Source organism: Wolffia australiana, chromosome 7 (genome assembly GCF_029677425.1).
Source record: "Wolffia australiana isolate 7733 chromosome 7, ASM2967742v1".
In the NCBI taxonomy this organism is placed as follows: domain Eukaryota; kingdom Viridiplantae; phylum Streptophyta; class Magnoliopsida; order Alismatales; family Araceae; genus Wolffia; species Wolffia australiana.
Genome location: NC_135841.1, coordinates 14075698 through 14146363, shown reverse-complemented (window position 1 = coordinate 14146363; position 70666 = coordinate 14075698). Strand labels below are relative to the sequence as shown.

General features: G+C 40.4%; 2 protein-coding genes and 1 pseudogene across 2 annotated transcripts; all 3 read left to right on the top strand.

The window, feature by feature from the left end:
* The first annotated feature begins 17719 nt into the window (after positions 1–17719).
* Positions 17720–18627, top strand: LOC144706127 (chlorophyll a-b binding protein 40, chloroplastic-like). Its single transcript, XM_078579026.1, has one exon. The coding sequence runs from the start codon at positions 17761–17763 to the stop codon at positions 18559–18561; it is 801 nt and encodes a 266-aa protein (XP_078435152.1). The 5' UTR covers positions 17720–17760; the 3' UTR covers positions 18562–18627.
* A 6886-nt stretch (positions 18628–25513) lies between these two features.
* On the top strand, positions 25514–25610 carry LOC144706259 (small nucleolar RNA R71; annotated as a pseudogene).
* A 10622-nt stretch (positions 25611–36232) lies between these two features.
* On the top strand, positions 36233–37123 carry LOC144705513 (chlorophyll a-b binding protein 40, chloroplastic-like). The gene has a single exon (XM_078578240.1). It carries the CDS (start codon positions 36255–36257, stop codon positions 37053–37055), a length of 801 nt encoding a protein of 266 aa, XP_078434366.1. The 5' UTR covers positions 36233–36254; the 3' UTR covers positions 37056–37123.
* Positions 37124–70666: the final 33543 nt, after the last annotated feature.

Genomic DNA, 70666 nt, shown 5'->3' with positions numbered 1-70666 from the left:
TTACCACTGAGGGTATTACTGTGCCGCACAAACCAACAGACATGACAACGAATACTGAAGGTAAGATAATGGTTGTGTGAGTAAGGGTTGTTTTTTCTAGGGAACTAAAAGTATGATTTTTAGATTTTTAATATCCACCTTTATGATTACATGGTCCTAAATGTTTAACTTGATTTCTTAAGTTTGGATTTATAATTCCATATTTTCAAAAACAATAAGATTTTTCACTTGGCAATCTTATTAAGCTATGTTTAGGCCCACGATGTAAATGCTCATAGTCCACATGCTGATAATATGTTTCTTCTTATTCCTTGTTATTGAGGTCCTTTGAACTTCAAAAAATTGATTATTTCAAGTTTCATTTGCTTGGGCTAACAGTTTCATTTGTGCTTTCATTATATACTTCCCCTCTTAAAATACCAAAATATTATCATTTAAAATAGTAACCTCTATTCCCAATGTATGCATGGTCCATTGGGAGCCTGAGCACAAATAGATATTTACGAAGAGCATACTTCAACTCAGTTCAAATTATAACATATTTTAATAAGATGTAATAGTGGTCATGGAAACTACAAATAGGGCCCAACCAGTATCTTGGACTCTTTTATGGTGACTGTAATAACTCACTCATGATTTGAGAGTTTTTTGAACACTGAAATTCCTTGACTGACATTTTTTGTCATTTTCCCTATGAATGACCACTTTATCATCCATATTGATGGTTGGTCTTGTTGGGTTTGGTGCCTTGGTTCGTCCATGGAAAACACGTTCCATGGATGTGGAAGCGTGTTGATCGATTCAGAATCGATCTTTAAAACAAACCATTGAAAGTCCCTTTTAGGGAACTCGTTCTAGCATTGAGTTTGCTGCTACGAGATCGTTCTGAAGCTGTTCACGCGTCGGGCCTCTAAAAGTATCCACGTGATCACTCGGCGCTTGGATCTCAACGTCTTCTTCTTCAACGCTTCTTGAAAATCTTGAAGATATGCTCACCATGAATACACTCTTCCTTTGATGAGTGGAGAAGAGAGTGGACAAGAGGAGAGGCTTTCAATTCAGGCTTGCATGGGTGCTTAAAATGAGACCCCTTTCCCTTTTTATATTTCACTTAAGGGTTTGGTCAAAGACCCTCCAAAGTAAAATATATCCACCAATGCCCTTATGACCTTGTGTGTGTGACCCTCTAGGCCAATGTATTGTTCTAGTTAATAACATTAATGGCCCAATAACATTTGCTGTCCAACCATATTAATTAACTATATAAACATAAAGATTAATTAAATAAGGATTGTTTTAACCTGATCGATAGGTTAAGTTTCTAGCCCGTGGGGTACCAAGCTACACCTCATGCTCTATAAGATACCAAGTAGTCTTGAACTCTCTCATGGAACTGATGTCGGTCGTCGTCAGGGACATCGTCGGGTTGACACAAAATATGATGGTTCGGTGTCAATAAAGGATGATGGTATTGAACATCGACGGTGTCATCGTCCAACGGATCAAAACCCTAACGGGTAAATGTAACTACGATGCGAAGATAAGTGCCCTACAGGTTGTACGTGTAGACTCCGACTCGAGGGGGCGCCGAGCTCCAAGCTTGGATGGGTCGCCGGGTGACGGTGACGGTGGCCTCTCAAACCTCGTCGGAGCGACGAAGGCATCTACAGCCGAACAGAATCTACCTGTACCACCCACACATAAAAGACGCACTCGTCTGTGCCGGTAAGACACTCAAATGTCGTAGTTTTCTCTCAATTTGTCTCTCTCACCTACCTAGCCTGAGCGTGATGGAGTCGAGACAAACGAGTACTGCAAAAGGTAATTAAACGAGCGGTGGGAAAGGATGACGTACCTCGTCAAGGCGTGGCTCATCGTGCACAGCTTCGTCAACGTCGGGGGCGATTTGGAGCAAGTGGGGCAGAGATTCACCAAAGAGATCACTGCGGCTCGACGAGCATAATGATGGAGCTGTACGTAAAGGTCGGAGGAGATGGAGTACGGTAGAGGCCAAGGCAAACTGGCTCAAGCATAGTTCTGCTCCCAGGTGCAGCCTTATGGAGGGCAGGCGCTAGTAGATTCAGACAGGTGATGCGAGCATTGGTGTTCGGCGAGTTGGCAATGCGCCGGGCGATTCACAGACGGTTGTTGATGATTGGTGGCAAACAATCAGCGACACGGAGTATCACCGCTCCATCGGTTGGTACTATTGGACATTTCCGGCCATCTAACGTCTGATCCCTCGACCAGATCGACCGACGTCTCTAGATTTCCAACCAGTCGGAAGGCTCCGCTAATATATAGATCTTAGTGAGGTCCTACCGGTCATCTGTTCCCTTGACCCGATCATTTGGCGTCTTCAGAACTCTGATCAATTGCACAGACCTTGAGACCTGGCAGAAAACCTGTCGGGATACCCTTCGCTCAAGGGGAGGGGCGCCAAGAGTTATCCACCGCGAGCGTGTAACTACCCCCTTTACAATTCGCTGGTTCCCATTCTCTAGCGTCTTCAGAACTCTGATCAATTGCACAGTCCTTCAGACCTAGCGAAAAACCCGTCAGGATACCCTTCGCTCAAGGGGAGGGGTCGCCGAGTCGTTCCATTGATTGTTTGCACGCCAAAAATAGACCCACGGAGGTCTTCTAGTTTGCCGTGAATCCTCTTCCCTATGGTAGAGTGTCTGGGCGAGACGAGAAAATTCTGGTCGCGAGAATCAGCCGCACCAGGGTGAAGGCCAGATCGCACGCGAGGAGAGCAAATTCGGGAGGTGGGGGAAGTGTCCGACCCTCAATATTCAGCCTTCTCTTCCCTTACATTCCCTCTTCCTCCTTCCCCTCTTTCTTTTTTTCTCGATGGATGTGGGGGAGACAAGAAAGAACGATAATTCCACTTCGGTTTTCTTCCTAGTCTGCCTGTTTAGGGCACCCCCTCTTCCCTTATAAAGGAGAGAGGTTAAATGGGCCCCCTATATGGGTCAACAAAGGGGAGAAAGAGGTCCATTAGAGCCCTTATAAATGGGCTCCCCAATAACCAAATAAAAGAAAGGAAAGCACAAAAGGAAACAAGGGGGAAGGCAAAGTAGGTGCCCTTTCCCGTGACGACGACAAAGGACGTACGGGTCAAGTCGCGACTGCAACGAGAACACAACAAGAAAACATAGAGCATGAAAGAAACATTGATGAAAATGAGAAACGATAATTGAGCATATGTCACCCAATATTCGACGACGGTTGCAGGTGGCGCAGACTACGTCATCGACAATCTCCGATGGTGTGTGCCATCAAGTACCTTTACCATCATCGGTTACCATAAATGTATAATCCATCATCCGCGCAAGACTTTTGAATGACTTAGGGTATGGTTTATTGTCAAACCCTAATCCGTCATTCAATTAGTACTGATGTGTAATGGGAATCATTAGGGAACACCTTCTCTAATATCCTCACTATCTAGGCCAAGGAGTTTTCTGCATCGCCTTCCTCGAGTCCATCTCCTCTTATACCGAGGGCGGATGATCCCATCTTGACCACTCAATCATCTCCGTAACCTTCTTACTAGAGCCGATCTATAACTTATTTGAATCCCATGATTAGAGCCTCGTAAGTCGTAGTCAAAATGTAGTCATCCACTCACGAGATGTCCTTGGTGTCTCAGGTCAATTCATCACTTATACAACCGTGACTTGAATCAACCTGATTGACGTTTAGTTATAATACCATTCAGGAATTCGTACAGATCAATTCAGTGAACTCTTTCTCCAAAGAGCACCCACTATCTGTCCTTAGTGTAGCCACACTAATAGCTAGAGGATCAGCCATACTTATCGTATAAGTAGGATCACCTGGTGCTATTTTATCCGGATAATTTGATGTCTGTCTTGACTATCCATCGAATAGGAATATTTAGAATACCTGTTTAAAGACTAGTGATCACTGTATTATGATCTCATCATAATTCACTAAGTCATTGCACGTATTCATGGACTTCGTTATAAACATCACACGGAATAAAAATGAACGTGAATATTTTATTCAATGAACTTAAATAAACATGGTAGTGTGATTGGCTTGTTCACCACATAATACCCATCAGGTCTTTCTGTATGTAGAAAAATAGATACACAAAGGTACAATATCTATTCTCAAGGGTTTTAACTTCTAGCATAAGAAGCCCTAACCAGAAATTAAATATGTCACGATAAATAGTTTCATATTTGATTTTTCAATTGAAAATCACCCAATGAATTTAGTAAGTAAGAAAATGAATTTACTAAAAATTCAATTCACCAAAAGACATTATTTAGAAATCATTTAAATTATGATGATAGTATTTGACAAATAATATTTAAATAAATGATTACAAAACATTCGAGTATAATGACAACTTGTCCCTTCTTCCCTTCGAAATCCTTTGACCTTTAAAATTCTAGTGGATGGATGAATGATGAAAACATTATCTGGTATTTGTAATGCATAAAAAATAGTTTGTTATCAAACACTAGCCACACTTTTTGGGTAAAAAATAATTCATATGGTCAATAAAATGATTTCTTTTTGCATACGCATAATCTGATTAATTCAAAGTTTGCTTTGTTTTGTATTATCACAATAATTAAATTCATAAACACGATTTTTTTTTTGTCTAAGAGCCAAAAGTTTGATTTTTTGCTAAAACCATGATGGATTTTGAGATACTGAGATTTTAATGAGAACACTGTTTTGCTTAATGTTTGGTGATATTTTATAGGCTGGTATAAATTCCATAAATATAGTTATTTTAAGCAAAGTTGAAATAGTTCCACTATCTAGTATTCGTTATAAAACTATCTGTCTCATCTTTGTGTTGTCTGAAGCAAAAAAATAAGTGCTCTCCTTCTTCACAAAGTAATGAGTGTTTTCAAATTTTGAAATTCATACAAGGTTAATAGATAAAAGGTAATTTGGTTTTATATATTTGTTACATTCATTTGAAGAATGCTTCGTTAGATTATTGTTCAAATTCTAATTGGCTCCTAGGTATCAACCCATCTAGGACTCAAGTAAATAGATTACTGATAGCTTGATAAATGTACAAGAAAATTTCACACGTTTTCTATGATCTTATCGATTCTTGTCATAGTATAGTCTTGTTCATGGCATCATAATGGGAACATTAAACAGTTGTTGAAAATATCATTAGTTGTGTCATTTATGGTTATCAAAGTACTATAATGTAAAAGACATGATCACATTTCATTGGGGATTCCTATTTAATAATGCCTCAACTTAAAGAGGCAAGGTGATGGCGAAGACGCCAACACATTATCGTCGAACGCGTCGCCACGGTCAACCAGAGTCAATACGCCTGCTATGGACCCAACGACAAAGTCAACCAAAGTCAACCTGCCCCAGTCAACTAAAGTCAACACCAAAGTCAACACGCCGCAACCGTCGACAAGCGCGTCTCCACCCGCGTACGTCCCTACGCGCGTCATGACACGACGCCAGAGGCAGATCCACAACTGACCTTTGGCGTGACATGGTGCACGTCTTTAATTTCTTGTCTCTAATTTCTCTTCATTTTCTCTTTTTTCCAAGGCCTATATATAGGCCATTGTTTTCAAGAAACATTAGGCAGTCATAATTTCAAGAATTGAGTTTTCAGTTAAACTCTTCTTGGAGGACTGCCCAGCCTCCCTCGACCTTCAAACCCTAGTCGTCTCTCTCTCTTTCGAGTGTTTCTTTGTGATGCGAATTCGGATATTGATTTTGGTGCTTAGGCATCGTCGCGGTGGGTGAAGACAGTACTCCCGCCCTCGACAAGGGTCGGAATTGCACCACCAGTTTTTCATCGATTTTAAAGTCCGAATCCGACTACGTGTATTTCTGTGGCTGTTTTATCCCTCCCTACAAGCCCGTCTATCACCCCTTACCCATCATCATCCATCTATCCCCTCAGTCACCTTTTCCCCAGTTGTCCTACGTCACAAGGCCATTTATTAGTACCACTATCTTGTCACATTTCATGCACACGAATTAGGCAAAAATAATCCCAGAAGTTATTCATAAGGTTGAAGGGATGATCAGTATGAACTGTGTACATACAGGATCATAATAAATAGTGTGCAAAAGGATCTGTAAGTTATTTTAAATAATTGTTTATCAGGTTATTCAAAAAAATTGAATCTGCCAATAAGTTTGTATAAAGTTTTATATGTGCATGTCATTTGGCTTAAAAAAGTTACATCTGACGTCGTAAAATATGGTAAGAACATGGTTGAGCATTTCACACTGTATTTCCATGTGATTAAACAGGAATGGTCAGGAATAGATCATAAATACAAAACTACTTTCCTCTTAGGGAATTTACTCACATTTCTAATAAAAATCTCTGCTGAATGCATCTTCCCACATGGAAGTATCTACAATGCATCTTCCCACGCTTTGCTTATAGATGAACCAGCTGCATTTGTAATATCATCTCGAGGTTAGCATGGAGATTATGTTGTTCTCTAATGACCTGTGTTTTCAAGGTCAATCCACTTCTGGTCTAGAGTTCACTGCATTCTCCTGTTTGACAGCCGAATTGGAAGCAAATTTGACATCATGGTTCAAATCTGTTGTTCTTGCCTCTTCCTCTTCCACGACTTTGACAGTAACCTCTATTGTAGTGTCCGTCTCTACGTTGGTGTGTGTAGGTTTGTTTGTTTCAGATTTGAGTTTTATTTGCAGACGGACCAAAAAATTCTCCATTGTTCTCTTGTTGATATGTCTGGTATGGAACATGTGCTTTTAGATTCATGATGAATTAACTAGTTAGCAAGGGTTTGAATAAAGTCTCATTTATAATTTTAGAGCAAAACCAACTTCTACTTTTAAAACCCAATTGCTTTCTGCACTAGCCTTAGCAATATATGTTTCAATAGGCTGTGAATCTTCATGCTACTATCGAGAGATGAAAATATAAAATTTATTCGACAATTACATAATCATAATTTCCAATTTATATGTCTAGGTAAATCTAGTAGACTAGTCTAGTAATTTTGGAAACAACCTATAACTGTTTAAAAACACATCTAGGCTTGGCTTTTGTATGAAAAAAATAAAGGTTGAGCCTTCTGTGTGATGACACTTTGTGTCGTGTGTCTTTATGAAATTTCTTTTTTCGCCATCTTTGGGTTGTCGGGAGGCCCCTCTTACATGATTACTGGCCTCTTGCATGTGTTTTTTAATTTAGTTATGATTAGTTGCCATCTTTAGGGGGGAGGATATCCATGTTGGGCTTCTTCTCCCCCTAAAGAGCCCTGTGAATGGGAAGCCCAATAGGCTTTCCCCTTAAAAGAGGGCCCAATTGGGCCTCCCATCACTGCCTCTCCCCTACTATAATTAAGGGGGAAGGGTGGACGTAGGAAGGAGGCTTAGCCAATTTAAAGAATTTCCAAATCTGTGTTGTTCATTGGCAGTTATTTTTGTGTCATGTTTTCCCTTTCTAAAGAAGAAGAAGAAAGACCAGAATAGCTACACTTTGCTTCATGCTGCATCAGGATTTCCCATCCTTGTCCACGGAGACAGAGGTTGTTGCCTGCTCAGAGATCCTCTAGTGCTACAAGAAGACTGTCCGTGGTGATTTCACGTGATTCAAGATCTCCTGATCCCGTTTGTGTAGTTCTGCCGACCTTCTCACTTATTTCCTCTATCAACATTTCGGCACAACGACATTGCAGAGCTAATTATGACTTCACAGAACCACCTACGACACTCTCCTATGCTGCCAATCAAATTCGAGTGGTTAATTTCAAGAGAAGAAATTGCCAGTGCGGCAACCCCCCCCCCCCCCACGCCCCATCCGCAAGGATCATCATCGCTCGTGATGTCCCGTAAGTTCCAATAATGATCCACGGGATCGTTGGTTGATCACTTTGTTATTGGATTTCACCCAGCTAAGCATCGAACCTCGGTGGCTCAACGTGTGGTGCCTCAACCTACATGGTCTGGACATATCTACATCACAGTGTGACCAAGACACAACTCTCAACACTCTTCCAAAGCTTCCACGGTTATGTCCTATTGTAGCCCTGCGGTGCCTACCTTGGTCGATGGCTCCTTCCCAAGTCCTTGCCTGTCGCTAGAATAAATTACAAGACCATGAGGGTGCATCCGTCTTCTTTTAGCACCGACTAGTCAACACCGCCATCCGGAATCTTCGACCGCAATATCGTCACTTTCTCAGTTGTTTCCAAACAAGAAGATTGAAGAGGACTTTTCTGCCACCAAGAAGACTATTTTCTACCGCCGCACATTGCATCATTGGTGACAGTTGAACTAGTTGATACGTACCATTCTGGCTACCACTTTCTCTCGATTGAGAATCTCCCGTCATGGTCTTGACGTGAATTCTTTGACTCTTCCGTGGGTCTCTTAATCCACGATTGGCACACTATTCTGAAACTCTCTTGTCAAGCAGTAGTTGCAACAGTCACCATCTGAAAATTCTGGGTTTTACCCGTAGGTTCATTGACCCTCGATCACCTCGAACCCAGATTCTACATACTTCCCTCTTTTCTCAGTATTATTATTTCCCTCAGGGCCATCCTCGCGTACTCCCTTGCCTTGAGTGTTTTTTCAATATTGGATATAGGTCTTAGCCACCGTCGTCGTGTTAAGAAATTCTCTTTGACGATATTGGATCCGATTGTTCACGTCGATGGTATGGACCCTAGTGGACGAAGAGCGTCCCCCACCAGATCGACCCTTCGAGCTGATTACGCAGGTCACTGGGAGTTTGATCGCAACATAACCCGTTGTATGTTGTGAATTGGTTACCCCTCAGATCTTTTGACTTCCAACGTAGTTGTCATTAAATTCTTAAGCCTACTTATCCTTTCACTTTGTTACATTGCATCGAGATTTAATTCTGCTGTGGTGTAACATGCCACACTGAATCCCGATCAACGTGTTACATCAGTCTGTTTAACTTAGCCATTAACCTTTATCTTTTATGCTTCAATTAATCAATATTTTCATTGCTTAATTTCTGAAGACTAGGGGACAGAGATCGAGAGACACAGAGAGATAGAGAGAGAGAGAGAGAGAGAGAGAGAGAGAGAGAGAGAGAGAGAGAGAGAGAGAGAGAGAGAGAGAGAGAGAGAGAGAGAGAGAGAGAGAGAGAGAGAGTGGGGGATTAGTAGATACAAAAGAAGATGCTGAAAATGTCAAACCCCTCATCTGAGTGATTCAGGATCATGGGACTTGGTACATCCTACAAAGTATGATGACCTAGCACATCCTTGAGAATCGGATCATGCCTACTTTCTTGGATCGTCCCTATTTTTTGGGGGGCATTTAGGCCATGGGTTGTGCATATAAAAGGCTCATCATTTTTCTTGTTTTCTTCACTCTTGATGTGTTCTCTTTTCTCCCTTTGAGTTTAGAGTTTCTTGAATGTTATTTTGAACTAGAAGTCTCTCCTTCCGTCTCTCTCTCTCTCTCTCTCTCTCTCTCTCTCTTCTGGAGTTTTTTCTCTCTCAATCAACGACAAATCTGCTCGTTGCAGGGAGGTCGAACCTCCCTATGGTATCCTTTTGTGTTATCCTGTCTCGATGCCCATGACTAGTTCTTCGAGGTACTTAGATGGTTTATTTAAACTACGAAATGCAGATATTATGATGCGGGTACGGAAACGTGTTGTGAGTGACCACAGGCTGCTCTGATACCAATTTGATGGTGGACGTTGTTGGGGACAAAAAACAACTATATCGAGACCATGCTCAGATACCAATATGAAGTCAGTCGTCGTCGATGATGTCATCCGACTGTTAAATTCCCTAAGGAAATGTGACTACGAGATGGGTTGAATCCTAGGCGGACGTACGTGTGGGGCCCGACTCATAAGGATTCACCAGCTCTGAGCCTCGAGGTGGACAACTTGTGATAGTGACGGTGACCTTTTGACCTTTTGATGAAAGATATACTTGTTGGAGCGACGACGTTGACTACGGTGTCAAACCAAATAATTCTATTGGCGCTCACACATAACGGATGTGATGCAACATGGATATGGTCGGGATCGATCGAAGCGTGTTGCAATACAACTAGTCGTTGAATTCAATTCATGTGCAGAGTTATATGAATGATGCACTTTATGAAGGTAAATACGATGAACGCTAGACTGTCGCTAACATGGAAATTGGCTCTTCTGGTTTGTCGGGATGGGCTACTAAGGGTCAGGGGCCCCAAACTCTGGTGACTGACTCGAGGCCTCCCGATGGGGTGCCCTCGGTCAGGGTTGAAGCCTTCACTTAGAAGTTAGTTATGGGTGCCTAATTCTCTACCGGAGTGTTCTCGTCCCAAAGGGTACCTATCAACTACCCAACCCAGCTAATGACGAAGGGTAAGGGAAGGGCAAAAGGTGTGATTGAGGTGGTTCATGTGCGGTCGGTACGATGAAGAAAATAACAATACCAAGTAAGGGAAGATTAGTGGGCTGACTTGGGGAACGGGTCCTGGTGGTCGCAGTGCAAGGCGAGTCCTCGTCCCCGGAGAATCAACGTCGATAGAGGGGAAAAGGGTGCTCGTGGATGGTGTCTAGCAGCAGTTTATCGCCCGCCCCGTCATTCCACGATGAGAGGCGAGGTGGAGATGTTGACCTCAACTTCCCGACGAGTAGGCCGGCGTTCGGCGGTGATTATGTCGGCGGGGGTTACTTTCATCACCCAGAACGAGGGCGAAGGCGGAGGGTCGGTGTTGTTTTCTCGGCTACAGATCTGGGTCGTACGGGGAATGATACTCCTAGGAACAATGACAGCAGTTGAGAATCTTTCACACACCGTGGGGAAGAGGGGAGCGCTGTTGTCTGGCGGTGTTGGTGGGCGTCCAGCGGCGCTCGGGGACAGCAATCTTGTGACTTCACCTCTTCTAGGGGATAGTTTCCGACAGCCCCCCGACTGTCGTTCCAAATGGCTGGGGAAACGGGCGACCCTAGATGTTGGCGCTCCCTGTCTGCCTTGAAATTAAGAGATCAGGAGGGAAGAGGTGGAATCCCGCCAGTCTTGGAGTAGCGGAAATGTCGAAGTCTTTTGGGTCTGGACGCCGACTTTCCTAGGTAGAGAGGAATCGAAAGAGAGAAAACCATAGATCGGAGGAGGTAGGAGGCGGGGAACTTATTCAAGAACAAAGTCCTTCTTCAAAATTCCCTTCTTAGAATGTAGGGCACCTCTCCCCTCTTATAGGGTGGGGAAGGGGATGTCCTAATCTGCCCTGTTAGGATGACGTTTAAGCTAACAGCGCCACCCCAGGGCTAGCATCTGTTCTGAAAGCAACACAGTAGAAAAGACTAATGCGGAGTCCCGAATACACATGGGTAGTTCCGCCAAAACAAAGAGAAAAAAAATGAAAATGACATAAATTCATGATAAACGAAGAAAATAACTCACGCCGTGTATTTGAATTGCGGATCCTTGGCGTCGCCTCGTGTTGCAAGGTGAGGTTGCTTGCGGCCGAGTGCTGGTTCGCTTGGATGGCCCTCCATCAGGATGGGCTAGGTCCGTACTTCAGAAATCACTTGATTCATAGTTTTCAAGATATAAACTTTCACCTAATTCTAACCCAAGCGCTGTGGAGTGCAGCTGAAATATATACTTGAAGACATAATACAATTGACAACAAAGTGGAGTGGCATGCATTGTCAGTGATGTAGTTCATCATTGGGGTTTTCGTCGGTGTAATGACCGGTGCAGACAGGTGCAGCGAGAGCGTGCTGGAGACAAGCACGGTATCCCTTTGACAAACGGCAAAGGCACGGCACTAGAGCGTGATGCTGGAGGGCAAGGGTGGATGAGAAGGCTACGATAGCGGCACAGCGCAAGGCGTGGGGCATCCACACTCAAGGCAGCGACCACTCATGTGCGAAGGAGGCACAATGGTGAAGCTGCACAAGCAGCTTACAATGGCGCAGAAGGGAGCAATGGGCGGATACGATATCAGCTGGCAGAGCAAGGTTACAACGGCAGCGGCACACGCACAGTGTTAGCGGTGGTGAACCAGATGTGATTTGGTGCAACATAGGCAGGAAACGCGGTGCCTTACTATGTCATTAGCGATGATGATTAGCGAGTTCAGCGACAACCAGTGAGAAAGTTGAGCCATGTCATGGGGCGGTCAAACATACTCGCAGGTGACAGTAGATATGTTGCAACTGTGCGACGTCGTGAATGGCAAACCAAGTATGTGTCAGCCGGTGAGCGGGTTGTGACTGGCGTCTAGATTATCGATGGTGTCAACAAGCAAAAACCGCTAGGGACTGGTAAGCAAGGAGTGTGACCTAGTGTCGCCTCAGGTAGCCAAGCACCATGGCCGGATGGACTCGTCCACGTGGCTTCTTGCATAGACGATCAGCATCGTCGGAAGGCGCCCCATGTACGGTGCTGAAGATTGGCCGCGGTGGAAGTACGACTGGCGCGGTGTACAACGGTGGTGACCGAGGGCTCAAATGCAATTCCGTTCAGCTGCAGATATCGTGGCGCCAAGGCAACGCGTGGATGACCGCCCGTCGTGTGCAGAAGGAGGTTCATTTCGCACACAATCGCAAACTGGAAATTCTCGACAACATCAGTCATGCGATTCAATCGCCATGGGAGGTGGGTTCGAACAGACCACTAGTGGTTTCATCCCCGTTCTTCTTTCCCCTGGTTCTCCTTCCCTTCTCCTTCTTCTTCCTTTCCTTCTTTTATCCCCTTCCTCTTCTTCCTCTCCTTTATTCTTCCTCCGTGAGACCAAGGAGTTGAATAAAACGATTCACTCGATAAGTCCTGGTCTGAAATTTAGGGCTCCATTGTGCCCCGTCATATAGGGGCACAACGGCCCTTACTAAGGGCAGGGGAGCCCTTACTAAGGGCATAAGCACCCTTACTAGGGGGGGGGGTCTTATACATATGACCCCCCTTAATACAAATTAAAAATATCTTTGACATGTATTCGTTGACACAAACACGACACAAGAAAAACACAATGTGACACATGATGGATATGATCACGACACGACGTATACTTTCACGATGAAGGCAAAAACACAAACACGGTAATACAATGATTAAACGAGCACGAGCTGACATAAATCAAAATATTTGATGATGCGGTCGTGCTTTCACCTAGGGTATTTGAACCCAAGTGTCTTCACTTATGCCTTGGTGTGCCGAGCAGGCGAGATGCCAGCCGCTGGGGTCGTGGATGATGATGTTGATGACTCCAAAGATGTATTTGATGGAGTGAGCTGGGACGCTCCATCATGAACGCATGAATCAAATTACTACAGAGAGAGCACGGTGCTTGAGGTTGAATGCGTAGTTTCCCAGGGAGTTTAGGGCAGAGGCAGTGAATGCAGCGGTTTATTTGATTAATAGATTGCCCAATTTGGCTTCTGATGGGAAGGTGGCAGAAGAGGTATGGAGTGGCAAGCCTGTTGAGTATTCCATTCTACATATTTTTTGATGTTCAGGTCATACTCACATTCATGCTAACGAGAGTTCTAAGCTTGATCTGAATTCTAAAAGGTGGATTCATTTGGGCTGTGGAGGTGGAGTAAAGCGCTACAGGCTCTCGGATCCTGAAGAAAAGAGGATCATGGTCAATCGGGAAGTGGTGTTTGATGAAGACCATATCTTGATGGCAACCATTGCTGAGCCATCATCTCAGAATATTCTTGCGAGTAAAACATCTTGGATGGAGATGGAGGAAGTAAGAATTCCACCCAAGTTGATAATAGAACCTATGGAGACTTAGGAGCATGTGGAGGAGAGCATTGCATCTAAAAGAGGCTGGCAGCTGACAAGACCTCCTGCTCATCTACAAGACTTTGTTGCTTTTTCTTTGTTTACATGAGACGGTGAGCCAACATCATTCAGAGAGGCAATTTGTTGTCCCAAGAAGGAGAAGTGGCTGAAGGCGATGTCGGAGGAGAGAGAATCCTTGGACAATAACCACATAGGGGGTCTAGAGAAGCTGCCCTTGGGAAGCGTGGTATTGGATGCAAGTGGATCTTCAAGAGGAAGCCTCCAATGTCGAGTGCGGCCCAAACACAATACAAAGCAATTTTTATTGTGAAGGGGTTTTCTCAAAAGGAAGGAGTCAATTTCAATGAGATATTCTCACCGGTAGTGAAGCATGCATCAATTCACTTCATTTTGGTTGTTGTTGCTCTTGAGGATATGGATATAGAGGATTTGGATGTGAAGACAACATTTCTCCATGGAGATTGAGAGGAGACTATTTACATGCAGCAGCAAGAGGGTTTCATTGCACGTAGAGCTGAACATCTTGTCCGCAAATTTAGAAATTTACTTTATGAATTAAAGCAATCTCCGAGGCACTGGTACAAGAATTTTGACTCCTACATCATGTGGATTTGCTGCACCATGTGAGAGTTTGATTGTTCTTTTTACTTGAAAAAGTGTGATGATGGGTCATGCATTATTTTGATGCTTTATGTTATGACATGCTCATTAGATCCAAGAACTTACATGAGACAGCAAGACTGAAGCCACTATTGGGAAATGAATTTCACATGAAGGATCTTGGAGCTGCTAGGAAAATTTTTGGTTTGGAGATCCGTAGGGACTGGGAGAGAGGTCGCTTATGGTTGACTTAGAGGAGCTACCTTGAGAAAATTGTTGATCTCTTTGGCATGTTGAATGCTAAAGTGGCGACTACTCCCCTTGCGCATCATTTCAAGCTATCTAAAACTCAGTGCCTGAAGACTAAATATGGCTTAGCTGAGATGAAGCAAATTGTTGATCTCTTATGTTAGTGTTTTCGGCTCTCTTATGTATGCTATGGTTTGTACGAGGCCAGATATTGCTCATGCAATTGGAGTTGTGAGCAGATTTATGAGCAACCCTCGGAAGGAGCATTAGAATGCAGTGAAAGGGATTCTCCGATATTTAAAGGGCTTAGTGAGCACGGGGATTCTCTTTGAGAAAGAGAGTTCTCTATCAGCAATGGATTTTGTTGACTCTGGTTTTGCAGGTGATTTAGATAATCAGAGATCTACAGCAGGATAAGTGTTTACAGTCATTGGAAAATCTGTGAGCTGGAAGTTAACATTGTAATCTATTGTGTTATTTACAACTGAGACGGAGTACATGTTAGCTAGTGAAGCAGCAAAGAAGGTCTTGTGGTTGAAGGGATTGATGAAGGAGCTAGGGATCCTCAAAGGGGAGGTTCCTCTATTGTGCGACAGTCAAAGTGCTATATGCTTGGCAAAGAATCAGGTGTACCATGCACGTTCAAAACACATTGACGTGCGGTATCATATGATCCAAGGGTTGCTGAATTCGAGAGAGATTTCTCTTCAAAAAGTGCACATGAAGGAGAATATCGCAGACATGTTGACAAAGGTGGTCACAATGGAGAAGTTTCACCGGTGTTTGCACATACTTCACATTGGAGGTACCTCGACGAAGGTGGAGCACCTAGAAGATGATGGAGTGACATGTGCATGGGCTGGGAAGTTTGCCAAGGCGGAGATTGTTGAAAATGTCACACCCCCCATCCCTATGATTCAGGATCATGGGAGTTGACTTGGTAGATCCTAGAAAGTATGATGACATAGCACATCCTTGAGAATAGTGTCATGCCTAGTTTAAAGGGGGAATTTAGGCCATGGGTTGTGCCTATAAAAAACCCCTCATTTCTCTTGTTTTCTTCAACCATGATGTATTCTCATTTCTCTTGAGTTGAGTAGAGTTTCTTGAATGTTCTTTTGAACTAGAAGTCTCTCCTTCCCTCTCTCTCTCTCTCTCTCTCTCTCTCTCTCTCTCTCTCTCTCTCTCTCTCTCTCTCTCTCTCTCTCTCCCCCCTGGAGTTGGTTCTCTCTTAACCGTGACGACGTGGGGACACGATGAGGCCTGTGATGACGCGTTGGTGTTTCTCCTCATATCGGATTGTGATCCTCCTCTGACATCTTCTAGATTGGTTCACGCCCAAATAAACTTCTGCGAATGTATGCGCCCAACATAAGAGTAGAACTGACCAAACTATTTCGGTGTACATCATATGATAATCTCATAGACTATGAGACTACACTTAACTTGTAAATGTCTTAAAATTTAAACCATCATGGTTCGAACTAGTTTTCTTGTTGTCTTCTGATGCTTTAACACACTTATGCAAACGTTTTTACTTAACAGTTTTGAACTTGTAAGATATCCACGTGAAAGGTCATTAATCCCCGTGAAAGTTCTTCGGTCAATATATCAACAAATCAGTTAAATCCATAGGTAAGATGAAAGCTAAATCTGTCTTCATACAACTCATGTATACAGCAACAGATTGCCCTTGGTTGTTGTTCTAGATGACTAAACTTGAAGATGATTGAAAACGTAAATTCCAGCTACAGAGACTAATTCGACATCTGTTCTTCAGTTGCATTTGTATTTTCTTTGTGCTCTGCTTCCGTGCTAGGCTGAGTTCCCTTTAGTAATTACTTGAAGGTCTGCGTATGCCTCCATTCAATTAGTCATTCCCCATCAGTTTTACGATCTGTTGTACCAAAGAAAGATGTATCAGAAGACAATGGAGTAAGCCCAAACAAGGTAGCTGCATTCACAGAATTTTCCATTTGGTCAACGCTTTTCTTTTGTACGGATATGCATGAGGCTAGTATTCCAACATCTTTAGGAGAAAAAACAGTACTAAATTAATAGACAATAGTTGTTAAAACTCCTTAATCCGGGGCACTCTCTATAATTTTTTTGACTTAAATTAAAAACATATAATATTGAGATGAATCAGGTTTGAAAACCAATGATGGATAGGTTCACTGCCTAGTAAAACTTGTGTTATGTAAATAATCGGAGCTTGATTAACTAAGCTCAAGGGACATTGAAAGTTAGAAGGCTGATCCATAACTAGTATAGAATTACGTGATTCATATATCGATCACGTTAACACTACAACAAGATACTAGAAGAGAAGTATGTCACGTCATATATATGGAACAGATTATTGTTCCAATGATAAAAAACAACCGGAGATACAAGACGAGAATTATGCCAATAAAAGTCTGGAGGCTGATGCATCAATTTACTTAGTTAATCATGTCATTTCATATACCGATCACGTTAATAACCCAACGATGAAAAACAACCGGAGATACTATAAGAAAATTTTCAGTTCGTTCTATTACATAATAATAGACACTTTCATGTAGTCGATAGCTAAACAAAATGAATGACCACGCATGAACCCCGCTCATACAACAGTTGAGAATTATTGAAGAGCCTCAGTATTGTGCCCTACGGGAGCCGTCATCCTTTCAGCACCGTGTAGGACTTCAAAAAAAATTCCTTACTGATTGAGGGATGATAAAAAACTATGTTTCTCTAGTGGTAATACTCTTCGGGGTTGGTGTCGTTGCGCACAGCAGGGTTAAACTTCTTTTCTCGACGAGTAAAAGAATCAGTTGCACTGCGAGGAAAAAGGAAAATATCTGTGCATGGGTGTCACGCGGTAATATCTATTGGGTTCTGTGGCTGAGAGTGGATGTTCGTCTGGCATGTACACGGAAGTATCGAAATACGTGGAGGGGCGTCGTCGCCGTGGGTTCTCGTATCTGACAAGCGGGGAACAGGACCAATAGCGAGGAGCCGATAGATATCAACAGATAAGGACCTCATCCTCTCCTCCTCGGACCTAGTTTTTAAGAAAGGTCACAGAGAGAGAAGAGGACTCACCTCGAACGCCCAAACTCGAAGACGCTTCGCGTATCAGCCCGTGTTCAGAAGCAGCATGGCAGCCACCATGGCCCTCTCCTCTCCCTCCCTCGTCGGGAAGGCGGTCAAGCTGGCCCCGGGTGCTTCTGAGGTCTTCGGCGAGGGCAGGATCTCCATGAGGAAGACGGCGGCGAAGCCCAAGCCCGTCTCCTCCGGCAGCCCGTGGTACGGCCCGGACCGCGTGAAGTACCTCGGCCCATTCTCCGGCGAGGCGCCGTCGTACCTGACCGGCGAGTTCCCCGGCGACTACGGCTGGGACACCGCCGGGCTCTCGGCCGACCCTGAGACCTTCGCCAAGAACCGCGAGTTGGAGGTGATCCACGCCCGCTGGGCCATGCTCGGCGCGCTGGGCTGCGTCTTCCCCAAGCTGCTGGCCCGCAACGACATCAAGTTCGGCGAGGCGGTCTGGTTCAAGGCCGGGTCGCAGATCTTCAGCGAGGGCGGCCTGGACTACCTCGGCAACCCCAGCCTGGTGCACGCGCAGAGCATCCTCGCCATCTGGGCCACGCAGGTCATCCTCATGGGCGCCGTCGAGGGCTACCGCGTCGCCGGCGGGCCGCTCGGCGAGGTCGTCGACCCGCTCTACCCCGGTGGCAGCTTCGACCCCCTGAACCTGGCCGAGGACCCCGAGGCCTTCGCCGAGCTCAAGGTCAAGGAGATCAAGAACGGCCGCCTCGCCATGTTCTCCATGTTTGGCTTCTTCGTCCAGGCCATCGTCACCGGCAAGGGCCCCCTGGAGAACCTCGCCGACCACCTCGCTGACCCCGTCAACAACAACGCCTGGGCCTACGCCACCAACTTCGTCCCCGGCAACTAAGAGAGGTTTCCGTGATCTGGCAGGAGCGTCGCTCAGTTTTCTGGACTGCGTCTTCTGCTTCAGGTTCGTGGTTGTGCCTGCTGTGTGACCCAATGTCGAATCTGTCGCAGCTGTGATTAATGTACCACTATGAGTTTTGATTGAATGTTGGATCTCTTGAACTAGAATTGTGATGGGATGCCCAAACGAAGGCCCCTTCAAATAATCGTACACTCTCTGGATTAGTTCGTGGCGCTCTACAAGTAATCGTTTTAGTCCAATGCAGACGAATAGTCTCGGTTAACTTTTGGATACCTAGGATTAGCTATCGAGACGGGATGTCATGCATCTAGGGTATTGATAAATACAACCTTTGTTATCTATCTACTTTCTATGCATTTTATCAGCTACTCCATTCACTTACTAAGCTTATCATCATTCTGCATCTAAGGTCACCAATTAATTTTTACTCGGATATCATAGTGTTATTGGGTTAACCACGAGTTCGTCTCTATCATCTGAGTTTCGATGCTGCAGGGGTTGCTGCCAATTGTCTGATTAGAAGAGAGGAACATGACGATACGACTTTCAAAACTTCAATGTATGGCCGACGGGGATGATGACACATTTTCAGATCTAAAGCTGTCACCTGGATAGTGATATACCACCTGCACCATAATTCGGCGTCACTATAGGCCTAGGAGATATACGATCCCATCTCCTGATGAAACATTACCGAACGATCCTGTCTTATCTTTGTTTTGCTTCATTATAATCATGATTGAAGAGAGTGAATGTTGCATGGTGAAGCATTGGACTATAGTAGGCTTTTGATTTGAAATTTTTTTTGGCTGGATCTTAAGAAACGAAATGGCACATCAATACCCCCGGAAATATGCTAATATCTCTGTCGTAAGTCATCCATCCATTATACAGTTAGAAACTAGCCATGTGAGAATAGACGATATTAGTAAGAAAATGTAATCGGACACTATACCATTCATCAGCTTCATCTTTTTGTTAGAGTTGGTTTTCCATATATGAGTGTTCCCTTCCACTTTTACAGCTGAGCATTATTATTTGTATATTTTTCACCTCATTATTCCATCTACACCACCTATGGTTCTAATCCTATATCTAATCCCCGAGGATGACCATTACCTTGCGCTAGCTACCTCGTATTAGTTCATTATTCGAAGAGTAGAGGTAATGTCCATGAAAGGATATTGCAGCACTAAATGACGCCCATTAAAACATTCCATCAAGTGACCATGATCCTTGGGATTTGGGCCAAATATGTTTGCAGTTGGTTTAGATATTTCCATATTTAAGATTGAGTTGTACTGATCTTGAGTTTTGCTATTGATGTGATTAAGACATCATTGAGATAGAATATAGCTGGAGAAAAAGAGTATCTCTGAGTTGTGCTTGCCTCATACCATCATTTTATTGATTTTCACATTTCAATTTAATTTATTTCTTAGAGAAACGTTAGGGAAATATCAGATACATATCTTCCCAAAAGTGAATTTGGATGAATGAGAAAACTAGGCGATTATTATTGAGATTTTTTGTGATTCCGATAATTTTTAACTTAGACAAGTTTGGATCTTAACCATATAAGAGGTTTATCGCATGAATGTCAAAGTATAAACATACAATGCTTTGACATTAAAATCTCCATATAGATATCACTGTTAACAATTTTTATTGTTTTTATCATGTTATTCCTCTTGCTAAAACAATTAGGGGAAATGTGAAGAACTAAGACAAAGATATTATTTTCCGGTTTTAGAATATATATGGTTTCTTATATTGGGATTGAATAACGGCCATAAAATATTTCAAAAGAAAATTTACCTGGACCTAACTTATATTTTCCCCATGTCCTGGGCAATATATTTCCTTATTGATTTCATCCATTCAAGAAATAGAGGATTATGCCTCTCTTAGGAATTAGTCACTTAGTCCAAACTGGTACTTGAAGGTAGACACATATTTAGCGATTGGTAGTCCCCCATTTATCTATACTCAATAACTGAATAGAGAACATAGATATCCTCCTCGTGATCCAAGACACTTGGAGGAGATCTACCTAGCTTCTTCCTGGGCATAATTAAAGCATAAATAGTTAAAACAAACACTATTATATATGAGAGTTTAACATATGTTTTCCCAATGAAGTCTGAATTGACTTAAAAAAAATCAAGGAATAAGATTTTAAGACTAGACCCCCGTTGATGGAAGTGTATTTTTTGTACAGGAGGATAATGCGTCCTCCAAGAAGGACAATTTTACGCAACCATTCAATGACAAAAAATGATAAAACATATTTCAAGCCATATCTCATAATTCTTAACTAATCAATATTATGACCACTGACGTAGGATGACTACGGGGTGTACGACTATGGGATAGATGATGAAGGACGGGACGACGGGATAGATGGGCTGACTATGAGAAGGTGGACGGCTAAGGATGGAGTGGACATTTGAGGGATAAAACAGCCACAGAAATCACACAGTCGGATTCAGACTTTAAAACCGATGAAAATCTGGTGGTGCAGCTCCGACCCTTATCGGGAGTACTGTCTTCCCCACGCGATGCCAAGCACCGAAATCAATATGACAAAATTTGAGTCGCGAAGAAACACTCAAGAAGAAGAGAGAAGAGGTAGAAAATCCAAACCAAATCTAAGTCTGACGACGGTGGAAACTTCTCGAGAAAATACTGAACGGAGAACACTTCGACACCAGAGAGTTCAGGCGTACCTCTGATCGTGACGCGTCTGGACGAATCCGGGCGTTGTGAGGCCCACTGGATGATGGGATCTGGACGTTCTGGGCGTTGAATGGCCCTGGTTGAGACTCGGCCTGGTTGCTCAAAGGCCGGAGTGCTTGGGCTTGGGCGTCGTTGGCGGGACGACTGACGTGCGGTACGAGGGTGTCGCGGATCCAACTGTGCGGTCAATTGGCGGGGGGGGGGTCAAGGGGGGAGTCGCGAGGCGGCGGCAGCGGCTAGGGTTAAGAGGGATAGGAGAGGCTAGGCAGTCCTCCAAGAAGAGTTAAACAAAACTCAATTCTTGAAATTATGACTGCCTAATGTTTCTTGAAAACAATGGCCTATATATAGGCCTTGGAGGAAAGAGAAAATGACGATAAATTAGAGAAGAGAAAGTAAAGACGTGCGTTGTGCCATGCCAAAGGGCAGTTGTGGATCTGCCTCTGGCGTCGTGTCATGACGCGCGTAGGAACGTGAGCGGGTGGAGACGTGCTTGTCGACGGCTGCGGAGTGTTGACTTTGGTGTTGACTTCGGTTGACTGTGGTGGGTTGACTTTGGTTGAATTCGCCATTGGGTCCATAGCAGGCGTGTTGACTCCGGTTGACCGTGGCGACGCGTTCGACGGTGATGTGTTGGCGTTCTCGCCATCAACCACCCTGTACTATCGAGAAAAATCATTATCACCTGCATTTTGGGAAGTTGTGAGTTTCGATTAATGTCTTTTTACTGTGTAATTATCCTGGTACTGTCAAGATATGCATCACCCTTAGATTTTCATTATATTTTAGAATTTAATGATAATTTTTAAGGATATATGATAGCACCCTAATTTCGGTCTTTATTTCAAGTAATTTAGCACAATTTTATGCATTTAATGAGATTAAAAGGGTTTGTTATCATATATTTACATGAAAATACTGTTTTCAAGTGATTTCTGATTCTTCCCTAATTTTATGTTAATTTTATGAATTTTAAGGGATTTATTTGACTTGGAAATAGTTATTTTTAAATGAAAATGGCAGTTTTAAAATTTACTTTTGAGGTCAATCAGTGTGGGGATGAATTACTAAATTTCATAGAATTTGCTAGATTTTTTTAGGATTTTATTGAATCTTTCTGGGATTTATTTGAGGACAAAATGGATTTTTAAATAGGAAAAAGATATATTTATATGAAAAATATGAATTTTATAGAAATTTCGAAAGTCGGAGGGGCTTTTCTTAAATTATATTATGCCCTTAAAATAGCTCTCAGTCATGTATGCAGGCGTAAAGATGTTATTTAAACAGTTACAGGGCTTTATTGCAATCACGCAGTATTGTTTTAATGGTTTTCAGGGAAAAATCAGAGGAGAGAGAATGCGCAAGGGGCAGATTCACAATTACTTTTGGGGGTCATTCAGCAGAAATTCCAGGCTTTCTAAAGGACTTTTCTACAAATTCAAAATGTGCCCGCCAATGAGAGGGTGACACATCATGGCGTGTTAAAAAAAAGAAATGAATAAATAAATGAATTTGAATCCAATGGCTTAAATTGGTTTAAAATTCATTTATTGATAACTTTTGATCCTGAAGTCCGATTGAGATGTTATTTTAATGGATTTACTCTTCTTGATCCTTGCGTTCTATCTATATGGTTGGATCATTCAGATCAAGCCTATATTGGTAGATAAAAATTAATTACTAAACAGGGGTAAAATGGTGATTTTTACCATTTAACTTAAGTATAAAAGCTAAATTTCGAGAGGGGGAGCCCATTCTTGATGGTGCTCTATCACAGCTGCAAGATAGAGAGGAGCTCGAGCTTGGATCAACCTACTTGATACTTTTTCCTTCTTTGTATTTGAATTTTTGGTGTATTTTGGGTGTCGTTAGTTGAATTTCTTAATCGTTCTTCTTGATCCCCGTATGAACTTCTAAATCGCTTGGCTTGAGCGGAATGTACGAGCCCTGACTAGGATCTAGAGGAGAAATTGAGAGATTTCCTAGCTATTCCAAGTGCATACAAAATAAAACTATAAAAAAACTTATAAAAGGGTTAATATTCTTGGAGATTAAATTTTCCTTTTTATTATCCAATAGATTAGTTATTTTTGAATTATCAAGCCTACAGAAACAACCAAAACAAATCAAGATTTTCTCCTCTCAACCTTTCTAATTGACCCCTTTGACCCTTTTCTTTGAATCAAGAAGCTAATTTAGAGCCCCATATTCTTCTATTCCTCTCATCTCTCCTACCTCCCTTTCTAAATTTCTCATTTAGTTAGGGTGATTTGATCTTCATTGAATATCAAATTAACTTTAATTAGTGTCAAGTTACTCAATTATATCATCAATTGAGTTTACTTACTAGCTTCCCTTGGACGATACCCTTTACTTATCACTACACATCTTAAGTAGGGTTTTTATAAATTTTATTGTATAAGCTGAAAATGACAACGACAAGGGATTAAAATTTAGAAACATTTACCCCTATTTTCGGCTTATCAATATATTTTCTATATTTCAGAGGATAGGTACGGTTCCTTCTATGAATGAACTAAAATTATGCAGTTTTTTGTTGGAAAGGGTTCAGGGTTATGCCGGGAAAGTCTCATATTTTCTATCAGGATGATTTCTCCTAATAGTAAGCCTCTAGTAGATGCCAATATTTTCAACTCTTGTGTAGCAGTTGTCAAAAAATCTTCCTCTGTCATGATTATTTAGATATTTATGATAATTTCCAGGGATTTTAAGCACATATAACTATGTATCGCATATTTTGCTCCTAACTATGTATATTTCCTATGATCTTTATTGTGGGATTTAAGCCTCATTACATCTAACTAGTATTAAGTGATATAGTACCATCTCGCATGTACCAGGAAGTGTGATCCCCCAATTTAGAGCTAAATACCACATTGTACATATATCTAATATTTTAATCAATTAGGTTTAGAAAAAAAAGATGAGAAATGATATAAAAGTATGCATCAATACTTACATAAAATATATAATTGACTATAAAGATATGGTTCTCATGTAGCTTTGAAGGTTTTAGGGGCATAGAGTACTCTAAATAAGTGACTATAAAGATACGAGTGACTATGAAGATATGATTGTCGTGTAGCTTTGAAGGTTTTAGAGGTATACAGTACTCTAAATAAGATTTCCCTGAAAACAAATGGGAAAAGAGTAAATTGAAAATAAATTACATACTGGTCTTGATAAAAAGTTAAACATAAATTTACCTATAAATATAAATCTATTCAATAAAATATATTTTACAAGATAGCATATTAAGAATGTGGTCACGACGGAATTGGAATTGCTTATTCTTGATAAGACTATGTAATATATATTTTTATTTATTCTCGAATGTATATTTTATCATCCATTCTCCATAAATATGATGATGGCTCTGTACATATTTGGGACCATGTGAATACGGAAAACCCAGTTGTCATTTGATATAATATTTATAATCATCAAACTTAATTAATGTAAAATCTTCTTTTACTCCAATTTAAATCCTATGATGCAACATTATCCAAGCACCACTCACCTTGCCACCACTATACTGATATGCTTCTGGGTTTTTTGTATTGATGAATTTAAATATAATCTTTAACTTAGTTGGCTTGTTTAAGTTGGATAATTTTAGCTCATTTGAAGGTATATAAAACAGTAGTGAGACGTGGTAATGTTTTTTTGTTTTACTTAAATATAAGTGATAAATGAAATTATTTTTATATAACTTCATAAAAATATTGATGCATTAACCTGTTCAACCATAGGACAAGCCTCATCAGAATGTTCTTCACTAGAACAAAAACAACAAGGGTTGTTAGTGGAATTGTTGCCCTCGTTTGCATTCGCCTTTCCTTTAGACTCCTGCAAAAAAGATTTAATATCATTGCTCATATCTTTAACTGTTTTACCAATATTGCTCATTTCTCTTTCTAGCTTATCAATCCTGATCTCCGGTTCAACTGCCTTGACGTCAATGATTCCTCCACGCTTGGGACCTGCACTTCGGTTAGTGTACGAAAAACTTTGACGGTATGTCCAATCTTCTACTAATTTTTCCATCAATTTCATGGATTCATCTGCATGGGTATCAAGGAACATTCCTCCACTAGATATATCCACTAGATGCCTTTCCTGATCATTCAATCCACCATAAAAAATTTCAACCAATTCATGAGATGGTATGCCATGATGTGGGCACTTCCTAGTGAGTGACATGAATCTCTCCCATGCTTCTCCTAGAGTGTCAGTTCCTTGACAAAAATCTCTTATATGTTTCTTAATTGAAGATGTCTTTCCATAAGAAAAGAATCTCTTTAAAAAGCAAGCTTGCATTTCACTCCAAGATTGAAATTCTTGACCTACCCCTTTAAACCAATCTTTTGCCCTATCTTTCAAAGCAAACTGAAATAACCTTAGTTTGAGAATTTCCTGAGGAACACCTGCATAACTATAAGCAGAACAAATCTGGTTATACTCTTCCAAAAACTCATAAGGCTCCTCATTAAATCTTCCATAAAATGTAGGCAATTGATTAATCATATTCGGGTCAATTCTAAAATTAACATTTTCTGGTAAAGGAGCAGATATTTTAGTGTAGGTTTCACTCTCTATAGGGTCAGAAAATTCTCTCAACCTCATTCTTCTAACACCCTGTTCAACCCCAAAATTTTGATTATTCTCCATTAAGTCACAAAAATGCTGATTTTCACCTTCGGAGCTTTCAAAAATACAATCAAAACTAGGAGTTCTACTAACTGTTTCAAGATTCACGAGATGAGTTAATAGTTGTATGAAATTGTGTTACAAAACTGCTTCAGATGGAATCATAGCATTCGCTGCAGGAATCAAAAAGAGATTTGAGTTTTAAGCACCAAAGGTCAAATACAAATCAAGGAGTTTTGTCCAAAGAAAGACGTGTAGGCAAAGAGGACTTTAAGAAAGAACGACCACAAACAGGGAAGTATTACTGCAGGGAATTCATAGTTAATATGACTTTTATCTCTGAAGCAATAAATTTCTGATCTAAAATATTTATGTTGAAATACATGAAATTAGTCGTTGTCTTGAATACTATTTTAGTAGTTATCATACTAACTATTGTTGAGGAGAAGACATTGTTAAGAAATATATTTTTATTGCTAGATTATTGTGATCAATCAGGTTAAGGCTTTGGGGTCCATGAGAAGAAGGCTTTGGGGGCCAAGTTGAAGTAGATCACGCAATGTTGTTCAGTGGAACCCTAGGGGGGTTGAAGATGACAAAGTTTCACCCATTTTTTTTCTTTTTCTTGGTATCCTCATTCAGCCCTATTTCCAAGTGATTTTCTTGGGGGCATTCCCAAAAACACCATTAGGGCACATCATCACCTTAGCAAGGATACCCCCAAACAGCATTAAGGATTAGCCTAAGCTGTCTGAAAATAATATTGTGTCTTCCATTTCTTCTACCTCATTTCTTAGGTAGAAAAATCATAGGTTAATTAAAAATAAAAATTTAAATATATAGAGAACCTAATTCAGCCTACCTCTTAGGTTAGTCCATCGCCACTTAAACTAAAATTTCATAATGTTATCACAACTCTTTTATTGCACTTTTAGTTTAATTTTTTTCTGATGCTACAAAGCATCCTCATTCCCTTCCAATTCAAAGTAATGGAGTTATATATGGCCTCAAGGCTAATACACATTCCACATCTAATTCAATATGTATTAGTACACAGATTCCTTATTATGCATGTGTGGTTTTCTTTAAGAAAATTTCACCTCAATCCACGCACACATTTGTTGCAAAAAAAGCATGCCTTTTTTTATTTTTCCATGTTACATGCGCACGGAAAGTCAAAAAGACATATTGTTACCATTAAATGTAATTATGGCATCGCTAATCCCAATGCAGGCATGGCAATCATTAACTCACTTCATTATTGGATGTCCCCAATCATTATCTCCAGCTATGATTTGTGGCCATTCGACGAATCAAATAGTGACACATGGTGCGTGGCAGTAAGGCTCTAAATATATTCTAAAATCCATAGTTAATAAAATAAGGCGCAAAAAATATAAATAAATATATATTTCAACTTAGAAAAGTCTCATCTTTCTGAATTCAATGTCTCAAAATTCAAGAAAAATTATGTTCTGACTCATGAAATTATAATCTTTAAGAATTTGATGTTAGAAAAATCTCAAAAAGTACATTAGATTTAAAATATCATTCTAAAAATGGAATTAATCATATTACGCTTCATAACATGCATATATAATTAATTTAATGCACATAAAAATGTAAATATGGTCATATTAAGCTAATAAAAATGCATGTTATCAAGCGTCAATCTCAGACGATGAGGACGAATCTCAACCAACCATTGCATTAAATACTAGGATGAAACAAAACCCTAACCAAATGGTGTGATGGCACTAACGAGAATGAGGAGAGAGATATTTTGATGAAATAAACACCTAGGAATTGTCCAACTTGTAGGCTTGATATTTGATGATCCATAACTCCTACTGATCTTACATTTTAAGGGTAGTTTCTTCTTTACGTCCTTTATCCATCCATATTCTATAAATTGAGCGCCCTATCTAAAAAATATCTTTAAGCTCACTTCCTCCTAGAGATGTAGATTGAAAGAAAGTGAAGTTTTGAAGATCCATCAAGGGTGTGCCAGAATCTCTAGTGCTTGGAGAGGTTCAATGGAGAAGTGGGGAGGTTTATCTGCGTCATTAATATGCCTTGATCTTGGCAGAATATAGGGATCTAAGGTTAGCCTCTTGCCTTACATAGACTCTTCTTCCACACACCAAGATAGTTCAACTATCATCATCCATCACCATCACTTATCCACCTCCACCCTCGTTCATTATCTTCCCTATCTATCCTCATCTATCATTCATTTCACGTGCCTAATACACTGTTACCATCTCGTCACCTACCTTTCTCCTTTTGTTTAAGAAAATATACATCAGTCTATCCCATTTTTATTATCATTCTATCTCATTCTCACTATCCATATCCACTACTCCTTACATCCTCTTCTTCATTCCTTCTCATTTCTCCATCCTCATATATTATAAACCCAGCTTATAAAACCCCAATTAGCTTCCTCTCGTCTATCATTCATCCCCACCTCATTCCACCACATCATTCACTACCTCATATAATATACGTAATTCTTCCTACCTTCGCGTATTCACCCAATAGAGAAAGCTCTACCCCCTAATATATATTCCCTGTGGAGACGACACTTGCTCATCCCTAACTAACTAAATTTCATTTTGATTAAATATGTAAAAATGTTATAGATTAAACTCAATTTCAAAAGGACAAAAGTACCCTAAATTTGAGTTTATGATATACCTCATAAACCGAGCTCTAACTAGAAGCCTAGAAGGAGCTACACCTTATGAAGCTTTGACTAGATCAAAGCTTGAGATTGTGAAAAGCCCTAGGGGGGCACTTGAGCAAGTTGGATGACTGAAGTAATCCTACGGTCTTCATCAGTTATGAAGCTAGGTCAAAAGCTTATAGTTTCTATGACCACATGAGTGGAAAGATGCATGTGAGAAGAGATAATATTTTTGAAGAAGATGCCAAATGGGCCTGGGATATCCAAGAAGTGGAGGAGAAGCAAGTATCTTCCCCCTAGTAATTTCTCAATACGATGACCAAGTGAATGAGATACCAAAAGAGGAGGAAACTGATGTTATATCTTCTCCGCATCAAGTGAGCCATGTGCCATGGGAAATAGATCATTTTCTCACTACTAAAGAGAGCTCGCCTAAGAGGTTTAGAACTTTACAACGAGTTTATGATAACACTGAGAAAATTTCCTTTGATCTAGAAGAGTGCTTGGTGATAGCGGAGAAACCAGAAAGTCTCATAGAAGCCTCCAAGGAGGAGGTTTGGAGATGTGCCAAGGAGGAGATGTCTACATTGAAAAGAATCAGACGTGGGAGCTGGTGAATCCACCTAAAGGTTGAAAATATATTGGCCTTAAGTGATTTTTCAAGCTCAAGAAGAACTCAAAGGGAGAGTTGGTGAGACACAAGGACATGCTGGTGGCATAGGACTATGTCCAAAAGCATGAACGGGAGTTTGAGGAGACTTTTGCATTAGTGGCAAGAATTGATACCATCCATGTCTTAGTGGCTCTAATAGCACTAGGAGGATGGGACCTGCAACATCTTCATGTCAAGTCGGCCATTCTCAGTCGATAGATAAACGAAGAAGTATACATAAAGCAAAAAGAGGGTTTCATAACGAGGGGTACAAAGCATATGGTACTAAAGCTGAAGAAGACCTTGTATGGCCTAAGACAAGCACTGTGAGCATTGTATACCAAGTTAGCTACTTTTCTTATTTCATTTGGTTTTACTAGGAATGTCCAAGAGCATACAGTTTACATGAAGATTACATGTGATGTGCTTTCTTGTGGGTTAGAGAGCTGATGATTTCATTGTGACTAGGTCAAAGAGCTGTCACATCCAAGCATTCAAGGGTGAGATGATGGACATGTTTGAGATGAGCAACTTGGGAGTGCTCAGCTCATAATTGTGCATTGAAGTGATTCAGTTAGTTGGCCAGGTAAAACTAAGTCAGAAAGCTTATGCCATGAAGATTTCTCAGATGAGTAGGATGATGAATTGGAACCCAGTCCATATGCCCCTTGGAGCCAGTCAGAAATTTACCATAGAAGGCTCATTACTTCCCATTAAGTCCACGTATTACAAGAGTCTAATTTAGCCTAATGTATTTGACTCATACCAGGCGTGGCTAAAATTATTTTGTTAGATTTCTAAGCAGATATATCTAGAGACCGATGGCTGAACACTTGATAGTGTTGGAGAGGCTCTTGAGGAATATCGAGTGAACATTAGGCCTTGGTCTATGCTATGAGAAAACAATCAGAGAACAAGAAATACTTGGCTATTGTGATAGTGGCAGCATTGGAGACTTTGATGGTCTTAAGGACACCACTAGTATGTCATTTTTCCTTGGGTTAAACCTCATAATTTGGGCCTCGTGGCAGCAGTAAATCATTGCTCTCTCTTTTTTGGAGGCCGAATAATATCCATGACTATGGTGACATGTCAGGGAATTTGGTTGGCCACGTTAATTGCTAAAATGAAAGGAGAAAGCCAAAAGCATGTGAGGCTCATGGTTGACAAAAAATCTGCTACTGCCTTTGGCAAGAATCCCGTCTACCATAGTCGTTCGAAGCACATCAACACAAGGTTTCATTTATCAGGGAGTATTTTAAAGAAGGTAAATTGTGCACCACCTAAACTCAATAGATCAGGTGGCAGGCTTATTCACAAAAGCTCTTCGATGGCTGAAGTTCTTGTAGCTATTTGTGAAGTTAGGAGTTTGAAGCGTCGGCGGGGAATGACATCAAGATCAAGGGAGAGATTGTGGATAACACCTTGATTAATAGCCAGGTCCCACTTAGTTTAACTACCTGCTCATGTCCTTTTTACTTCCCGATCTATGTCCCTTTGATAAAAGGAAATACGTTGGACTATTTGAATCAGATCAAGGGTTTCTACTTTGTCTATTACCCTTCCTTCTTCTTCCCCCTGGTTCTACCCCATCAGCACTCTCTCTTGGTGTTTCCAAGGTGTGGCAGAAGGGATTCCACCCCAACATCCCTCCCTCTCTCCTTATCCCTTTGTTTCTCTTTTGGTCTCCCCTCTCTCTTGTTCAGTTCCCCCCATCTCTCCATATCTCTATCTCTCTCTCTATCCCTCTATCTCCCTCTCCCTCTCTCTCCCTCTCTCTCTCTCCCTATCCCTCTCTCTCCCTCTCTCACTTTTTCCCTCTCTCTTCCTTCCCCTCTCTCTCTCCTTCCCCCTCTCTCTCCCTATTCCTCTCTCTCTCCCTCTCCCTCTCTCTCCCTCTTCCTCCTCTTCCTCTCTCTCTCTCCCTATCCCTCTTTCTCTTTCGGTGGTCTCCTACCTCTTTCTCTCTCTCTCTCCCTATCCCTCTCTCTCTTTTAGTCCCCACCTCTTTCTCTCCTGGACTCTGCCTCCCTCCCTCTCTCTCAGACACCCTCTCCCTCTTTAGGTCTCCCTCCTCTCTCTCTCGGACTCTGCCTCCCTCTCTCTCTCTTAGACACCCTCTCCCTCTTTCGATCTCCCCCTATCTCTCAGAGTCTACCTCCCTCTTTCTCTCTTAAACTCCCTCTCGCTCTTTCCGTCTTCCCCTCTCCCTCTCTTAGACTCCCTCTCCCTCTTTCCGTCTTCCTCTTTCTCTCTTAGATTCCCTCTCCCTCTTTCCGTCTTCCTCTCTCTTTCTTAGACTCTCTCTCCCTCTTTCCATCTTCCCCTCTCTCACTCTGACTCGCTCTCCCTCTTTTGGTCTCCCCCATCTTTCTCAGACTCAATCTCCCTCTCTCTCTCCCCCTTGTTGGATCTTAATATGGGGATACACACAATGTGCTGTATATCATGGTTATTATTGCAAGTTTTTTATCCCATTTAATGTGGTTTTTATAGGGACGGAATTAAGGTATAGTATGATCATGTTGCTATGGTTGCACATGTGTAGAAACTAGATCAGTTACATAATCGTAATGGGTGGTTTTGTAAACTGATGCCCATGAAAGGCATATAAAAGTATGATTGTGGTCCCTGAATTATGCAAGGACGAGAGACACTCCAGCCCCCATTTGCAGAGGAGGATTCAGTCTTCCCTGCATTGATTCAGAAGATCCACTCCAATACATTCAAAGGAAATGGACAACGGTATACTTGCGCTGACGAATTTTCTATCACCCCTTTCCCTCAGTTTCTCTCTCTCTCTCGATCTCGCTCTTCGTCTCTCTCTCTCTCTCTCTCTCTCGGACTTGTTCTCACTCACCCTCTCTCTCTCTCTCGGACTTGTTCTCACTCACCCTCTCTCTCTCTCCCGGACTTGTTCTCAATTACCCTCTCTCTCTCTCGGACTTGTTCTCAATCACCCTCTCTCTCACTCAGACTCACTCTCCCTCTTTCAGTCTTCCTCTCTCTCTCTCTCCCTCCCCCTCTCTCTATATACAGAGAGAGAGAGAGAGAGGTTGGTGATAAGCCGAAAAATCACGTAAAATTACGTGGTCGTTGCGCTTTTTAGACTTATGCAATAAATTTATAATTCCCTTAATTACTAAATAAGAATATAGAGCAAGCAAGGGGTCGATCCACAAGGAGGCAACAATTCAGAATTTTCAAACAATTTTTATGAATCAAGTCAAGTAATTTTGAATTTTGCAATATTTAATTCAATTAATATTAAATAATATTCTTAAAATAATCAAAATTAAGTAAAACTTAATTTTGATTTCGGTCAGATAATTCCAGATAAGAATATTATTATTATTTTAAGCTCATAAAAATATAAATTATTAATTTCCCAATTTAATAAAATTTATAATAATTTTCAGAATTAAAATTGGGAGTTTAATAATCAAGAAAGTGATTTTTGAATTGGAGTTCAAAATGGATGAATTTTCGGTTCAAATTTTATTTTTGGGTTTTTTTATATATTAAGTTAAATTCCTAAACAATAAAAACCGAAATCTAGAGAGAGAAACAAATCAAATTAACCTAGAGAGAGAAAGTGAAGAAATTGGGGAAAGCCCCAATTTCGACCCTAAATTAAAAATGTAATGAAGCAGAAATGTCCTAAAATGATTAAGAATTAATTATCAAAAGTCAGATCTCGAATCCAAATAAAAAAGAAGTGCTGATGCATTCAAAACATGAATCTAGGGCATGTACATTTCGCCCATGCCAAGGCGTTTTCGAATCGTTCTAGAAGATGATCAAATACAATTCAGAAACTTACAAATTTGATAAAGAGATCCAGATCTGACGACTTCCAGAATGCCTCCTGTGTCCTTCCTGGCCAATTGCTTGGGGAGAGCCTCCAAAAGTGAATTTTGCCTTTTCTTATGACCTCTATTTAAAGATCCAACCGTCCAGATTGTAGAGGAGGAAAAGACGAACCTGCCCTCAAAATTTCAGTCCAATCGGAGTTGTAGATCTCAAGATATCGCAGTTTTAGTGAGATCAAATGTGGGCCGTTGGATCTCTTTTATTTTCTCTAAAAAATCGGAATTTCCTATTGGCTGGGCTTGATTTTCTCGCTTTCCGTGTTTCAGGACACGTGCACCCTCGTTCTCCGCGTCGGCCGCACTTTTTCGCTGCTTTTTAAGAAAACAGAAAAGGACAAAATAGTGCTTTTTTTTCGCTTGGTTAGAAGAGAGAGAGAGAAAAAGAAAAAAAATCATTGTTTTATTCTCTCTCTCTTCCGTTTTTTTTTTTAATCTCTCTCCTCCTAGCCGCTTTTCTTGACTTTTCTATCTTCTCTCTCTTCCGCCTTTGTTTTCTCTCTCCTCTCTAGCCGCTCTTTCTGACTTTTCAAATCTCTCTCCTCCTATTCAATATCTTTTCTTCTCTCTCCTCTCTAGCCGCTCTCCTCTCTCTCTCTCTTTTAATCACTCTATTTGACTTTTCCTATCTCTCTCTTCTCTTCTCTCCTTTCTTATTTAATTAATATATCCCTTCATTCGCCCGAATTTCGGGCGAATGACGTGGATATTCATTTTAAATGCATTTAAAATGCAAAATAAATAATCAATATATTATTTAATTAAATAAAAATCATTTCTTGCCTAAATAATGGTCAGAAAAATTCAGACAAATTCATAAAAATATGGGAAAAATTCAGAAAAATCAGGAGATGATTTACTGACCTTAAACCAAGCAAATAAAATCATGTAAAAATATTTCTTTACTGAAACAGTGTCAAATTCCATGTAAAAAATGATAAAAAATATGAAATAATAGAAAAACGACATGTTAACTGATTTCAATGTATTTTATCATGATAACATGCAAATATGACCATTAAAACACATAAATAGAATGTATAATTCAGTAATTAAGTATATTAATTTGCATGCTATCAGTTGGATGAGGGGATACACAAGAAGAGTAGAAGACAACTAACTATTTGTAGATCAATGATAACCTCATAGATTGCATTAACGTTAACTTATAAAGTTATGGGAATTAAAATCATCATGGATTGCACTAGTTTTGTGATTGTCTTCTGCTGATTTAACACGCTTATACATACTCTTTTAAAGGAACAATTATGACCGTGTAATGTATCCACATGAAAGGTCATTTCAGAAGTGCTTCGGTCATGATATCACCCAATCCGTTTACTCACGAGATAAGATGAAACCTAAACCTGTCTTCATGTTACACTAATCCATACGGAGACTTGGTTGTCCTAGAGACTGAAAACGTGACTTCCAGAAACAGAGACTACTTCCACATCAGTTTTTCAGTTCAACTTGTATTTTCTTTGTGCTCTGCTCCCGTGCTAGACTGAGTCACCAGTACTAACTTCTTCAAGCTCCATGTATGCCTCTCATTCCATTACACCAGTCGTTCGTTCCCCATCAATTTCACGATAGTTTGTACCAAAGAAAGAGGTCTCAGAAGATACTAGTCCGAGGGAAACCCAAACAACGTAGTTTGGCAGACACAATTTTCTGTGTGGGCTCCATACTGTCATGAGGCTAGGCTTTCTTTGTACATATATGCATGACGCTAGTATTCCAACATCTTGAAGAGGAAAAACAGTACTAACTTAATTGATAACAGAAGTTAAACCTCTGGATCCGAGCCACTCTCCATAATTATTCTGACTTCAGTTAAAACATAAAAAGATGAGATGAATGAGGTTTGAAAAACAAAGAGGAATTGTTCGTCGTCCGGTAAAGCTTGTATTATGAGAAGAATTGGAGTATGGTTGACTATGCTCAAGGTAAAATGAAAGTTAGGAGGCCGATTAATAACTAGAAGAGAATTGTGCAATTTCCTCTATCGATCACGTTCATACTCCAACGATGAAAAACCATCGGAGATACTAGAAAAGAATTGTCATTTCATACATCGATCACGTTAATACTCTGTCGATGAAAACCAACCGGAGATACAAGAAAAGAATTACGACATTTCATACATCGATCACGTTAATACCCCAACGATGAAAACCAACCGGATATACTAGAAGAGAATTAGGTGAACGAAAGTCTGGAGGCTGATGCATCAATTTACTTGTTGTTTAGTTAGTTATGTCATTTCATATACCGATCACGTAAATACTCCAACGATGAAAAACAACCGGAGATACTAGAAGAGAAATGTCAGTACGTTTCATTACATAAAAATAGACACTTTCGTGGAGTCGATGACTAATTATCTGGTACCAAGAGAACGCAAGACCCCTTTGATCGAGGTTTGCTCTCAACAAAATAACAGGTGCAACGCGTTTTACTTCGCCATTTTCCCTATATATAAATTCGTTGCTGAACGAAAGGAATGGCCACGCATGGACTCCGCTTATACAACAATTGAGAATTATTTAAGAGCCTCAGTATCGTGGTCTACCGGAGCCGTAATCCATTCCGCACCGTGTAGGATAAAAATCGATGTTTCTCCAGAGGTAATACTATTGCGCAATGACGCACCCTGTAGGACTGACAACTGAGTCTTGGTTGATAGATAACTTTTTTTTCTCGACGAGTAAAAGAATCAGTTGCACTGTGAGGAAAAAGGAAAATATCTGTGCATGGGTGTCACGCGGTAATATCTATTGGGTTCTGTGGCTGAGAGTGGATGTCCGTCTGGCATGTACACGGAAGTATCTAAATACGTGGAGGGGCGTCGTCGCCGTGGGTTCTCGTATCTGACAAGCGGGGAACAGGACCAATAGCGAGGAGCCGATAGATATCAACAGATAAGGACCTCATCCTCTCCTCCTCGGACCTAGTTTTTAAGAAAGGTCACAGAGAGAGAAGAGGACTCACCTCGAACGCCCAAACTCGAAGACGCTTCGCGTATCAGCCCGTGTTCAGAAGCAGCATGGCAGCCACCATGGCCCTCTCCTCTCCCTCCCTCGTCGGGAAGGCGGTCAAGCTGGCCCCGGGTGCTTCTGAGGTCTTCGGCGAGGGCAGGATCTCCATGAGGAAGACGGCGGCGAAGCCCAAGCCCGTCTCCTCCGGCAGCCCGTGGTACGGCCCGGACCGCGTGAAGTACCTCGGCCCATTCTCCGGCGAGGCGGCGTCGTACCTGACCGGCGAGTTCCCCGGTGACTACGGCTGGGACACCGCCGGGCTCTCGGCCGACCCCGAGACCTTCGCCAAGAACCGCGAGTTGGAGGTGATCCACGCCCGCTTGGCCATGCTCGGCGCGCTGGGCTACGTCTTCCCCGAGCTGTTGGCCCGCAACGGCGTCAAGTTCGGCGAGGCGGTCTGGTTCAAGGCCGGGTCGCAGATCTTCAGCGAGGGCGGCCTGGACTACCTCGGCAACCCCAGCCTGGTGCACGCGCAGAGCATCCTCGCCATCTGGGCCACGCAGGTCATCCTCATGGGCGCCGTCGAGGGCTACCGCGTCACCGGCGGGCCGCTCAGCGAGGTCGTCGACCCGCTCTACCCCGGCGGCAGCTTCGACCCCCTGAACCTGGCCGAGGACCCCGAGGCCTTCGCCGAGCTCAAGGTCAAGGAGATCAAGAACGGCCGCCTCGCCATGTTCTCCATGTTCGGCTTCTTCTTCCAGGCCATCGTCACCGGCAAGGGCCCCCTGGAGAACCTCGCCGACCACCTCGCTGACCCCGTCAACAACAACGCCTGGGCCTACGCCACCAACTTCGTCCCCGGCAACTAAGAGAGGTTTCCGTGATCTGGCAGGAGCGTCGCTCAGTTTTCTGGACTGCGTCTTCTGCTTCAGGTTCGTGGTTGTGCCTGCTGTGTGACCCAATGTCGAATCTGTCGCAGCTGTGATTAATGTACCACTATGAGTTTTGATTGAATGTTGGATCTCTTGAACTAGAATTGTGATGGGATGCCCAAACGAAGACCCCCAAGCCATACACTCACTGTAGTACCTTGTAGGGCTCTTCACATAATCGTTCTAGCTCAATGTTTACAAGTAGTTTCCGTTAAGTATGGGATATCTGGGATAAGGTATCGAGATGGATAGTGACATACCACCTGCAACATTATTGGGCGTCACTTTAGGCCTAGACCATTTCCGTGTCGCAGTGAAACATTGCCGAATGATCCTGTCTTGTCTTAGATTTTCTTGATCATAATCATGAGTGAAGAGAGTGAGTGTTGCCTAGTGAAGCATTGAACTATATAGGCTAAAGAGATTTGACAAAAGGTTTTTGTTGGGCCTTAAGCAACATGTTGGCACATCAATACTCCCTCAAATGTACAGTCTCAAAATATAATTTTGATTGATGATTTCTAATAACCCAATGTTTGGACAAATTTCTCAGCTCAAACGGAGCCCCACAATGCTAAAAATAAAAAATTGCAATTTTGTGTTAACCTCGCCTGTGGCAATTTGTTTCTCGGTAGCTGTGTTTAGGCCGTCCTGGGTGCGTTGGGTATGAAATTTTGGCCGATGGTTTGTTGCAACCTAATAAGTATTAGGGGATACATAACGCTAATTTGAATCCCAGAAGTTAGCACTAAAGGAGGTAAGATGGAAATACCAAAGAAGTTAAGTACAGGTAAGGGTGCATGAAGCAAGTTGATGACACACTCAGTTGCAAAGAGTTGGACATCTTTGTGGACGCTCTTTCAGTGGTCTAAGGGAGCATGTCACGTGGCCAGATGTGGTGCTAAGAACAATGCTCACACCGAACACATCCGGCCTCAACACTTGGAGCAGAAACACTGAGCAACCTTTGTTTGTACAGTGGAAGTCTCTTGGAGCAGCTTTAGCTTGCTTGGAGGTTAAGGAAAGTAGGTAAGCCTAGGCCCCTGGCGTCAAATAGGACATTGTATTATGAGGAACAGGGGGGACAGACCAGAGATGTTACCCAAGTAATTGAGAAGGGGCGCACCTGCACCTTGAGCCCCACATCCCTGGCCGCATGCATGCTAGAGATGCCGCTACAAGTGTGCCCTAGTGCCTGCGCTGCACAAACGCAGTGCTCTCGGCACATTCACTGCAAACCCAGTGCTCAGGCCCAGCCTTAACATTCCATGCACCATCGACACTAGCGTTGAAACCTATACCACTCGGGCTGCATTGGTGCCACAATGCTTGGTGCCCCAAGCCATGGCAGCAGATGCTGCATCACTAACCCCAAGGGCATCCCATGGCCCACAGCCATGTCTGCGCCCTCTACACCTTGCCTTAGTCTCTTGGCAAAATGTCTCCTGTCACGCGCCCCGCATGCCCAGCACTTGCATTCAGCACGCATAGCCCCCCCAGTCTTCGCGTGCACGATGCTTAGCACTGGCACTCACGCAACCCCACTAGACAGTGGGCATAACTCGCCGCGCTTTGTGCCCACACCCTCGCTTCCTTGACAGGCTGCGCATGTGAAGCCCACAACTTGTGCGTGTGGCCTGCCCTAATCCACCACACTTGCACGCTTGGGAGCACGAGCACCTAGATAGCATTGGCTATAAAGATCAGGGTCGGGCATCACCAGATGTGATGCGTGCAGTGTCCACAGTTACAAAATCAATCTCCTATTCTAATTTCAAGTATATGGACATGTCCTCAATAGTGAGCATGTCCTCCTACTTTGCGCCCTTACAGAGCATCATGGAAAACATTAAGTTAGTACTGAAAGATGACCTTGAAGTCATTTGCTTTATAAAGTGTATTGTTGCATGCGAGACAAGATGCTTTGGGATGGATGACAACATATTACACTTGCACAAGCACCAGTTGTATGTACTGCGTGCATGTGGGTTGCAGCGCAAGCTCCTCTAGGAGGCACAAGATACTCCCAAGGTTGGACACTTATGTTAGTTGCGCATGTCAGCATTTTTTTCTAGCAGCTACCAATGACCAGGAATCGAGCAGGATGTGTATCTTGTGTTCATTCATATCTGGTTTGCTAGAAAGACAAAATGGAGAAGGCCAAGCTAGCTAGGACCCTAGAGCCACTCCCTACGCAGAGGCGACCGTGGAATCCATTTCCATAGACTTCCAGCATGTGGATGGAGATAAAGCTATTTTCGTGGTTGTTGATTATTTATCCAGATACACAACTTTCATCTACACCATTGCGGAAGTGCAAGCTGATGGTGTCCCTCGGCTCTTCATGTCCCATGTTGGAAAGTACTAGGGGCTGCCACTAGACATCATCAGTGACTGAGATATGGGATTCATTGTTCAAAAACATGGGCTCCAAGCTCAATCTCTCAACAAGCTTCCATCCACAAGATGAATGGTTTAACAGAGTGATAAGCCAAAAATAGGGGTAAACTTTATGCAATTTTAACCCTTGTCGTTGTCAATTTTAGCTTATACAATAAAATTTATAAAAACTCTACTTAAGATGTGTAGTGATAAGTACGAGTGTCGTTCAAGAGAAGCTAGTAAGGAATTCAATTTGATGGTTTTCTTAGTAATTCAACCCTAATTAGAGTTAATTTGATCTTCAATGAAGATCCAATCACCCTAATTAGATGAGAAGGTTAGAAAGGGGGGTAGAAGAGATGGGATGAATAGAAGAAATAGGGAGCTCTAAATTGGCTTCTTTGATCCAAAGAAAAGGGTCCAAGGGGTCAATTAGAGAGTTGAGAGGGAAATTTTGATTTGAGTTGGTTGGTTTTGTAGGTCTTATAATTCAGAAATAACTACACAATTACATAATACAAACGGAAATTTACTCTCCAAGAAATTGAAGTTTTTTTATAGTTTTTTAATGTGTACTTGGAATAGCTAGGTAAATCTCTCATTCTCTCCTCTCAATCTCAGTAAGGGCTTGTACCTTCCGCTCAAGCCTAGCAATTTAGAAGTTCAGACAAAGATCAAGAAGAATGAAGAAGAAATTTCACTAAAACATCATCCAAAATACACTAAAAGTTCAAATACAAACAAGAAAAAGGTACCAGATAGGTTGATCCAAGCTAGAGCTCCTCTCTGTCTTGCAGTTGTGATAGAGCACCATCAAGAATGAGCTCCCCCTCTCGAAATTTTGCTTTTATACTTAGGTTATCTGGTAAAAATCACCATTTTACCCCCGTTTAGTAATTAATAATTATCGATCAATGTAGGCTGGATGTGAATAATCCAACCCTACAGATAGAAAGAGGGGATCAAGACGAACAGATCCATAAAAAATCACCTCAATCGGACTTCAGGATCAAAAGATATTAATAAATCAATTTTAAACCAATTTAATCCATTGGATTTAAAATTGATTTATTTATTCATTTTATTTTTAAACACGCCATGACGTGTCGCTCTCTCATTGGCTGGCGCATTTTGAATCCTCCTTTTTGCAGAAAAGTCCTTGAAAAGCCTGGAATTGCTGCTGGACGCCGCCCAAAAGTAATTGTGTATATGCCCCTTGCGCACTCTCTCTCCTCTGGTTTCTCCTAAAAATATTGAAAAATATATTAAATAATTGCAATAAAACTCTGGAACATTTTAAATCACATCTTTACGCCTGCAATCACGACCGAGAGCTGTTTTCAGGGTCTTTTTGCAACAAAACTTTGCAAAAAGGCCCTTCAAAGTTAAAAAATTATGTCAATACTTATTTTTCTCTTATAAATATATATTTTTTTCTTAGAATAAATGCATTTCCTCTTCAAATAAATCTCATAAAAATCCTAAAAAATCATAAAAAATTCTACAAAATTCTAGAAAATTCTAGAAAATTCTAGAAAATTCACTAATTCATCTCCATACTGATAAATCTCGAAATTAAATATTAAAATTGATATTTTCATTCGAAAATAGTTATTTCGAGCTCCAATAAATCCTTTAAAATTCATAGAATTAACAGAAAATTAGGGGAAAATCAGAAATCACTTGAAAACAATATTTTCATGTAAATATATGATAACAGCCCCATTTTAAGCTCTTTAAATGCATTAAATTGTGCTAATAACATGAAATAAAGACCGAATTTAGGGTGTTATCACAGAGCACGCCAACGCAATGCTAGAGGAGTAATTGTGGCACTACGTCTTTGTCAACCTAAGACAATTGGGTTGAATTCCTACATGGTGCAAAGTTCGCGCACCACATCAATCGAGGCTCAACTATAGGCCGTTCATCATTTGATATTGCGACAAAAAAGCAGCCACAAACTCCTAGGAAGGTGGAGAAAATAAATGAGATTGGTCATTTCCGTGCTGCATACTGCTTTGCGCGTGACTATCACACCCACATTGAGAAAGCTTATAATGCACCAGAACGTATCATTCAGCACATGAAAACAACTACGGCCCAGCACCGACAGGACTTGGGGTTACAAGTGGGATATCTGGTTTTGCTTTGCACGAATGCCCAAATGCTAAAACCAAAACGGTGACATAGTGGCACAAGGGGCTTGTACTGCACTATGACACAACGTTCAATGTGGTACCAAGGGTCTAACGAGTTGCCTATCCGCTCAACATTCCCCAATGACTCACTGTATATTTTGTCTTCCATGTATTAGTGTTCAAGAAATACAAGCCCAACCCCAAAAGATGCAGAGTGGAATCAGGCCTAGCTTTTGCCATGGAGCTTGTTGGCAAAGGCCATTTACGACAAAAGGGAGATAGATTGGGGTTGACATCACTACTGCTGCCACAAGATTGAGTACTCTGTGAAGTGGAAGAACCGTCTAGTGGAGGGCATGATGTGGGAGCATGACTCTGACCTATGGTACTTTGAGCACTTGGTGTGGGCCTATGAGATGCAACAGGCATCGATGAGGGTGTTGACAAGTTCAGATGGCAAGGGCGTGTAAGGCCTTTAAGTATGTGGCATTCTCATGCAGAGTGTGCAGATGGATTTTCCCAAGGGGAAACCCCATATAATTAGACTCAGCTCAGGAGACAAGTCTATCATGTAACCAGACGTACCAGTTGAGGTGATGCACGACCCTGATTTTTAAAGCTAATGCGCGATAGATTAGGGTAGGCCATAACGTGGGTTGTCAATGTCTGCATTGTGGCCCATGGGTGCTACCCGCACAAAATAAGGACCATATCCCAACAAAGACAAAGATGCATAGTCATCGTGGCCAATGTAGTTGTGCCAGGTGGAAGCCATGACACAGATGCGGTGCACGCGGTGTGTCCTCACGAGTGTTGTGGCACACTGAGACCAAGGCTTAAGGCATTTAGCATGACGGCACCAATGAGAACTGAAGTAGAAGAGGTTTGACCATGGATGTTGGAGGCTTGTGGTGTGTCAAGGTTGAGCTCCGAGCACGATGGTTGTACAAGTGGACGTCAATGTGTGTTGTATCGATTGCTAGGTACTGAAAGGGAAAAAAGGATAATTATTATTGACTACTGATAACATCCAAATAAGCATGATAATTCATGTTTATTTCATGCATTTTATAGTATAATTATGCTAATTTTATGCATGTTATCATGAATTGTATGTAATTTTCACCAAAAATAATATGTTATCTTGGATTCTATGTAATTTCACCAAAAACTCATACTCTGATATTACAGAAAGGGAAGAACATCTCAGAGGAGAAAATGGAACATTATAGAAGTCCAAGAACCAATACAATCCTCAAACAAGATACACATTGTAAAACGATTTCGGAAATAATGGAATTGAATAACTATTCAAATTATTCTACACGCCAATTAGATTCTCATGGAGATACCCATCGTAGGAGGATCAAGAAATTTTATGATCCACCAAGTTTAGAAGAATATCATGCACTAATGGAAAATTATTATAGGAATTATGGAGAGGGTAATTAGATTTATGATCATAGGAAAAACTTGAAGGGTCTTGAAGAAGAAAAAAATGAATCATTTGAACACCCTAATCTTGAGTTGAGGATAATCTTGGTTATCCTAGATATCAGAAGTCTCCATCTCCTACAACCATAAATCAAAACATAGGTTTCTCTACTAATAGCACAGCTATGACTGCTCATATCCCTACCACTAGTATTCCTACTTCTAATACCCTACCAGATCAAATTCTCCAACAACTGAGGAATCACCTATGAGTGCTCCTATCCCTGATCATTCTCAAATATTTTCGGTTTTCCAATCCATGATATCCATGATATCTCAAGTAAAGGATCATATGATAGAATTCAATGAAAGAATTACAAGATAGATGTCAAGGACCTATAGGTGACATGTGTAGCAAAGAAAATAATAGAGGATTAGTCGAATTGGAGATGACATAGGAGAGCCAACACTCTGAAACCCTCAAGTTACATTATAAAAACTTGTAGGGAAGCCTCTTAAGAGGAGGAACTTATATAAGAAGACATTGGAACAAAGAGAGTTTAGAATTACATGTGAAATTGGGGAAAAAAATTCAATAATGTATTTATAGATCTTGATTCCAATCTGAATATCATGACTTATTCTATGTTTTAGAGACACCATATAGGAAAGGTAATGCCCTCATATGATGTTGTTTGTTTTGATGATGAAGTCCAGATAGCTTCTATATGGAAAATCTCCAATATTTGTGTTAATATAGAGGGGTATCCAAAGAAAACACCCTTAGTTTTTGGTAGATCTTTCCTAAAAACAGCAAGAGATATGATTGATATTGAGGAAAGTGAGATAATCCTTAGAAAAAGTATAAGGTTGTGTCCCTTAGTTTAAATCTTTCTGGTAATATAAGTGTATACTTTGAGGACAAACTTTCAAAAATGTGTAAGGAAAAGAGTGAGATAGACGATTTATTTTCTCAGTATACTTCTATCCCTCAGAAAAATGATTCATTATTACCATCCATTAGTCCACCACCTCAAACCTTTTGTAAACCGTCATGCATATCATCTCAAGTGGGAATTTTTGCTTTAAAAATAGTTAACCTCCACCTGAGAAATGATATCAAGAAATTAAATGATCAAAAGAGTGAGATGCAGGAAGGGATGAAAAAGTTAAACATCAAAAATGAATCATTGACTAATGAGGTTGCTGCAATCCAGTTAGCCTCCATACCAAAGAAGAAAAAGAGATGTAGAAATGGAAGGAAAAGAAAAAATCTTGGCATGATGAGGAGGTATGAGGATCATAGGAGCAAGTATTTAGGGGATCATAGGATATATGAGCATAAGAGAGGGATTCCTAGGCGATATATGTTGATGAGGGAGAAGGTTATTCTGACCCAAAATCAGGAGCAAAAAGTATGTATTCCCAAATCCATGTTATAACCTTTTAAAACAATATCACATAAGCAATTATGGATTCCAAAGTCCACTATAGAACCAATCATATGACCTTAAATACTCACATTCATCTAGCTGAAGAAGTTAAACTTAGGGCTCATGGGAGGCAACCCATCTTTTCCTTTCATTTTGTTTTAGTTCATTTCATTTTTTTATTTTGTTTTAGTTTTTATTTATTCAGATATGCACTACAAGGATTTTGTTTCACAAGGTATACAGGGACAAGTTACAACTCTACATCAAGATAAAAAGTGTGCCTCCCACTGTTTGCGATTCTCAATGCCTGAAACTTTATATGCTCAATGCATTGAGGACCATGCACGTTTTAGTTGGGGGAAGGGAATTTCAGATATTGAGAATCGCTAGGTATGATTAGAATGTGTAAAAAAAGGGTATTAAAAAATTCATGCTTAATCTTTAGAATTCCCTAAGTAATGAATGGAGGTTGTGTCATCTGGCATCCTTATAAGTGAAGGGATGAGAACTGATTTATTGATTGTAATATTAGGACCATGAGATCTAGAGCCTCTAGTAAATAGTTTGGTGGTTGAACTTCTCAGGTTGGGAGTCTAACAGGAACCGAGGAAAAATTGGGTAATCACCAGGTGGTTGTGCTATAGGGATGTGTCACACGGTAAAATCCCGAGCTAGGTCTCTTGCTCGAATTTGGCATGTGCCGCCCTCAATGTTCAGGGCAAAACACTGAGCAGCCTTGATCTCTTGTAGCGGAAGCTTTGCAGATTGCTTAAGATTGCATAGAAGGGGTTAGAGGAGATGGTGCTCAACACTGTTAGGGAATAGGGTCATTGCATTTATATCATAAAGAGTACATCATCATTGGGGATAATTACATGGGGGAAGACGAGGGGTCATACAATGAACGAGATGAGGCGCTTTGCGCCGAGGTAATGTTGCCACAGAGCCTCAGGCCCTCCACTCCGCATGCGTGCCCCACTCAACCGCTACACAAGTGCACCGAGCCGGGCACCGCGCACCCGTGGGCCTGCCGATCACACATGCCACCAGCACCCGTGTCAACACTCTAGCGCACAGTCTGCACGATTTTGTCGCATTCGACGCCCCCGAGCTGGGTGCTGCACGCTCAACACTACCCGTAGGAGTGCTACGCGCCCGCTGTGCCGTCTCGGCGCTCTCAGTGTGCCACATGCCTTAGTCTCCTGGGGGGATGTCTCCCGGCCCCGCGCCCCGCACACGCAATGCGCGCGCTGCTCGCGTGGCCGCTGCGCTGCACCCTGCACTACTCCACGCGCTGCGACAGTGGCACGCCACCCAGCTTGCGCATCCCGCACCCGCGCACAGCGCTTTTCGCTCCCGCGCGCAGCGCTCGGCGCTGCCGGGTAGCGTTGGCGCCCGTACACGGCGCTTGGCATTGGTGCGCGACACTTGGCACGCGCACGCACACAACGTTCAGCCCATGCACCCCGCACACGCGGACAGTACCTGATCTGTCCCGCCTTGGGCGCGGACGGGTACGTGCACAGTCTGCCGTGAATCACCACCGACAGTGGCAATGGCCTGAAAGATCAGGTATTTGGGCATCGCTACCCATTATGACTGAGTCCTTTAATGTCGTGAGCCGAATTATAACAAACACGCCCTCCCAATAAGCACGCAGGCCTCAGGGTAGCGAATGCCGCCTAGTTAGGGGCCTAACAGGATGTCATAGAGAGATTTAGAGAGCAAAAAAAGTGAGAATTACTTTCCTTACCTTGATGATAGCCGAACCTACCTATTGTAGGTATTCTTCACCACTCTGAGTCCTCTAAAGAATGCATTGAGCATTTCATTGATTTACCGTTTTTCATATGATTAGCTTTACAATATGTCAACTATGTAGTACCCACTTCGAGCCTCATTTATGATTCTACAATCCCTGGTGATTTCATGCAACTTATCCCACTCCATTACTACATTAAATTCAGTGCGTCACATACCTATCATATGCATCCATCTCATTTATTCATCTTTACCTTCATAATATTTTTATTTATCATTGTACAAGTTGTGGGTAAAAAATATTCATCATGCTCTCAAAAAAACAAAAACATTGGTGGATAAAAAAATTTAAAATAATTGATTGAGAAAAAGAAACAGAGAGAACATACTTTTCTACTCTTTTGATCATTTATTCCATCAATATAGTCCACCACTACACCAACTATCATTTCTTCGTAATCATGCATGCATATCACCTGGATAGTATTTTTCATAAGTGGAACCTTCCTTTGCTTACATCTTATACACTTTTTCACCCTAATTATTAGCCTTCTTCCACAACACTCTATGATTATTCTTTCAGCCACCTTTTACTACAATCTCGCAAAGAAGGAAACACTTTTGATGATGCACTCTTGGAGGAAACCGAGTTGACGGGGAGTATTAATACACTAGGTAGCCTCCATCATGAGTGAATGAAAAGCCATTATTTAGAGAGGGTGAGGATTCAGCTCCACTTTTTAAGAGAGTGAGGATCACCTCATTCTTATAGCACCATATCCATAGATACGTCTAACCTCAACCACAGTTGAAGCTAGCATTCAGGCCTTAGCCATTGAGAAAATCCCAACATACTCTAAGAAGATCAACATATCAATGAAGTTTGATTCTCATGGCAATAGTGGAAATACAATCATTAAGTTGATATTTCATGCTTTGACTTTTTGAATCAAACGTTGGCATTACTCTCTAGGGAATCTCGCATCGATTCTAAAGATAATCCGTTGCACATTGCTAAGTGACTAGCAATAATTTAAGTTGGGGGGCATGATAAGATGCAAATAAGCATGATAATTCATGTTTATTTCATGCATTTTATAGCATAATTAAGCTAATTTTATGCATGTTATCATGAAGTTTTGTAATTTTCACCAAAAATCATATGTCCACTAAATCGTTATTCTTGCATTTCAGTATATTTTTTCATGTTTATAATGATTTAAATGGATAGTGCATTTACAAAGAATTAATTTCGTAAAAAATTCATCCAAAAAGGAGTTGTAGTTAAAGAGATATTTAATTTTGAATTTTAAAGAATTGTATGGATTATATTTGATATTTCCCATTTATTTGTTTAGGTTAAAAAATGGGAAAATCAAGGCCCACTAAGGAGGGATGACGCAGAATAACTGGTGGCTCTCGTTTCTCGTGGAACAAGTCAATTTTGTGCCCTACAGAGGGGGATGATGTGGAACAACTGGTGGCTCTCTTTTCTTGTGGAACATGTCAAATTTGTGCCTGATAAGATTATGTGTTTTTTTCAAGTTTTTTATCAAGAGGTCGTCATAGGATGCTGAGCTTATTCTGTGGCCCGACTCACAGAACCCTTGTGGGGCAAGGGTGTTAATTTTCAGCACTGCGCAGCGCCATTGACAGCGAGTATGTTAAAGTGCGTCACTGCTGCGCGATTGCTGCTTCTGGACGCAACCTCGCCTTTGCGCGCCTGTGCGCAAGCGTGCCTCCGCGCAGTGTCTCGCGTCGCGCGTTTACCGGCCACGCCGCCGGTGGCGAGCGGGGGCGGCGTCGCCGGCCGGCGGGCGGCGCTGGCGCACGCCGGCGGTGGTGACAATGTTGCTGCGCGAATGCGTGCTGCCGCACGCGGTTGGCGCTTGCGGGGTGGGCGCGCCGAAGTTGCAACCTCTTTCGGCCACAAAAAATGCGAATCTCCGAGAGGAAACATTTTTGAAGAAACACGGGAAAGATCTTGAAACCAAATTGAAAAAGAAAAGTGACTGAGAAGAGGGGGCTTAAGAACAAACAGTCCCCTCGTTAATCCTCAAACTGTTCAGAGAAGCGTGGTTCTTCAATCCAAGCTATTCAAGGGATTTTCTCCTTAACTCCACTCTTTAGCTCTAAACTGGGTCGAGAAGAGATCTTGCAGAAGGCCTATTCTCTAGTTGTTCTCCTTGCATTTTCTTCCTCTCCCGGTGAGATTCCTTGCCACATATTTATGCTTTTCTCTTAAGTCATGCCTTCTCCATTTCGTAATTTTGCCACTTCACTCTGAGCAAATTCGTCTCTTATCAGGTGTTCTATCACTGTTTCTTCTTAACCATTTTTCTCAAGTCTCAATCCATTTATTTCCCTCTCTCCATGCCATCATCCAAAGTCAATTTTGGTTTAAATACATCATTTCTTTTTGCAGTTAAGACCATACTTTAATCAATTTAACCATAAACTTGAAAGAAAACTTGAGAACTTGATTATTATATGACATATTAAAGATGGCACTTAAATCATTTTTGATCCTTTAAAATTTACATGAATGAGAATAACAAGAATCCTTTAAGATGATTAAAATTCTTAGAGTGTGAAATAATTGATCTATCATCTTGACAAACCTCATTATAGTCGCCATGAAGATGAGAAGATCAATAATAGATTCATGATTCTATAAAAGTATACATATGCTAATGATCTATGAGACTCTTTTCAGTAATGTAATTTTCATGGGATAATCAACGCTAATTATGACATATTAAGCGTCTATCAAACACCAGAGTGAGATTACATGGGATCATCTTAGTAACTATACTGGCTGAGACATAGATGGAGAGACATGATGTACACCTTTATTTATACTTTTATTTTATTGCTTTCACTTGAGCGAGACAGCTTGATAAATAGAGGTGCGTAGAGCATTTGCTCACTTTGCTAGTTTTTTAGCTTTTAGCTATTTGTTTTGTGGCGAGAATTGCTTTGCTTAACCTTTGTTTAGTGCACGCTGCTAGTTGTGCGCAGCTTGAGCGTTTACTATCCTACATATCTCAGCTGGCTTTGGTGGCGCTTATGCATGTAATAGTAATGCACTAACCCTAATCTCTTACCTACACCCTCCTCCACCTAATAGACTCGATGAACAGCACTAACCATACTAGTGGATGGTGAGGTTATACTTTTTATACCTAACCCTACTTGTGTGTATCGTGGTGCGTGATTCCTGCGCAACCTTGGCAACCTATCCTCGTGGTCAGGCCACTCTTGCATTTCTACCATACATAAATCCAGAGGTGATAATCAGTAAATCCCTAATGGCATCATCTAATGCATCTAAATATGTATTCCACACCAATCAAATTCTACAAAATTTTCCAATCAAATCAAAATCATGAATTCCCTAAATTTCTCAAAAAAACGAAAACCAAATTGCATGTATGGCAAAATGTTCTCGAAAAAAACTCAAAGCCCTTGGGGATCGGAGTCCAAATCAGCAAAGGCAAAGAAAAAGCAAAGAAATTATAAACAAACCGTGGGAAGTAGGCCCTGCAGACGAGAGCAAAACAAGTAAAGCAAAATTGAAAGAAATGAAAAAATTGGGAAGAGAATATGAAAGCAGAAAAAAAAAACAGAAAAAAAAAACAAACGTCATAATGAATGAGAACGAGAATCAAATTCTAAGAGCAGTGGGAATGAGGAAACAAATAAAATCTTCTCAAAGCGGTGAATTTCGGGGATGGTATTTCACTTCTAATCGCATAGATCTGCGTGAGTCATCATATTCTGTTAGGTGGCTTTGAGACGAGGATCTAGCCTTACAAATCTCGCTCGCGTAGAAACAAAAGTTTTAGCAAGGAAATGTAAAATGTGAAAGTATTAATTTAATCAAAACAAAGATTCAAAAGCCATGGCTCTGAACTCTTGTCTTCTCCATTACTGCCTTTCTCTATGGAAGAAACTCTTCTCAAATCTTAAAAAGTCAAACTTTTAGATTCCAGAAGTTCACCATTTCCTCAAGCTTTGGTCAAATCTAGGTTTCTTCTAGGCGGAAGTTAAATGGCAGTGTGTTCTAACTCAAGTTTTGATATTTCTAAAACTCAAATAATAAAGAAGGTCTAGACGTGTAAAGCATTGCTGTCAAGGTTGAGTTGCTAAGAACTCTGCAGCTCTTCGGGTTCAACATTGTCATGTACCTTTTATATTTCTTGTAACTCTGAAGGGAGACATCACTTTTTTTCTTGGACAAATCAACTTGTCCATTGCCTTTTCCTCTGCCATTTGGTGACGTCTCTATTAGCATCACACCTTCCTTTGTAATTTTAGATGTAATGATTGAAGACATGCCAAAGATTTCAACTTTTGAGACAATGGCCAAATGAATAATTTCTGTCCATCAGTAATAATCAAGACTCCTTCATCACATTCTAAAAAATAAATTGGGAATAAAAATCGAATTCCTTGAAATACTCATTCACACCTCTTTATCATTGGTCCATAACACATTTTAGTTAATACATGATCCAAGTGGAATTCCTTAAATATTTAAAAGAGATGATGAAAATTCCAAAGTTGTTCAAAAAATCATTTCCCAAAAATCGCACTAATGCACGCTGAATGCTATTGCAAATCAAATTCATATTGAAAAAAATGTGGCGTGGCAAATTTATGCATGAAATTGAGCTGTCGCCCAATGCTTGCTATTGGCGAGAATATGCTCTTCAACAATCTTAATTCAAACCGGCGAGATGTGACAATAAAAATGGACTTCAATGAGATCTTTTTCAGGTGGGAGAATCGGATCTTTTGGTTCAAATGGCTCGGGCATTCGATCTTTCCTATGATAAACTCCTGATGCTTGGTAGCTGTTTAAAAAGTTAAAATCGCTCTCGCGCATGCTCCCGAAATTTGAATGGAAACTTTAGCGCAAATTTATCTAATGAAAAAAAGGATAATTGGCATACCAAGGAACGGGTTGTGAGGCAATTTGTGCAGAAACCTTTGCGGTGAAGCACCAATCTTCGTGATATCGGGGTTGCTTCAAATCATGCAGATCATCCCAATCACATTTAATCATTTCTCAAATGTTCTTAATTTCCAAATCAAAATAAATAAGACTAAGCCTTTTCTTCAAAAAAAATATTCTAATAGCAACATTTCTATGTTAATAAGTTATTTTACTACCTATTAAATAAGCCTAAACTTTATTAAATTGTATAAAGGTTAATCTATCTCCTTTTTGAATAATGGTAAGCACTTACTTTCCCACGGTGGTCCGCATCTTTTTTAGAACACCACGGTTTGCTGGCAGTAGATCACCACCGGTTTCTTATCAATTTCAGTTAATAACACTGCCTATGCATCTAAAAAAACAGTAGCTTTATTCTTCTTTCAAAAGGAAGGGTCCAAAACTTCAAGCTAGGAAAATAGATTAACCAAAGTTTCTTTTTAGAAATAAATGCTTTTGTCACGGATAAGAAGTTTAGCAAAATCATTGTTAGTAGAGAAAATAGGTTTATAAAATGCTTCAGATTTTACCCCTTTCACTTCAATCACATTAATGGAAACGTCCCAAAGGGTTGGTCTCCCTCCAGATTTGGAAACCCTTAGGATTTCCCAAAGCTGGGCCATGACGATTTTGGCCTTGTTCACCTTCAGTTGACCATGTACCCTGTGGAGTCCCAGGCGATTGAAAGGTTGACTACCACAAAAATTTCCATAAAATTGAGGCTTAATTTCTCCTCTTCATTGTGCAATTGAATACTCAAACATAAATTTAGGAGGCAGTTCTCAAAGGTAGATCCAAATACATAAATAGGTGCATACTTCATCACCCATGGCGGGCAATGCATAAATTGATGGCATTAATGCATCGCTGATTTTTTGTATACATTGCATAACCAGAAAAATCCACATAACTGAAGCATGAACTGAAAAGTTGAATCTTGATTCTCATGATCATCAAATTATCATTTCTTTGATGTATCCTGAATAACCACATCATCAAAAAAACATGCATTCCTGTGATGTTTTCTAGTATTTTTTCTTTTTATTTCGAGTAGTCAATAGTGATCCTTCTTCTACTTTAATTTTTTTTCAGCTCCTCACAATCACTTCCCCCGTGGGTAGTGTTTCTTCTTTTCTCTTCCTTTTCGCTTTCTTCTAATATTTTCATTATTTCTTCTGTCATGTAACCACAGGACTCACTCATCTAATCACTTCTTTAGCATAAACTATTCCTGCATTCAACTACACACCTCCCTTCTGCTCACAGACTTTCTCGTAAGGGCTAACTGATTCTATTCTTTCACTCTACAAAATTTGTTCTCCTCTTCTAAAAATATATCATCCTACCGGATATAAGATATGAATTCCTCTAATATCATCAAAGGTCCAACCTATTCACTCATATCATGGGTTAGTCCTGATTAGTCCTTTCTGTTCAGATGATAGTGATGAAGATATCTTGAGATGAGGTAGATTTTCTGCTCATCTAGATATGCATATATGAGTATGATTTCTATCTCCCTATCTCCTTCCTCCCACTACTTTCTGTTGCTCCTCATTGCTCTCTCTCTCTTCTGCATCTTCACAATTTTTGATATATCCTTCCTCTTTCCTCCTTTCACTCATCACAATTTTTTTTCCCCCTCTCTACCTCCTTTTCATTTTCTTTTTTCTCGATATATCCAGTTGAACTCAATTTTCCAATTTTAAACTAACCCGAACCTCTCCCAATCCATAATCGTTTTCTATTCCAAACCAAGTATGGTCTACCTAAGATGATAGGAGAATGTCTAGTGTATCTTTCTATCTACAATTCGTAACAAACATCCTTCTTCCATTCCTCCAAGGAGCCAATGCATGGCAAACCTGCTAACCTAAGAGTCGTTGCCTAACAATGCCACATGCCAAATCCGTATGAATTTCCTCTTCAATCCATAACCAACTCACTCTCCTCATAATGAGGATCTAACAATATGCTTGCTCCCGTATCTAATAAATAAAACGAGGAGAAGGTGTTTCCTCCTATCTCGCTTTGAATGAAAGGGTATTAAGAATCATTTTGATAGGGATGGCATTAAGAATGCTAGAGGCATTTTCAGATAAATTAACCACTTCTCCTCCTTTTTCTGGCTAACCTAAAGGAATCAATTTTATACTTTTTTAATCAGATCATATTAAAATTTACAGTAGCCGGAGACAATAATCTTTTCCTAAAAACTTTATTTTTTTCTAAGTGTAAATTTTTTTTTAGGAAGGTTTTTCTAAGGAGGTAGAGGACAGTCCCTTCTTAGAATTCTCTCCCTCCACGTAGGGGTCCTCTCCTCTTTCTCCTCTCTCTATTTTCTCTATCTTAGAACATCTTCTTTCTGATCTCTTAGGAGATTCTCAATTGAGATGTCTGATCTCTCCTAGAAGTCTTTTCATGGATCCAATCTCAATTTGGAATAGAAGTTGCATGATGTGCCTGTCGTCTGCAATGATGATGGATTGATTGAGATGATTAGAACAAGGGATAGAATCTTGTAATCTCATCATGAATGATTCTTGGTGTTCAGCTTTTCGCATCTTAGGCTCTGCGGTTTTGAGCATCGGCTCTTTCGCCATTTTTGAATCCATCTCTTGAGCATCCATTTCATTCCATCCGCCTCCTCCGCTTTTTTAGCATCTTCACATCTTGCTCTTTGCGATCTTATCTTATAATTTGAAACTCCATCATCATGCGAATCCAGCAGTTGTTGGCTGTGACCTGCTTGAATTTGCTGTTGATCATATCTGTTGTACTGTTGAAATCTTGTGGAGCGCCCTCTGGGCCTGTTCTTGTTGGATTGCATTCGCTTTCCTTGTGCTTGCCTGCTTTGACCAGCTCCATTGTTGCTCTGCCCTGTCTTCCATGGCTCGGCTCCTCTGCTTGCAAATGTCCTCAGCATGTCCAGAGAGCAGATCTTAGCTTAATCTTGGCTTAGTTCATGGCTTGGTTGCTCTCCCTTCATCTTCGAGCTAAGGAGGGGTCTCTCCTCCTCCCTCTGGTTGGCTCTGAGTCTCGCCTCCCTCTAATTCTCTGGCGCTGCTCTCTGGCTCTCTCCTCCCTTGGGCTCCTTGTTCTCTCTCTTCCTCACTCTTCCATGCTCAATCAATCTGCTCCTCCAGTTTCTCAAGCATTCTCAAATCCAAGATAAAACCAATCTTCTCCAAATATGGTTTCTGCTCATCTTGGTTTACCTTGTTTTCTTCAACTCATCAAAGAGATAGAGAGTTTGCTTGAGTTTCATAAAATTTGAGTTTCTCCATGGTGAAGAGGCCTTAGATCAACATATCCATTTTCCCTCATGCTTCACATTCCCTCACCATCATGTTCAATTCATGATTGATAAACTTCCTTTGCAGAAATTTAAACAAATTTCTGAAAAAATTTTTTTCTTTTTCCCTTCTATAGAATGAAATTCTGATAAAAATTAAAATTAAGCTAGAAATTTTCTAAATCTCTTCTAGAGAAAGAAAGAAAAATTTAAATTTTTTTTAATATAATGTTATCTTGAAGGATAGAATTAGATTTAATTTTTAAAAGGTGAAATCATAAAAGAAACATAATGTTTTATTCAAGTAATGTCATTATTCAGAGGTAAGAATATATTTGAATTAGGCAGTCATGAAAGGAAATACCGTCAGGAATCAATTTACATCTCATATTATCGCACAAATTATCTACGATGTTTCATGTTTCCTGCATCTTCTCCTCACTTCCTCTCTGCTGGTGCATCTCAGCTCTCATATTTCTCTGCTGAATTTCCTGTTCTCTCCACAGTTTCTATGAGTGGCGCTCCTAATGTTTTTTGCAGACTTTTCACCAGCTCTTGAAGCGGTTTCTCTACCATAAATTACAGCAAAACGGTTAGAATAACAATGAGCTGAGGATTGTCAAGTCCTGCAAAAACAGAAAATCAACAAAAATATTTAGAGATTTAGAGAAATGACAGTATTCACAAAATGACTGTAGATTTTGTAGAATCAGAAGTTTATTTAGAGAATCAGCTGTAGAGACAGTAGAGAGAGAATTTTTTCTAGAACATAAATAGTGACTTTGCATAGCCCGTGCTCGGTAACATTTGACGCATTTTGCTGTTACTGTTTATTTATATCAATTTTGTGTATTGCTAGATCAATTTTTCACAACGAGTTTAAAGTCCCTCACAAGCAAAGGAGTGAGAGAAGATCCACAGAAAAAAAAAAAAAAAGCAAAAAAGCGTCAAATGCAATTTTAAAAATCGTTAAAGCCAGTTTAAAAAGAGTCTGAACTTAGAGATCTGATCCTATCGATCGCTACCGGGGCATCGAACAAGCAGGGACGTGCAGGGACAACCTGCGGGCGAAGGTGTTGCGCGTGCCAGTGGGCCTGCGCGCGGGACGCCGCCCTGCGCAATGGCGACGCTGTACGCGCCAATGCTGCGCGCTGCTGAGTGCTGTGTGGTCGGCGTGCTGCCACGCGTGCGCGCTCTGCTGGCGGCGCTGCTGCGTGCGGCGTGCCCGCGCGCTGCGCGGCGGCGCTGCGCCCTGTGGTTTGTGGAGGCTGAGGGGAGGAGATCTTTGAAGATCTGAAGGAGGAAGATTTGAACATGGAACAAACACAAACAAAGGAACAAAACAAAAGGAAAAAAAACAAACTGGAAATCAAATCTAAACATAAAACATTCTTGTTCTGCCAACCATTGGAAAAATCAAAAGGGAGAGAAGGAGGGCTGAAGAATCTGATTATTTCCATGAAGGGTGTCATCCCCTTGCGTCGGGCGTGGTTCTCAATCCAAGCTTTTATCTTCAGTCTCTTCTTCCTCTCCAACCCAAACTCCAACTCCAAAAGCTCATCAGTGCAGAAATCCTCTCTTCTTCCTTTTCCTTTTTTTAGAGTTTCTTCTAAAGAACTCTTCTCTCTACCTAGACTCCTTTTCTTAGTTTTCTCTTAAGTTTTCCTCAAGTTGCATGCCGTAATTTTTGCCACTTTTTGACTTTTTGCCCACTTTCCTCTCTTCCCTCCTCTCTTGATCTCTCTTTCTGTGTTTCAATGTTCACTAGCCATAAATATATATATTCCACTTGAATTCAAAAGATCAAGAGTTCAGATGATTTAAAAACAATACATATGCATGAACTTAGCATGAATTCACAAGATAATTGTAATGAATTTAAACTTGAGAACTTGATTATTTGATGACATATTTTAGAGTCATCAAACACCCCCCAAGGATGGATGATGTGTCATGCTCTGGTGGCTCCCTATTTTGGTTGAACTACTCAAACAAATGAATAACTGGAAATTCTCAAAATCCAAATGGCCATAACTGCTAATCCCATTTGTAGTTTTGGCTGAAATTTCTTGGGGAGATCCACCCCTTATTTCTCTTTTAATAACCTATGGGTGAGCCTATAAATAGATCCCAAAATTAGGCTCTTCTTATACTTCATTTTTCCTTTCTCCATGTGGGAGACCTTGTGAAACAAAGGTGTATGAGTGCCAATTTAGGGTTTTTCCTCTTTCCATAAGAACATTGGTTCCCTCTCCTGATCTATCTCTGTGTCTATTGCAACACACCAAGGCACCGGGTGCAATATACAGGTTTATGAAGGTAGATTAATGCTTGGGAGCATCACCAAAGGAAGAGGTAAGTCCTAAACATTTATTCCATTTCCCCCATCTTTCCATCCATTCCACATTCTCATATCACTTCACTCTCTATTATAAGTTATTATACCCAATGAGTAGGGATTAATAGTGATAATTCAGATTTTGGGGTAATTAGTGATGAGCTAACTTCATTAATTAGTGTCGTTGGTTTATCCGAATTAAAACAACAAAAATTTATAATAACCTTACTAGCGTAGGGAGAGTAAGGGTCGATCCACAGGGAGCAAGGGTTTTGTGCTTTAGTTTTGTACTTTTTAATAATTTTAGAGGTAGGTTTACTACATATGAAGATAAATAACTAATTAAATAAAAATATATAACAAAGAAAAATAAAATATTATTATAATATTATAATAATATTAATAGGCAGAAAATAATTTTTGGGTATTTTTTAGGAGTATTTCAAAGCTAAAACAAAATAGGAAATGAAACAGTTTGGCGCTCTGGACTTAGTCAAAATTTGGCTAAGTCCGGATGCCAAATGGGGAAGGTTCCTTGGTGGAGGAGAGAGAAACAAATGGACTGTACTAAAATCACTCTAGAATGAGTTCTAGAACGAATTTTAGAGCGTGGTTGGATGCACTGGAACCGTCTGAATATTGGCTAGCTGATCCAAGACTAACCAAAAGACAAACGACGAACAGAAAATAATGGAAAAGGAGAAATAAGAAGGTAACCTCTTTGTCACACCCGCTAAGGTCCAAGGGACTTCTTCTTCTCCTTTCCACCAGCTTCTTCAGCCCTGGATGCTTCCTGCTCAGCCTGGCGCTCACTGAGGCGAATGGATCTATGACTCAATTGCACTTAGGCCACCAAACATTACTTTGGATTGAATCACAAGATGAATTTTACAATAGGGTGAAGGGGTTTATATAGGGAGAGAGAGCAAAGGAGAGCCATTGGATTTTTAATACAATGGATGGCCAGATCTTCTTTTCAGGGTCATGATCCACGTCCATTATGGTCCTCCAATCAGCATTGAGACCTTTGAAATATCCCCTGGACGTTCAAGGCTTCTTTCCTTAATTAGCATTAAAGGTGCTATCTTTAAGTCTTCACCCTTGGATGTTTTGTGGATTGAATGGCTGGATCTTCTTCTCTGGCTTGGATCCACGTCCAAGGTTGTCCTCCAATGATCATTTAAGCCCCTGAAATATTCATAAATAATCATGACTGGACCTTCCCCTTGCCCTCCTTTCTTTGGCCCAACATGCCTCTCATAGTGGGCTTAGTGGAGCTTCCTTAGTGGGCCTTTAGACTAGAGCCAATTGTCTTGCTTTGGGCCTTCTTTCTTGGCCCAGGGTTGTGGCTGAGCCTGCTCCTCTGGTCCAAATAGCTTCCTCTTCATTTAATTATCCCCTTTATTCATGAAAGTTTCACCTAATTCCTGCATCTTCCACATAAACTAAGAAGAGAGTGAGATTCATTCCACTTAACTCATTGAGTTAAGTGGGGTTAGTCCCACAAATGATAATAATTAACTCCAAATTAGAAAAAGGTGATTTTGTTTCATGATGTTTCACAACTTAACATAAATGTTGATAATATATCCAGATAAAGATAAAGAAGTACATAAATTAGCTGAAATTGCACATATATATTAGTATCATTTTGGATTTATCAAATACCTTATACCACCCATTCCTAATTAGGGTTTTCATAGGAAACACCTAATTAGGATTTCTTCATCACATCCATTCATTTCTCTCATCATATCCTCAATCCATGATTTCAATACCATTCTAATCTCTGTTATACGTTCATAATTCTTATGAGTAAGAACTAAGAATTATGCATATAAACTATTTAAATTAAATGATCATATAACATTAGTTATATCTTCTTTTACACTCTTTACACCGAATCCGCTTTCGCAACCATTAATTTGGTTTCAAATCAATCTTAATCACTCAGCCTTCTTTGTCACTCGATCCTTACTCACCAATTTACATCAGTAATAATTGAATAAGGGTTGATTGTAAATTTTATTGCATAGGTCTCAAAATTACATATTGACTATGTTAACCACCTAAATTTTGACTTATGAACAACAATATCTATATAAAGAGTTTGATATCAAAAAAGTGTCTTTTGTACTTAAACATAAATCTCATGAACCTTTTAGATGATTATTTCCAAATTTATCTAAATTAAGAATTATCAGAATCACTCTAAACCCCCTAGTAATAAGCATCCAACTTTCTCATTCATTCAAATGGACTTGTGGTAAGATACCGTATTTGATACTTCCCTAACATTTCTCTTACAATTAAATTAAGGTATAAAGATGAAAATCATAAAAAATATGGTATGGGGAAAGAAAAATCATAAAAAACTCGAGTAGGATATCATTGACATGATATCCTACTCGAGTGAACAAGAAAAGTTGAGATCAATAAGTCTCAATCAAAAATACAGGAATGCATAAACCCACTACAAAAATATTTGGTTTAGATCGCAAGAATCAAACTCATTTGATGGAAAAGTTTAATAGGTTTCATTTAGTGTTGCAATAGCCTTTAATGGAAACTCCCTATATTCTTCAAATAATGAACTGATCAAGATAGCTAGGGCAAGCTAACGGTCATCATGGAATTGAGATAAATAGAAATTCGGATGGTAAAAATAGAATAATGGTGTGAAAAAAAGCATACACTCTGAATATACAGACTAAGAATGCTCAAGTGCAAAGGTACAAGGGAACACTAACATATGAAAAACCAAGACTGCATGAAAGATGACTGAGATGAATGGGTAGTATCTTTATGAGTATAATGTCTAACAAGCCATGAAAAATCATATTCTAACTCAGAAAATTATTTTCCTTCATAATATATTTTTAGAAAAATTCATAAAAATGCTTTAAAATTCACAAAACCATTCTAAAAAATGTATTTAATTATTTTTGCTTGATAACACATATTCCGAACCAATTTAATGTGAATAAATGTGTAAATATTTTCATATTAACCTATCAACAATGAGAGCTATCCCACATTTAATTTCCTTAAACAAATATTGATCATTATTATTCGAGTGTGATATTAATAATGAATTACTTGAATATATCCAATGACTCTGTTTTTGGTCAAATAATGATGGAAGCAACAGCATTGGACCACAAGCAAAAATATATTATTTCAACGAGATGAAAATTGTTGGGGAATTTGCAGTATTGAATATATTATGTAATATCTTTGCATTAAAAGATCATGGACTTTTCATAAAACAGACACATTCGGGAATAAATTACTTGGAGCCCAATATGATCATTGGGACTTGATGCCTCCTATAAGGATATTGTATAAATGGAAACAAATTCCCATTAGCATATAGAAAGAATTGTCATTTTCCATACTATGAAAGTTGGGCAAGGTCACATAAACTATTGATTGACAATGTTTACTCAACTAAAAAGACATTTTTGGGAAATATTTTGAACATCAACCCTTCCTATCCCAATTTAATACTGAAAAAAAAATTGATAAACTTGGGAGAGTTATCTAATAAGTCTTGGAATCACGTAAGAAATCCTTTTAGCTATTAGGGGCCAAAACATTGAACTATCACAATAGGAGGAGGGAGTCATTTGGAGTATAATGAGTTACAGAGAATTAGTACCAAAACTGCATAGAATCATTTTAGATAAAGAAAACAAAATTTGACTGAAGGGTAGTAGTTTGAAAATAGGTATGCTTACGAAGATTGAAATGTTTATGTGCAGATAACCTAAAAACACTGAACCTATAGATATGAAGGTAAAGAACTTAGGCATTCGCATGCACCTAAGAGTTTTTATTGCTTAAGACATCCATGGATGGAAGATCAAAACACTTACTCTTTAATGGTGATGGATGTTAATAACACGTAATATTAATAGATTAATATGATGATATGTACATATTGAATCACATTAAATGGGTTATATAAGTGTGTTATCAAGTCTAACATGATTAAATCTTGATGGAGGACCATCTAGAAGATCAAGCCCGATCTCCTCAGCAGATGACTCGTGGAGCCCAACCCGACGCGAGGGACCCGAGTTTCAGGTACCCAGCTTGACGACTGACCTATAGAGTTCATTTATTTTCTTTATGGATTTTATCGAGGGCCCCTGTGTTTTGGGCTCTCCATGTCTTTTTCGTGTTTTTGTTTGGCTTTATTTTGGCCATTAGGGGAAGTTCGTGTCATTTTGGACATTCCCCATATTTGGCCCATTAGGGCAACCTCCCCCTATCCTAAATAAGGGAAGGTATACAAAAGGGGACGGTTGGAATTCCATTGATGAAAATTGAGTTGTCTTCTCTCTCTTTGGGGTTCCCGCCCTTCTTCATCATGAAGAATTATCTTACAGTTTTCTAGAGAAGCCTCAAGGATGACAAATGTCAAGTGACCATCTACTCCCAATTCACCGCCCCAAAGCCATTACTGCCGCCGGAAGAACAGTCACCATTGTTCTCCGTTGTCAAGTATCCTCATCGACAGTAGAAGTCTTTGCAGTACTTGCACCACGCCACCATCGCCTTACTGGCTCTACCATCGTCACGCTGATTCTCATCACTCATGTCAATCCATCCGGTTGCCAATCACCCCGCATCACCCTGCTGCATCATTTTGGCCACCATTTTCGACACTGCCCAACCACAATCTGCAGTCGTGCCCCATCAACTTCAGCCGCCCTTTCGGATTGCCCCTGCAGCCACAAGCACTTGCCCATCACGATCGTTTGCACTGTTCCTGGCTCTCTTTGACCGCCCGCGTCTGGCTTCCCAAACTCTCGTGTGACATCGTGGGCCGCCCCTTCCTAGAGCAATCGCCGTCGGTGCCATAGGCCGCTATCGCCTTCAGCCCTCAGTCGCCTGTCGGAGGCCACCCGCTCTATCCGCTGGCCCTCCTTAGGCCCACGAATGCCCTTCCACATGACTTGACCGCCAAACAGATTACAGCCCCTCGAAGAAGACCATGGAGCCTTGCCACGCTCTCTAGGGCCCTCACACAATGGTGCATGCCGGCTTCCTAGGCAAGCCGATCGGCGCATGAGGTTACGGCTGCTCTAGCCCTTGTCTCGTCCTAGGCCACCTGTGCCAGGGCCACTCCAGCTTACTAGTGCCCTAGGTTGCTCAACCTGGGCTGAATGTAGCTACCTTGTCCAAGAGCCAACATGGTCACCCGCATTCAGTCTCCAAGGCCCCTCGCGCAACGGTGCATGCCGCCTACCTAGGGCAAGCCCACCAGCACCCAAGGCTGCCGCTTCTCCGGCCCTTGCCTCGTCCTAGGCAGCCCGCACTGGGGCCACTCCAGCCCCTTGCTGCTCCATCCCACCACTATCTGAGGTCGCTCAACCTGGGCTAAACATGCCTACCTTGTCCAAGAGCCAACATCGGCGCCCCCATCCAGCCATCAAGGCCCCACGTCCGATGGTGCGTGCCACATACCTAGGACAAGCCCACCGGCATCCAAGGCTGCGGTTGCTCCAGCCCTTGCCTCGTCCTAGGCTCCCACGCTCAGGCTACTCCAGCCCGTTTATGCCTTAGGTCGCTCAACCTGGGCTTAACGCGGCTGGCTTATCCAACAACCAACGTGGCTGCTTGCATCTGGCCTCTAGGGCCCCTAGCGTGATAGTGCGTGCCGCCTACCTAGGGAAAGCCCACCGACGCCCGAGGCTACTACTGCATCAGCCCTTGCCTCGACCTAGGCGGCCCGCGCCCGGGCAGCGCCATCCCACGATGCCCTAGGTCACTCAACCTGGGCTGAATGTGGCTGCCGCCAAGTCCCCAGGAGGAGTGTCCCACGACCACCATGCACACCCGTCATCGTCATGGCCGTTGACTCTAACAATGTTAGACCACCCGTCATCTGCTGCCGCTGTCAGCTTGTGTTCGCACCGAACGTGACCACTTTCGTGGTTCTCAGCCAGCATCCTCTCGCTAGTGATGGTTACGACCCATCTCAAGCATTCGGGTATTAACCTATAGGTCACAATGCTTTTTCCCTTCTTTTATCAGCATTATTACCTTCATCAGAGTCATCCTCATCCACTCCACTGCCAGGAATTTTTGAGTCATAGGTTAGCCAGCAAATTGAGAGATAGGAATTTTGTTCTCGGTGTCGGGTCGTGTTGCTCTTAACGATGGTCGTGGACACTTATGGGCAGTGATTGTCTTCCACTCCGTCAGCCTTCGAGCTGATCCTTCTGGTCATTGGGAGCCTACCCGCTACCCTATACCTCTCATGTCATTACTCTGGTCTTACAACCCTAGATACACAACATCTATCGTATATTTTCATTGGTTTTGCTACACTTGCATCACGCCTCCGCATCACTGCATAGCTGGTCGTACGACCCCTCAATGTGGTGTAACACGAGGCATTTGATCCCAACACATTGTGTTACATCAAACCCACTTTTAGAATGATGTTTTGAATTTGAGCATTTTTTGTATTTTTAGGGCTTCTTAGGAACAACATATTCTGAAAGAAAATATCTTTCTCAGTCAGTGTTTCCTGATTTTTTTACATTATATTCATAAAGATATTATTTTTATGTCAAAATACATATTCATTTAGATTTTTCAGGTTTATGTTTAATTTTACAAGGATTTTGAGATTTTTTGTGCCTTTATTTCTGCCATTCCATGTATCGTCGAATGGCAACCATATAGAAATTATGTTTAATGATTGGTGACAGCTAATCATCAAACCTAGTTACTAATTAGCATCACCCAATCATTTCACGCAAAGTGTAATGACATCGCGATCAGAATTGTTGATAAACTCAAAATTTAGGGTAATTATGTCATTGAGGATTTGAGTTTAATCAATACAATTTATACGTATACTCGTAAATAATTTAATTAGCTAATGATGAGTATGGGTTGTCTCCATAGGGAATGGATATTAGGGAAAGTATCCTAATATCAATTGGGTGAAGCGAAGATGAGAACAAATGTATACGGTAGTGAATGTGTGATGAGAGTGAACGATAAGATGAGAGATGGTTAATTAGGGTTTAAGATAAACGAGGATGAAGAGAGGAGATAGGATGGTGACGAAAGCGTGGTAGGTCATTGATATGGTGATAAAGATGGTAGTATTGCGATAGAATGATGAGTAAAGTAAAGATAGTAATGTATATTAGCTTTAATGAGACATTGAGGTAGGTGACGAAATCGTAATGGTGTAGGATGGGACATTAATTGGATGAGAGTATATGGATGATGGTAATGAATGAAGGCAATGGATGATCATAGAGGTGTATGGATGATGGTAATGAATGAAGGCGATGGATGGTTATAGATGGTTACACTAACTAAATGTGTTAGAGATGATTCAATGTAGGGAGGAAGGCCAACTATAGATCCCTATATTCTGTCAGGATTATAGCGTCTACGCTATAGATAAACCTCCCCAGTTTTCTATTGAACCTCCCCAAGTACTAGAGACACCAAGGAACACTTGATGGACCTTCAAAACTTTACTTTCTTTCAATTCGCCGCACTAGGAGGAAGTGAGCTTAAAGATGTTTTTTACAAAGATCTGGGACTCAATTTATAGATCCAACTATATGTATGGAAAGAGCAACCCTTAAAATTTCAGCTCGATCCAAGTTCTAGATCATCAGATATCGACCCTAGAAGTTAGATGATTTCTAGGAGTCGATTTAATTCAAATATTTCTCTCTCCTCATCCTTGTCAGCACCGTCATGTCGTTTGGTTAGGGTTTTTGTCTCATCTAGGCACCAGATGTGATGATTGGATGAGATTCCTCCTCGCCGTCTGCAAACGATGGCTCTCGCCGCACCACACATCACCCTGGAAAAAAGACAAAAAATAAAAATGATATTTTATTATTAAAATATATAGTTGAATATTTTTTTCACAGGTGACATGGCACCGTGTCAATGTGTGCCACGTTAGTAATTTCCCTTTCTAATCTAGTAGAAATGTGATATGTGTGTGTCACGTGTACATGTGCGGCCCATGTGTACACGTGACAACCTATGGCATTGCACAGCGCCCGACCGTTATTGTCGACTATTCCAAGGAGAGAAAGGAAACATAAATAATAGCATTTTAAAGATCTCTTTCTCGGGCCACGGAGCGTATTCATTGTGAAACAAATTGCTTATTTTTAGGATTGGTCCACATCACCTGCGTTAGGAGAAGTTTCAAAACCCAAAATAAATTCTAAAATTCATATTGAATAAAATAAAGGCCCAAAAAATACATATGAATATATATTCTGACTTTAAAAAAACATATCTTTCTGAATTTACTGTCAAAAAATTACAAAAAAAGTACATTAAAAGTTAAACAATTGTATTCTTTCAGAATATAGTGTCAAAAATATCTCAAAAAATACATTAAAATATAGAAAATTCAGAATATCATTCTGTAAATAAATTTAATCATTTTAAGCTTGATATCATGCATATTAAATAATTTAATGCAAATAAAATATGTGAATCTGAGCATAGTAAGATACTAAAAATTCATGTTATCAGTTGTCATAATGGCATTTAATGCTAACAATTCTCTCTCTCATTTCTTTAAGTTTAGGGGTGATGTGGGCCAATAAAGAAAATGAGATATTTTGTTTGTCATAATCTGATGCACAGGTCGAGAAAAATTTTATTTTTAAAAATCATTATTTTATACACTCTATCTCTTTTTACTCGTCAAATATGGTTGTGTGTAGTGATGTGTCATTCTACATGTGGCGAACATGTGTTCATGTGGCACCTATGTGTCATTCCCTAAGAGAGGATGCTGATGAAGCCCACAATGACATCTTGCCACATAACATGTCCTGTTCCTATTTAAATATTATTTTAATATTTATCCTTTTGTTTTCATTTTCTTGAAGCAACATATGGCGTGATGGGAGTCTTCGATTGAGGATGATGTGGGCAATCCAAAATAGTGACTGCATTTAATGCAACGATGAGACAAAACCCTAACAGAACAACATGACAAGGGTGACGAGGATGAGGACATAGAGATCTTTGGATTAAATTAATGACTAGGAATTGTACAACTTGAATGCTTGATATCTGACAATCCAGAACTCCAATTGAGCTGAAATTTTGTGGGTAGCTTTGTCTTTCTATCATTTATCCATTAATACAGTTGTATCTATACATTAAGCCCCCGATATCTATAAAAATAACTTTAAGATCATCTTCCTCCTAGGCAGAGAGATTGAAGGAAAGTTAAGTTTTGAAGCTCCATCAAGAGAGTTATTGGTGCCTTGCGTGCTTGGAGAGGATCAATAGAGAAGTGGGGAGGCTGATCTGCATCAGGAGGAAACCATGATCCTAGTGAAACAGAGGGCTCTAAGGTTAGACTATTGCGTTACATTGGTCATATTTTAACACATTCATTTAGGTAGATTATCCCTCATCCATCCCTTTCTATCATCATCTTCCATCCACCTCATGTGTCACCTACGCCATCAAGATCTCACCACATGCTCTCATCTCTATTTGTCTAAGAAACCAAAACCATTATCTTCCTCCATTTCACTCATCATTCTACCCTATTTACACGATCTTCATCACCGCGTCTCATACCATCCACTTTATCCCATCTATCCTTCACACGTGTCTATCTTTTATTAAACCTTAAAATATTGAACCATAAATCAGATAGTCCTTATCATTATTTCTCATTTTGTCTTATTGTTACTCCTTCAAGTTTTCCTTCATTCTACTCTTTAGTTTTCACTCGCTTTAGTTTACCCATCACTTGTGGAATACTCATCTCATTCTTCATAGAGAGATATTATCCCAATCTCTAATCATTACCTTCATCCTACCGCTACCTCTTATGCTGCTGAAATATCACAATTTATTTTAAAAATAAAATAAGATGAATATAAAGCATTTTATTCTTACACACTAATCTTGTACATTTTTATCTTTGGAAATTTGAAAAAAGTGAAATGATAGGAAGTGGGAAGATAAAAATCAAGGCTACTGGCCCACTCTTCAAAAACAGCCGATTTAGATCAAGTTTATGGATGGATTATAATGTCTTCAAAATTCACAAACAAACAAGAGGTCCTTGGTCTATCAATTTGTAAACTGCATCTTGGCCCTCTTTATTATATGCATAAAGTTCAACTCGTTAGATGCTTTCTACCTAAGGATCCTAACGCACAGACTTAATGTGGATGAAGCATCTAAAAGTAACTAAGGGATAGCAAGATAGGGGGCATCTTAAGAGAATGGAATCATTATGTTCCCTTTACTTTCTCCCACTTTTACACAACAGGTTAAATGTTGTGCCCTTTTGGATAGAGTTATAATATGTGAGAAATGAAGATAGATCCATAAACTTCAAATTAAGGTTTTCATTCATCAATGGTGCTTTTGAGTTTATTCAACAAAAATATAAAAATGTAATCACTTAAATAAATCTACCTAATGATGAGTATGGGTCCTCTCCACATGTAACGGTAATCAAGGACTTAATATTCAATAAATAGTGATTAAAGATGATGGGAGATATCTATAAAAATATAAGATTAGGATAAAAGGAAAATGTAAGGTGAGAAGGTGATAGTTATTTACAAGATTAAGATGATTATTGTAAATAGGAGAGAGTGATATGAATGATATTAGAAGATCGAATGGAACAAAAAAGGGAGACACAATAATGAGAGAAGAAAGCAAGTTTAAAGTAGAGATGTGACAAAAGAAAATTCACGTCAGAGGGATGAAGGTAAGATGACTAAGACATGGTGATCTGAAAGGCATAAGATGAGATAGCAATATGTAAATATGTCGTGTGATGGAAATATGTGATGTTGAGATGGATCTAAGCTGATAAAGATAATGGAAAAAAATAATCTAAGAGTGATTATTGTGTATCCCTACATTCCAATAATATCACTGCAATCAGTTAGTGCAGGTATGCTCCCCCTTTTTCTGTTGTCTCTTCTCAATCACCCAAGACACGAAGAGCAACCTTGATGGATCTTAGAAACTCATTCTCTTTGAATTATCACATACGATTTGTGAGTCCCACAAAGGTGAATAATAAGAAGCCCAAATAAATCCTTCAATCAGCCTACTAAAATCACATTTGAGTTCAGTCCAATAGTCCTCTATTAATTTACATACATATTTTTGGCCCAATATAATAGCCCACTAATTTATTTCCATATTCTTCCATGATTCCATAATATCTCTCCTTCTAATCATCTTGAGTATTTCCAAAAATCTCTCTTCTGAACATCTCTGTATTTCAATGTTCAGATTCCCCTGTTTCCTTTTCAGATCTTGCCTTACTTCTTCTTACAAAATACCCTCTGTTCAATCCAAAGATTTCCCCCTTTCCAATTCTCAAAACCTTCCTAAATTCTTCTCACAAATCCTCTCCATGCAATCAATAAATTTCTTCAAATCCTTCCTAAATCTCTCTCACTGGTTCTATCTCATTCGTATTCAATGTATGAAAATGCAAAAGTTGGAAGTGTGCACCTCTTGAAGATTCAATCTTCTATCTTTGGCTCTGCTCCTCTCCCTAAAATTATGTATTCTTTCCTTGCTTGTATCTATGTCCAGCTTCCTATTAATCTACCTGCAATCAATGCAGAAAGATAAATAAAACTAGAAGTACTAGGAATGGGGAATAAATCCAGAGTTCTTCCTCTTCCCTTTGTTTCCTTGTGAGAGATGGTCAATGGAAAAGCCGGATGCTTGACTGCCTTGTTTTTCTTTCTTCCAGGTGTATATGCCTTGGCTTTAAATTTTTCTTGGATAGAGGTACCACAGGACATCCAAGAAGGGCCATTTAATAGACCAACATAAGAGAGAAAATGAGTGTACTTAATGTAAATTAATTATGCATTACTTTGGGACCAAAATAACTGTGCTCATCAATAACATCATTTCGGTAAGGTTCCCCTATTTATCTCCTATAAAAGACTGTCATTAAATGTAGGATTAAAGGACCTACATGTGCCTTACCTCCTTGGGAAGGAGGCGAGCTTGCTTTTGAGAGAAGAGATGAGCAGCAGCTAAAATGTGTATGTATTTGAACAACACTAATCTCTTTATTTTTTCTTTCATTTCTCTCCCTTACTAGGTATAAATTTGACTAGGCAGTTCTGGTAGACCCTGGAGGGGCTTTTGAATTCCTCGTCGTGGCGTCATGCCAATCATGTTCGCATTTATAAGTCAATCTACATCAAATTTTTAAAATATTATATTTAAAAATAGAGCACATTACTTTTGTTTGATGCACCAAGCCTAAACACATCAAGAAATTATGAAATATTTTTTTGTAGGATGCTTGTAAAGAATTTTCATTTTGAAGGCAGACATAATCAGATGTGTTGTTTTGTATTGAAAAGTATTCATTTATATAATGAATAGAGTACCCAAAAAGATAAATTAGTTGTTCAAATAACTGACTTTTGAAATGAATGTGATCTGATTCAAATAACTGATGTTTGGTCAATCAGACAGTCTAGTGTTGACCATCCAAAATATGAGTGAAACTAGAAAAAAATTTCTTGTTGACTGCAGCTTTAAAGTTAGGTAGGTCAATGCATTGTAATTAACTCAACATAGATGGATGCAACATCTATGGAATTCTAGATGTCTCATAATGTATATGGACGTGGTATTATTTAAGTTTTTGTGTCTTAAGAACGTGTTGACCATGGATTGGTCATAAGCTGACCACGAGTTGACCAGAGTTTAACTTATAAGTAATTTATGTTATTCATTCCACGTTATGGCACAAGTGAACTTCCACTTGTAAATTCATCACAATCATACATCCGACTGTAAGTCAAAGACCCACAATCTTCACTCTCTTCCTCTCTCTCTTATGCTTTATATCATGGGTCCAATTTCTCACAAGTACACTTTTTAATAACCTTTCAAATTTGAAGTTTCCACCTCCCTCAGAATCAACCCCTTCTTACTCTACACTTTTTGTAGCATGGAAAAGGGAGAAACATGAATATTATGGCATAAATCCAGAATTAAATTATATGATTAACTTACACGAGCCATACGCACCTTCTAGGCTTACCTATTGGCGCCATTGCTAGAGAGGCACAGTAACATAAAATCAGAAAGTAAAAAAATTATAGAATAAATGATACTTAATTAAAACATGTTAGTTAGCACACTCTAACTCTACTTTCAGTTGTTTATAAAAACTAATGCTATTGGATTATTGCCAACTTATTGTTGATTATTACTTCTATCTGACATACGTTCTTCCAACAAGTGGTGCTCAGAGGGCCTTGGGTGAACGGTACGAGAACCGTTCGGCCAACTCTAGCAGATTTAGACCAAAGCAGGGAAAGAGAAATGAGCTTGAATTTTCATCCTAACTTTGAAAGCTCAGAATCAGAAAATCAATACGAGAAGATCCAGGTGGCTGACAACAAGGTGCAAGGAGAATGCGTTCGGAGAACTCTCTCACCCCGCAAAAAGTGAAGCCTACACAAAAATCTCCACAATTGTGCCGGACAATGATACTAAAGAATCGAATAACCTTAACCTACGTCCTTTTCCTCTCTTCTAACCAAACAATTGGCAACAACCCCTAAAACATTGAAACTCAGATGATAGATATGAAGTAAACTCCATCGGCTTTGAAAATGGCAAGTCGTGGTTAACCCAATAACACTGTGATATCCAAGTAAAAAATAATAGGTATCCTTGGACGCATAATGATGGTAAGAGTAGTAAGTGA

Coding starts and splice junctions, on each gene's coding strand:
- LOC144705513 (XM_078578240.1), top strand. CDS start 36,255: ATGGCAGCCACCATGGCCCTCTCCTCTCCCTCCCTCGTCGGGAAGGCG.
- LOC144706127 (XM_078579026.1), top strand. CDS start 17,761: ATGGCAGCCACCATGGCCCTCTCCTCTCCCTCCCTCGTCGGGAAGGCG.